General features: G+C 39.6%; 4 protein-coding genes across 10 annotated transcripts in view; 2 read left to right on the top strand and 2 right to left on the bottom strand.

The window, feature by feature from the left end:
- The window catches only part of NXPE3 (neurexophilin and PC-esterase domain family member 3), a 22045-nt gene extending 4647 nt beyond the window's left edge, over positions 1-17398 (bottom strand). The window contains exons 1-6 of one of the 7 annotated variants that reach the window (XM_034074122.1): positions 17302-17398; positions 16675-16848; positions 15969-16018; positions 13356-13568; positions 4782-5542; positions 2775-2848 (exon numbers count right to left, since the gene is read on the bottom strand). In XM_034074122.1, coding sequence (XP_033930013.1) covers positions 2775-2848; positions 4782-5542; positions 13356-13448 — 928 coding nt within the window. In that variant the 5' untranslated portion in view covers positions 13449-13568; positions 15969-16018; positions 16675-16848; positions 17302-17398. Of the gene's footprint in view, positions 1-2774; positions 2849-4781; positions 5543-13355; positions 13569-14236; positions 14884-15968; positions 16019-16674; positions 17150-17169; positions 17224-17301 lie in introns of those variants that run through there. The other 6 variants (XM_034074116.1, XM_034074108.1, XM_034074098.1 and 3 more) reach the window with 6 other exon arrangements.
- A 5864-nt stretch (positions 17399-23262) lies between these two features.
- Positions 23263-43629, bottom strand: CEP97 (centrosomal protein 97). Its single transcript, XM_005151755.4, has 11 exons — positions 43239-43629; positions 39916-40058; positions 38933-39091; positions 38465-38566; positions 37775-37888; positions 36356-36522; positions 34975-35139; positions 33101-33231; positions 31770-32523; positions 30575-30650; positions 23263-29505 (listed from the first exon to the last, which is right to left on the bottom strand). Exons 1-11 carry the CDS (start codon positions 43291-43293, stop codon positions 28789-28791), a joined length of 2583 nt encoding a protein of 860 aa, XP_005151812.3. The 5' UTR covers positions 43294-43629; the 3' UTR covers positions 23263-28788.
- RPL24 (ribosomal protein L24) lies at positions 43508-47576 on the top strand. Its single transcript, XM_005151578.3, has 6 exons — positions 43508-43646; positions 43781-43856; positions 45104-45214; positions 46258-46394; positions 46814-46877; positions 47445-47576. Exons 1-6 carry the CDS (start codon positions 43642-43644, stop codon positions 47523-47525), a joined length of 474 nt encoding a protein of 157 aa, XP_005151635.1. The 5' UTR covers positions 43508-43641; the 3' UTR covers positions 47526-47576.
- A 2862-nt stretch (positions 47577-50438) lies between these two features.
- Positions 50439-67419, top strand: ZBTB11 (zinc finger and BTB domain containing 11). Its single transcript, XM_005151579.3, has 11 exons — positions 50439-51208; positions 53523-53758; positions 54452-54683; positions 55798-56600; positions 58982-59161; positions 59654-59890; positions 60274-60418; positions 61050-61167; positions 62392-62550; positions 63021-63196; positions 64552-67419. The coding sequence occupies exons 1-11, from the start codon at positions 50899-50901 to the stop codon at positions 65076-65078; spliced, it is 3123 nt and encodes a 1040-aa protein (XP_005151636.1). The 5' UTR covers positions 50439-50898; the 3' UTR covers positions 65079-67419.
- Positions 67420-71684: the final 4265 nt, after the last annotated feature.

Here is a 71684-nt window from a genome sequence, read left to right as displayed (position 1 = left end):
TTCACCCCTTCTGTAGTAAAACCTGCAACTACAGGGCGAGTTGGCTGAACTATTACAGTTTCTCTCGGTTCACATTACATGGTGTCTCTGATGATAAAGTACAAAGTAGTGAGTACCTGTCACCTTCTCCAATTGAACAAAGCACTCAAGGGTGGGTGCTTGCAGAGGGGACAGAGCAGCAGGGACCACCGTTCAGCGGCGCTCTTCTGCCCCCCAGCGGCCATCCTGTCGCCAGCAGCTCGGGCCACCAACCCCAGCGCGATAGCCTGGGACCACTCAAAACGCAAGCAACCAAGTCCGCCCGTGGAATTACACATACACACACCGACACTCCCGCTCCGACCACACAGGCTGCAAGAGTGAAGTCCGGATTGTAAGGACTCCAAAGATTGGAAATGCCATAATTAAAGCTATGACCAAGAATTTTTTGATGTGTCCTCTGAATGTATGAATTACAAGTCTAATTCCATAGATTTCCTACTTTCTCTCTGCTACCTAGCCCCTTCCCCTTTTACTGCCCAAGATAGGTGACCCCCTGAGGAAAATGAGACTACCCCAGGGAAGCTCTGTACTGTAGGATGCCTCCCAAACTTGCAGACATCGGGCAATACCTTGCAAGCAAGGGCCAGAGATTAGAGGAAGAGAAGCTACAATCTCATAGTTATGTCAGCCAAACATTGCCATGGCCAAAATCATGCCAGGGACTGTTGTAACTGTGTAAAAGTACATGCAGAGAAATTCTAAACATACTCTGGTAGATGCTTCATTATAACACAGGTGTAGCCAAACTCTAAACACTCAGTAAAATTAGACCATAGGTATCTTTAAGCACCCCTTCCTAACCAGCATTTTTGGTCTCACTGTGTGCAATATGCTCTGCATCTTGCATTAGTAGATGTTAAACTCCTTAGTTAACATCTAAATTTTTACAGGGACACCGTAAAAAGCGAACTACTGCTCTGTATAACACAAAAGACTACAACGATGAGTACCACAGGACAGGCACTAGAAGATTGTATCTCTGGATGATCCTTTAAATCAGGCAACAGGGACAATGAAGGAAGAGAAAAAAAAATCACCAAGTAATGTTGACTCTTCTGATATGTATAAAACAAGTATCTTACAAAGAAAAGGAAAACACTTTCATATAATCATGTAATTAAAGAATAATTCATCATGTGAATTCACAACTGCAGTTCATTTGCTTCTAAAATTTCGATGTAAAAACATTTTCACTTTTTATCTCTAAATTAATTCTTAGACTATACATAAATATATAAAAATGGTACTAGAAAAACTTTTTGATGCCTCATGCTAAACCTAACACCAGCATTTCAAATCTGTGCACAGTACCATCAGTTTTGCACCAGAATTCAGAATCCAGATAGTCTGGATTTTATAGAAGAGAGTAAAAGCTCCAATCTGAACAGTTACAAACCAGGAATAGAAATAAGACTTGTATTTCAGAAAAAAAAAAGTTTTAAATATCAGCTTGATCTACATTTACCCTTAAACAGGAAGGTATGTGCAAAAACAAAAACAGCAGAGCAATGCATTTAATGTGCCATCAAACCTAACAAATTCATACATCCACCACCATTATACCAATGTATTAAGTTTATTTATTCAGAGACCATTTTTCTTAGACAGAATTTCCCTGAGGAATACTGTGCTACTGTTATCAACTCTTTCTAATCCAGCATTACTCCTCAGGAAATGCAGGCAAGCTTTGATCCTGAAAACTCCTGAAAGAAGGGCAATATAATCAAATTTCAAATTTGCAGCAGTTTCTGCGAGGAAATAAATAGGATAAAAAAGCAGCAAAAAACATCTCATCTAAATGATGTGAAGAAAGAAAGCAGGGGCAAATGTTGCTGGCCTAATAGCAGCACTCTTTTACTAGTGAAATGCAAAACTAAAAGCAAGAAATGCTGTAGGCTGTTTTTTGTTAAGACATTATTGCTCATGTCATGAACTCTGCCTTTAAAGTTTCCTACAGTCTTATGAAAACACATCTGAAATGCTTTCAATCAAGAAGTGATTCTCTGTGAATCAAACAAAATGAGTCATGCAGGTTTTATGATGTATATGGATATGAATGAGATAAACCCTCTAAGTTTAACTTATTACAGACTGTCTCTTTGTTCTGTTTCTAGACAGTGTGTAGAACAATTAGATTCTGGTCCACAACTTCAGGTTGTGACATCATGTTGGTTAAACAAATGATAGTAATGCTTACGTGCAAATTGCCAAAATCTGATAGTCAAAATACTTAAAGAAAGAAAGATATGGCACACAGCTGGGTTTGCTAGAGTAACTTGAGAGTTTGGTGAGCAGTTACTGTATGACATTTTACAACTCTAAGTGTTAGAAAAAAGACACTTTCAAAGAGAACAGCTTTTTTGTCTTTTGCTAAAAATTCTTTTTATGTATGTAATTTTAGTCAATTTTGCTGTTAGAATCATAGAATAGTTAGGGTTGGAAAGGACCATAAGATCATTTAGTTCCAACCCCCTTGCCATGGGGAAGGACATCTCACACTAAACCATGCTACCCAAGACTACATGCAACCTGGCCTTGAATACTGCCAATTAGTACTAAACTTATATGGCAGTTAATGGCCAAAACCCTTCATCTTCTAAACACATATTTAAAAGTTAGTTTCTATTTCATGCTATAAAAAACAAGCAAATCAATTATTACCTTATGCCTATTATACTTTTAGTAAATTTAGTTATGTATTACAAACAAGAATCTTATGAAGTTCACTTTACCTGTAAATGCCTTGGGCTTTACAATCACTGAATCAGGTCCACTGGAGAGTATTGGCCTTTTGATATTCACATCACTTGGAAGAAAAAAAAATATTTGTAAAATTAACAGTAAAATTTGAAGGTAATACTATTTTTTTTAATCACTTCAAATAAGTACATAAGACTCACTAAGAGCTTTTAAATTTCAATTTACTTGCTATTGCTGAATTCATTCTGTATTATTTTCCACTATGATTATTCTGAATCAGAATTCAAAATTTCATAGCACTAGAACACAAATCTTGCACACACTTTTACTGGCATAAACCTAGATAAAGCTATCAGAGGTCTGCAAGATGCTTTGGGGGATTTACCACAAAGAGGGAACTTCTCAACTTGTGGTACATGTATCACTGGCAGGAGACAAGACACTGAAAGGGTACACTGCTGCAGCAGCAGCTCCCAGCTCTGCCAGTGCTCTACAGGTGCCTGTCACAGAAAATACTTCTGCTAGGGTACTTAACTGCTTTTAGCCCCTGCAATCCCACAGCCTGCTCTGCGGCACACAATGGAGCTTGTGGCAGTCCAGCACCTGCAATTCTAGCTATAGCCTAGGCTGGAAGTGGTATCCCCTGACCCTGGGGGAGACATCAGTACCAGCTGATGTTCAGAGATCTCCAGCAATAACTTTGGTCTTCCAGTAGGACAGCAAGTTGCTGAATATAGCACCAAGAAACCTCAGAAGTACTTGCTTGTGGACATCAGTGTATTCTGATCACTTTGTGCTGGACACATATCACTACTGTACAGCTGTGACAGTTGCAGATTTAATACTAAACTATTCTTTCTTTTGTTGCTGTTTAGAAGAGAATCCTTTTTCCAATGTTTTTCTCCATTTAAGAAATAAATAATTTGGAATTTCTAGAAGCAGTTTCAGTAAAGGATCTCAAAGGTAAATGAAACAAAAACCAAAACATGCAGGAAAAAAAAAATAAAATCCCACTCCCGTTTGGAAACCTCACCAGTCAGTATCAGCCATGTGTTGCAGGTGAACTGCCTGAGGCACAGAAAGTCAGAAGACCCACTTACAAGCTTAACAAGGAATATCAAGAAAACATTTCCACTGATATTTATGGTTGATCTCTGGCTTTCAGTTACAAACATGCACACACTTTCCTAATTAAACTATTGGGAGCTGCTACTCTAAAGCCTTTCCCAATTTAAACCTCAAGTGAACATACTGCCACAACATTTCAACATCTTTTTTGGAGAGCAAGGTGGTAGCTTACAACTACAATTCTGACACTACACAGTAGCTAACTATGTCTAATTTCAGCTGAGGGTATATCCAGAAGTAGTTCTATCGCATCTACCCATGTACTAAGAGATATATTTTTTTTAAATGCTGAATGCAGAAGAAGATGTCTGCGAAACTAATTAGGTTCAACACTTCATATAACATGCACAGATCATTTCCACTTGCAAAGGTTTTGCTCAGCATTTTGCTCTATCAAGTGTTTTCTTCATGACTGTCTTAAAATTACTCCTAAGATTTAAAAGGAATACATTGCATTAGATGCAAGATGGCTTTTGCTGAGGGTAAAAGCAATTGTTGTTTTGTGTAAAAATAAGCCTAAAACTTGTACCTTTTATAGGTAGCTCAGACTTGGCAAAAAAAACCACCCCAAAACATCTCAAAGCATTGTTTTGCAAGTGTAGGTGTGGAAATAAAATAAGGAAATAGTCCCTCAAGCCACCACCAGATTTAGACAGCATGCTCTTTAATTTAGCAGGTGCACCAAAGAATAGAGAGAGAACTACATTCCAAGATCCTTTAGTTTAAGATTACTGTGCTCTTGCACAGCTGAATGGAGGGAAAGAAACTATTCAACAATTCACATCAAAAACCTGCTCCTGCAGATACACACCTCCTCCAAGGCAATCTGTAATATTTCACCAATAACCAAAAGTTTGTCTTTAAATAAATAATAATTGACTGACTATACATCAATTCAATAACACACATACCTTTGGAAAAAGAGGCTTTCTTCTCGTGTCAGAAGACCTTTTTGATATCCACCCTTGGCATGGCTGATTCGGCTGGCACAGGGGAGTTTTCGAGGCTTGTAACAAAACCATGGCTCACCCGTGTAGAGATCTGTGAAGTTACAGACCGGAAGATCTCCAGGCAGGCAAATATTACACTCAGTAGTTTCTGAATACCTCCCAGACTTGAATGAGCTTTTGAAATAGACCCTGTCAGGCCTTTCTTCTCGTAAACGCAGGAGGACTCGAATTGCTTCACTCGGATGGACAAGTGATACAGAAATTTTGACCTCCCCTGGCCAAAGCAAGGTAAAGAAGACTTTGTAAAGGCCATTGTGGCAATCTACAATCTTTCCTGTTGCTCCAGCTTTCAGCAGAGGAGAGTGAATTCGTGCCTGTAGATAGTCGCCACCATATTGCTTAGGTTTTCCTTGGAAATCCTTCATATGAACAAGCACCTCTAACTGATCACCCACCTTGAACAACCTGCTGGGTTTCACAATCACAAAGTCACTATGTGCGGGATCAGTGCTTTGTACAAAGGCAATTTTGCCATCAGGCAACTCTGGCCACTGTATTGCAGCAAGCAATGATTCCTGTTCCACTTGTTCTCTTTTGGACAAAGTCTGCTGCTTGTAACCACAGTAAGGCTTCCTGGCAGTTTTAGTTGTCTGTGATAGAGAACGCTCAACATTGTTTTCTGTTATCCAATTTGATCCTGAAACTGTGTCATCATCCAGGTGCTGAGGAGGAAAAAGATTATCTGAAACTGTGCTATTAAATGAAGCACTATGAATAACGGATGCTTTGTCACAAAATGATACCAAGAACTGGGCTTTGATTATAGAGCTTCACGTGTGACCAAATGAAGCAACTTTAGTAGGAGACACAAATCTATTACTTTGACCATGGGCAAAGAAACAGGTGGTCAACCTGTGGTCACCTGGCAAGGAGGCTTTAATATATAAATCAGGTCAAATCTTTTCTGTGGCAGTGTTCTGAATACCAGTATATTCTGTAAATATCATCAATCTAGAAAAAATTACAAAAGGTTGTATAAGTAAATAGTAAATTGCAACTCATGCCTAATTTTCTTACTGTAGCAATATTAGTCTTAGAGCACATGAGGTCTAATAGCTGCCCAATACAATACAAGGAAATAGGGTTTCTTTGTGACATTACACCAAGGATGAAGGTAAGGTACTCCCTGCACATGCCCTCCAAATTAGTCTGTTGCACGTAGCAGCTGCAGTCACTTACCTGCTTACATTCACATTGCTTCCTATCTATTTATTTGAAATGTGGAATTCCCTGTGATATACAGATTGAAAGAAATAGAAGAAAGAATGCTTCAGGGGCAATGAGTTCATGAAGTGTAAGTAAATGAAGGGCAAGTAAAACAGTCTGGGATAAGCTAGGACTAAACAGGAAAAAAAATAATTTCTATTTAAGACTTTAAAAATCTATATACAGCTTTCTCTAGAGTCAAATGAAACACAAGCAAAGCATTCCGTAATCCCCACAAGGGTTTAAAAACTAAAATAGTTAGTGCTAGACTAAGAGAGGTGGCTTCTGCTGTGATTTGAGATCAATGTCCAAAAAATGTATTTTCATGCAAATGACTGCATAGCACAGTCTAAGACTCCAGAGCAACCTGTGAGATTTCTAATCAACAAATCCAAACTTACACCTCTTATATTGCACAAAATTACAGTCAATGGGTACTTAATTATCAGGTGTATGTTGTAGAGCTTTATTCATACTTGCATGTCATACAGAAGCAAATAGTTTTTTGAGCAAAGATTAAAATTATACAACATACCATTCTCATGGCATCAGAGAATATACCAGTTTAGACTGAGATTTCTAAAAAATTTAAACCATACTATTTTATTTATTTAAAAAGATCATCATACATACCAATATCCTAGTGTTTTCTGTTTACTTCGTCCATAACTAGCTGCCCAGTAATGTACTAAAATTCCAGGCATATATGTTAAAGCCATAAGGCTTTATTGTTATAAACCTTTCTTAGTCCATTGAAATATCATTTACATGTACATACTAAGTAGTTTCCTCCTGCTGCTACATTTTACTGGACATTGCCAGTATATTAAAGGCATTTGAACAACACAGAGAATCAATACATTTTTTAGAAGAAAAATAAACCTAACAAGCAATACAAATGCACAGGCTTTTGAAGCTTGTTATATAAGAAGCTGGTTTTAGAATCATAGAATCATAGAATAGTTAGGGTTGGAAAGGACCTTAAGATCATCTAGTTCCAACCCCCCTGTCATGGGCAGGGACACCTCACAGTAAACCATGTCACCCAGGGCTCTGTTCAACCTGGCCTTGAGCACTGCCAGGGGCAGAGCATTCACAAGTTCCCTGGGCAACCCATTCCAGTGCCTCACCACCCTTACAGTAAAGGACTTCTTCCTTATATCCAATCTAAATTTCCCCTGTTTAAGTCTGAACCCTTTGTTAATGTGTAATAAGAAATTGAGTTCTCTCCTCAAAACATCAACAATCTAGAGAGAACATGTGCTGTGGAGATGTCCACTGGAGAGGTGATGTGCTTTATCCAGCATCACTCAGCACATCAGAGGCAGAGCCAAGAAAAGACCCATGGTATCTCATAGCCCTGTCCCTTGTTTTCCTCTTCCTTAGCTTACTGAGTTTCGTTGTTTCATGCCTATTATTAACTTCCAGCTCTTTGGAGCAAGAAATAAGCTGTTTGGTACACTGGAAGATAAATGGGTATGATGATATTAGAAGTAGAATTCCACAGACAATCCAATAGTGCTTAAAATATACATGTGGTGTGTAAAAACATCATGTGATGATTTGTAAAATCATTATTTGGTATTTATTTGCCAACTGACTACAGGAAGGCAAATAAAAAAACCTAGATGGCAGAAGGTTTAGCTGGTCATTTGGCACTAGACCAGACCTTGCTTGTTTGGGTTTTACACGTGACTGTCCTGTAGACTTCTGTAGTGGCTTGTGATAAATCTCCTTCCTTTCTGGGCTTTGGGATCTTAGGCACCAAGCATTCATTTATCTGAAAATATCACTTATAAACTACTTAAGAGGATGAGCACACTAGGTTGCAGGATGGATATGAAGAATCTTCTCTGTTTAATATCCATACTAACTATGAAATTGTAAATTGCTACATTTTAAATGTGAAATGCAAATTGACAGGTATTCACAGATGTTATTATCATAAGAGAAGCTTTTGCTTTTCTTTTACATTTCCAACCAGGATGGAATAAACTTTCCCTGAAGGCTATCTGAGGTAATTCGTAACTATTTCTGTTTTCCAGCAGAGCAGGCAAAAATGAGAATGTATCACTGCACATTACTTTATTAATTTCAGGCAGAGCTAAGAATGAATCTTGGGAACAGTTCTACTTTAAATATTGCCTACATGCATTCTCAAATTAAACCAAGTTTCTATTTTTGGATACCTTTACAACTTCTTCCTTCCACTTGCTCATGTATATACATAATACAAATGCTGCTGCATGAAAATATTTTTTAAGTGAGTTATATTTTTTCTGTGTGTTTCATAAATTCTTGTCTTCATTGTAAGCTCTCAAGAGGCAGTCTCTGTATTTCAGTTGGTTCTTCAGTGGTTGGTATGTCAGGTTGGGGAATAAGGAAAAAAAGAAATCCTCTCAAATGTGGGAAAGAGCTATCTAAGAAGGCCTTGATATCAGACCTATCATTATATTTTACCATCTATAAATTTCTTGAGGATTTTTAACCCAGTCTTCCTGTCAGAGATACAGACAATGTCATTCATTGCCTCGCTAACCTCTCTGAAGTCTTTCCACGGGCATACCTATATCTTTTAGTGGAAAAGGGTGCAAAGAACACCTAGCCAACAAACTCATGCATTCAAAAAAAAAAGAACAAAGAACATAGTTCCATGTCTCTAAAACAATTCTCCTACACAGCCTTCTTAGCAAAGCACAAGGCCAAAGCTCTTCATTTGTATTTAGCCACTGTTCTGGACAAGCACTGTCACTTCAACTTCTGAGGTTATGACCCACTAAGCAGAATAGATCATACAACAAATATTTCCTCAGTCACTCTTCAAGGGGAAGAGAAAAACAAAAAATCTCTATGAAGGTAAAACCACAGCTGATTCAACATCTTGTAGGACTATTCTTTCTCTAACATCCATGCTCACCTTTACATCCCTCTCCCAAGCACAAACAGGAGCATGCGTTATTGCAGAATGCAATAATACAGCTTACATGTGACAGTAAGCTACACCATGTACACTATTCACAGGAGAAAATATTATAGAGATTCAAGATTCCTTTTCCCAGTTAAGGCAGGGAAAGCTTCAGAGTCAATATACGAAAAATCCTCAACTAGAGCAGAAAAGCTTTCTAAACTACCTTCAGTTTTTAAGTGCTTCCCAGGCTCATCTCCACACAAGTGCTCAAGTTCTCCTACCCCTATGGATACACATGGCTTGCCCAGAGGCAGATTAATAGCTTAGTCTATCCCCACTCCATTACCTACCTGCTCTTTTACTGGTATGTCCAAATCTCTCTGGTTCTTTTAAGTTAAGAAGTCATACTGAGCTGATGCAGAACTGTGAGCTCTCTACTCCAACAAAATAAAATTCCTTTAAGTAGGGCAGATGAAGAGCATTTCCTCAAGATTTCTCAAAAGCCCTCTTATGATATAGATCCTTTCAGTTTTTAATACAGTCTCCAAGTTGAATAACACTTGCCCTGTTTTGCTTATTTCTATATATACTCCAGTCATGGTGCCTTGACTTTTAGTGCAATTCAAAAGAATTTGTTTATTGTGCTTACTTGACAGTTTTCTGTTTGTTTCTTTGGTGTAAATTTTTTGTTTGGGTTTTTTAATATTTTTTTTTATTTGCTGCATTCTGAAGTTAACCAGAAACCAAATATGACTACAAAGTGATTAAATGGATTTCTGCCAAGTAACACAGGCAGAACAGAATGGATTACATGTCAATTAAGCATAAATAAATCCATAAGCTGTTCCTGGTGCATAAGAGATGTCATAAAAAAGGGGGGGGAACAGATGTATTTTCAGGAGAATTAATGAGTGTTTCACCTCAATTACTCGGCTTTTAGCATTCTCACTGCCAACTAAGCAAATATTAGATATATAGATCCACCGAGGCAATTATGCTCTTAAATATATTCTAGAAGGGTCACAGGGTACTTGGTTAGACCCATAATGTACACTTGTCCTCAGTTAAATGTGGTGGCTGATAAAAATTTAAATATTACAATTGCTAAAAAGGTAGAACTCCATCTCAAAGCCCAGTATCTTCTACCAGCTGTAACCCTTAGCCTGGCCTGGTACATTTAGAACAATTGCTGTAAACCTGCATGTCACTAATATTAGAGCAGAAAAAGCCACAAGAGAGCCCCATGTGACAGGCATCCATGGAGGGGAAGTACCAGTTTGCCGAATAGACAGTCTGAGTTTATGCAGCAGACAAATAATGAAACTGAACAAATAGCAATTACTGAAAAGTCAGTCATCTTACTGTCTAATTTTACACTCCAGGTATTTTGCTCCTGTTTGTTGCCTACGGAAGGCATGAGATCAGTTCACTGTCTTTACTATCTCACAGCACTGAGTGGGTGCCAAGTCACTCTAAATGTCAAAGCAAATCCTAAAAAGCCATCACCAGACAGACAAATATTCCAGCAATAATCCAAATAAGATGACACAGTTATCTTCTGTAGGCACCTGCAATTTAGCAGCAAGAATAAAAAAGATTTTGTTACATAGTTATCACACAAGAAACTGCCTCTCTCCCCATACACTCTCTTTAATAAGTGCTCTTAAATAAAAATGCTCACAACCAGCCCTGAAGTGGTTCCATCACTCTAAGGGCAATTGGTACAACTATACAAACTCTCTTGTATCATACAGGTATGATGTTGCTCCTCAGCAACAAACCTGATACTTCTTGGAAAAATAAACTGTTGAACATTTTATCTGTCTAGCTGTGTTTGCAAAAAAACCCACCCAAAACATTTCTTCTGGTACTACAAAGCAATGGTCAGCCGTGGACCTCAAGGGAGGAGTTACTCCATACTAAAACTGAATTAAACAGTAAGCAGGCTAGCAGATGTTTTGTGGACAGCTTGATATTTATTTATTAAACATGAGGTAAGAAAAGTAAAATTCTGACAGGGGTAGGACTGTTGAGAGAGTATGATTAGTAACTTAAGAATTCAAGAATGAAGATTACAGCGTGAAAAAGTACAAAATCCTAAAGAGAAAAAACAAGGAGGCTAGGTGGGAGCTCCCTGATAAGTGCCTTTAGCTCAGCCACCTAGATGATTTGGGGATGAGAAGCATGTTTGATGCATTTACAGATATATTTTCAACAATAAGCCCTCTTTCCAGAGCCTGAACAGACCTGGTTACAGATATTCTGTGAAAACGTTCTAAGCCGGAAAAGGCTTTGATCCCTATGCTGAAAAGAATCAGCATAGATACCTATACTAGATTGCCTGGAAAGCTGTGCCAAAGACACAGACAAATACCAAAGTGGGTCCATTCAGAAAAGTCAAGACAACAAAAGGGGTTAGAATTGCATATTACACCAAAAAGATCTACCTGTAATACAATTAACTGAGTTTGGAATGTGAGATGTGTAAAGATCAAAGCCACATGGATACTTACCATGACTAGCGGGTGAACACCCATACTGCATATTTAATTTCACTCTCAAAGCTCTGTAAGAGCCCTTTTTCTAAGCAATGTAAGGGGTTTTTTTTTAAATAGTCTAAGATTCAAAATACCAACAATGTTCTGCATGTAATATCCTGGGGGTGAGAATAAAACAAAAAAACACAGAAAGAGGTAACAAAAGAAAATCTACCTTCTCTGTTACACAAAAATAATCATGATAACTCAAAAGAAAAGTCCATCAAACACAGTATTTTGATTTCCAGTACTTTCCAACAGCAGATATGTGAGAGAAGAATACAGGCCAAACATGCTGTGATATTTCCTCCTGTTTCTGCCACTTTCTGGCTTACACATGTCTTAAAAACTAGAGTTGACATCTTTAAGATCCACTAAAGAATTTATCTTCTGCGAATTCATGCAGGTTTTTTAATACATGCATTTAGCAGCTACAGTCTTACTGCAAGGATTTCTGCAGCTTTGATGCAATCCATAAAAAAAACACCCCTGCTTCATTTGAATTCAGCATCTGCATTTTTTATTTAATGTCTTCACTAGTACTGGACACAAGTATTCATTTAGTTATTGATCCGTGTCAGTTGTGATTTTAGACTACTCAGACATTTTCCTTGCCCTTATCTTTACCTCTTCCAATTCAGCTATATCTTTTTGGGGGTGAGAGGGGATTTTATAGCCCCTCTTTTGGATCATTTCATTTAGGCATCACTACTGAGGAAAAAAAAAGACTTGGCATAAAAAAAAACAAAACCAACAAACAAACCAAAACCAAAATATAAAGCAATTATTGATTGGCTAACACACATAAAAGATAGCTATAATTTAACAAGGTGTCAGCCTGAGCATTGTTATGCTCACCTGCCAAATGCTGCACTGAATTGTTTGGCCAAGCAGGCAGCCAATGGGCAGGGTCAGCCTTCAAGGTTCCCTAGAGCAGAGCCTTGGTATTTTAATCTGTCTTGACTTTAGTCTGGGGTTTGAATGCAGTTTGAAAGCACCACTGCACTAAAGGGTAAGTAAAATGTGTAAACATGCAAGTCAAACACAGCAAAGGGAAAAAGAAAAAAGGCTAAGAGAAGTTGCATCAGTACAAACTGGAGATCAACTAGCTAGCTAACAGCTCTGCAGAAAAAAAAAAAACCTAGGGATTTCAGTGGACAACAAACTGATCATGTGTCAACAGCATAGTATTGCAGCAGTGAATTTGCCAGTGAATTAACAAAAGTGTACCTAGATGATCAAGCAAAGTTATAATTTTCCTCAACTTGGCCTTGGTGAAACTATACCTAGAATACAGTGTCTGGTTTTTGGACACCCCCATACCACAGTCAGACTAGTGAGCCTGGCTAAGAACCCCTGAGATGATTAGGGAACTGGAGTACATGACAGAAATGGAACTTTTTTGTTTGGTTTGTTTAAAAGTCTGGAGAAGACCAAGAGGGGATCTAACTGCAGTCTTTCACTACCTAAAGGGAAGTTACAGAGGAACTGGGATCAGACACACTAAAAGGACATAAGAGAAGCATTATTCACCATGAGAAAGGTGAGGCACTGCAACAGGCTGCCTAGGGAGGTTGTGAAACGTGACCATCCTTGAAGACTGTCAAAACACAACTCAGCAATACCCTGTGCAATCCAAGCTAACTAATTGAATTAGCCTTTTGAGAGGGTTGTTGGATATTAAATACATCCAGACATCACTTCCAGTTTGAATTTCCTGTGATCCCAAGTGGTATCTAAATGCCATCAGTCACAATTCTGACCTTATGCTCAGAGGAATAATGTCGCTCAAGCCCTCTTGGACAAGAGACAGGCTCCACTTACCTCTAACTGAAAAAAATTGTGGACCAGCACCACAATAGCCAGTACTGCCATAAGCAGGCAGAAGATCTGCAATCTGAATGAGTCACGCCACATTGTCCACTCATGCCTCTCACTCCCATGTTAGGTGCTGCCATGACTTCCATTCATGGCAAACATGAATGTCATTTCGTCTCAGTAGTGCACAAGAGAATTCAGGTGACTTCTGCTTTATTCCTGCAAATGCATTTACAAAAATTATATTAAGTCCCAAAATATTAATAAAAGTCAAGTTTAGCACTGAAAGCATATAAATAGCAGAACTGTGCACAGCAACAATTGATACAATAAAACTGTTAAGACAGATTTTTGTGGCATTATTCTGAACAGTACTATCTGGAGCGAAGAGGTGGCTGGTCTCTTCTCCCAAGTAACAAGCAGCAGGACAAGAGGTAATGGGCTCAAGCTGCATCAGGGGAAGTTTAGATTGGATATTAGGAAATACTTCTTCACCAAAATGGTGACCAGGAGTTGGAACATCTTCCCAGGAAAGTGGTGGCATCGTCATGCCTGGAAGTGTTCAAAAACCATACAGAAGAGGCCCCTAGTGGCATGGTTTAGTGGCAGTACTGGCAATACTGGGGTAACAGCTGGACTTGATGAACTTAAGGGTCTTTTCCAACCTACTTGATTCTGTGATTATGTTACTTAATTCTCTTGGGCATGTTAAGGCAAAAACTTCATTATAAAGCTGGCTTCACCAAAAAAGCAAAAGAATAGTGCAATATTTCTTTCTGGTAATCAAAGAAAACTAAAGGAACAACAACCACCCTGTTTACCTGTTAGGCCACACAACCACCATCCAGCCATCACGAGACCAAGACTTATGGGTTTGGACCATTTACCTGATTAGAGGTTCCAAAGAGTTGTTCTTAAAGATTAAGGTCTGAAGCAAGTCTGGATAGGCAAAAGATATTTTTCACCTATCAGTGAAACAGGAGTATCAAAGTCAAATGCATTAAAACGCAAACATTTCTATAACATTAAACTACACCCTCCCTGTTGGTTGGTTTGGTTTATTGATTTGTTTGGGTTTTTTTAATCATTCCTTCTATATCAGGTACTCCTATGTAGCTCTAATTGTAAAAAAGTAAGCTTCTGTGAAAAATGCAAGGTGCTGGGTTTTGTTTCTTTTTTTTAATACAATATACAAGTAGTCATGCTTTTAATGAAATTTAACTTTTATGAAATATATTCCTTAAGGTTGTCCAGTAGCTGATCTATTATAAAATCACAGACCTAACTGCTGAAAAGGAGTTCTAACAGCTTATTACTTGTTCAGTTTGACTCAGATCTTCCTTCTTTTCTAAATGGACAATTCTGAGGCAGTCATTTTACAAGCAAAAAGGGTGCCATTCTTGCAGAAGAAAAAGCTCTAAACTTGGAAATGGACAACAAATGGCAAGAAGAAACAGTCAAAAGATACCAATCACCTCAAACCTAATATTAACAAAGCAGTGTTACTCATACAACCATCTACCAAGTGTAACAACATAGAATCACAAAATGGTTAGGGTTGGAAAGGACCTTAAGATCACTTAGTATAATCAAATAATTAAATAATTTTTTGTAATTTTCTATAAATAGTATAACCAAAAAGTTATACTATTTATTAAGACTATATGAAGAAAGTTGTATGAAATTAAAGTAAATGTAATCATAGGATCATAGAGTAGTTAGGGTTGGAAAAGACCTTAAGATCATCTAGTTCCAATGCCTCTTCCATGGGCAAGGACACCTTCCCATGTCACCCAAGGCTCTGTCCAACCTGGCCTTGAAGTAATGATACATTAAATATCAAAATGCAATTATACATATATCATTAAATATCAAAATTAGCTAACAAAATCATACATTATTTAATGAATTTAAATGAGAGATAGAAAACTGAAATATATTACTGGTATAAGACGGACAGTCTCAAAATAGATCCCACATCAAATTGCTTTACAGGGATTATAGGGATTATAATTTCAAATGCTTTGCTGAGAATTACAGAGATTGTATTTCTGACTGATGAGCAAGCTTTGAAAGAGCATGACATCCATTAAAGTAAAAACATCAGACTGACAAAATGCAACAAAATTTCATTGTTGAAACAGCTCTGTGCTAATATAAAGTATTAAATTTGTATAAAATACCAACTCAGGTTTTAAATCATAACTGCTAATGAATTTATCTAACTACATTAAAATCATAATTTAAGGCCATAGATGACCATCTGAGGCACAGAAACAAATACACTAGAGAAAAATTAGATTTCCAATTTGCTGAGAATTATCTTAATATCATTGAAAAGCACAAGACACTGAAAATCAATGGAATGTAATTTCACAGACTTAAATGGGCCACAGAAACTAATACCACGTAGTTTTGTTCAAAAGTTCTTGTTCAAAATTTTCTGTATTTCTGTAAACATCACATATTTTAAAACATTCAAATGTAAAGGTTTAGAGCTTTCTTTATACTAAAGTTCTTAACATACTTCCAGTTTCATCATCCCTGAATTATTGATCTAGTTCATTTTTCACATAATGGAAGCATGCAAGTATACTAAAAAAAGCCTTAGATTCTTACCCTATTCTTGGAGATCCTCTGAAGCTATCCACAAAAAAGGCCAAAAATAACTTTGGAAACAATACCGGGGGTAAATAATATATACATATATATATATATATATGCACACACTCAAATATTTAATAAAATCTCACATATTGCAGTAACAAAAAATAACATAGCAGTTAAGATTCCTTACCCATAAAATTAGTTTTATTTCTATGCTAACCTGGGGGTGGGGTGTTAAGTATTTTAATTTCTTTTAAATTCAGTCCTATACCTTTGAGTTTTCTTCTACTAATTATTAAGCATTACCCCTCTCAGCTATGTTCTGTTATCACATATCACATTTTTGCCTAAGGTTAAAAACAGAAACCAGCTCAGTGACATTTTTATGAATGGTATTCAAGTTTTCTCATGCTCAGGACTGGCTTTTTGGGTTGGGTTCGGTGGGTTTTAGGGTTGAGGATTTTTCTCCAAGGCCTTAAATTTTATCAGCTCTCTATCCCGGAACTTCTCTAAGCTAGCAGCATTACAAAAGCAAGTATCAGTGCAACTACTTCAAAGAGCTGTCACGCAAAACGCTAAGGCAGACAAGCCTCTAACTAGCGACGCCGAGCCTATTTCGCTGAGGCACAAGGTTTCTAGGCTAGACAGAGCCACAGAAACCGGGTTCGCTACCCTGTTTCTCCCAATTCAGCCTTTCTCCCAAGAGAGCGGGGCTCACATTCAGAGGTCAGCGCCGGTCGCTCGCCGGAGTTCAGGCTTTGCGGCAGCTCTGTGCAGCTGTTCTGCTCTAGGAAAACAAGGCTGCTCCAGACCGAAGGGTGAACACTGCTTGGGTCCTTGCCCGCAAGTAAGGGATGAGGAGAAGGAGACAAAAAGCAGCCAGCAGGAAGCACTGCCGCCGGCGATATAAATGGTAAAGTTGTATTTTGCTGCCTCGGAGGCACTTTTTCTCTCGCTCTTCCTCCCGCAGCACACCTCGGCTTCAGCTGGGAAGCCCCGCGCAGCAGCCCGGGCACACGCCCCAGGACCAGCCGGCCTCTGGCTGCCACGGCCACTTGCACCCCTCGGCGGGCGGCCCCTGCACGGGCAGGAAGCACCTCCAGCCGCCGCCAACAGAAAGCCCGAGCGATGCCCGCAAGCGCGCCGGTGAGGCCGGGCCCAGCCGCGGGGAACGGGGATCCGAGCGGACACCAGCCAACCCCCAAACCCTCACCTCAGCCAGGTACCCGCTGCCGAGGCCTCTGGGCCTCCCTGTAGCACCCCCGCCCCGCTACTGCCCCTCCACGGCGCCGCTTCCCCGGCCACGATTTCCCCCTCACGCCGCCGGCACTCCACGCCCCCTCACCACAGCTCCAGCCGTTCCCCCAGGCCGGAGGCGGATGGCCATATACTCATCTGCCCCGCTGCCCAGCCTACCGCCTCACCCCTGACACCAACGGCTGCAGCCGTCGCACCGCCCCCTGGTCCCGCCCTGCCAACCACCGCCACTAACGGCCGCGGCCTCGCCCAGGCTGCAGAACTGGCTTGGGGAAAGAGCGGAGGCCGCGGCCGACAGGCCCGGCCCCAGCAAGAGAAACTTGATTGAACCTGAACCTGGCCCTGGCGGGATTCTGCAGCGCTGGCGATGCTCAACTGCGCTGAAAACAGTGATCCTATGAGGAAGGAAAACCGTAAAACCGCACACACCAATCGCTGGGCATCCTCTGTGCTGAGGAGGGCACTAGTTAATGATAAAAAAGAGAAATAAAAGTCCCTGTAATGTTTTGAGCCACAGTGGGTGAAGCCAAAGAAACCAGGATGCGGGGAGGCTGGTACAGAGTGCAGGTAGGATCATAATGCTCCCCACCTGCACCCCCTGTCAGGAAAGAAGGCTCTGATAGCTACATGGGTTGCAGTCTGCTGAGCCTGAAGTGAATATGGAAGGAAGTGGGCGTGAAACAGAGAGAAGGTTATGAAGGAGGGAGAGGATGGCCTACAGGCCAGCTGCAGGAGCTGAGCTAGGGAGACAGGTACATGACAGCAATGTTAGACAAAGCTAGCTGCATTAGAGGCAGGGCTTCAAAATGCTCAAGGAGTTGCATGCAGTCAGCTTTGGATTTAGCATGCTGCGCCAGAGCTGAGGGGTATCTTCAATGTGATAACAGATCATCTGCAACTGGATTTGCCATGCGTAAACAGCACATAAATCTCTTCAAAACATCCACCTGCTAGCAGTTGTTTGCATGTGCACAGGTTAAAGGCTCAATGTTAATTTAGTTGATATCAGAAACTGAGACAGAGCAGCTGAAATAGTCCTGCGAACATAACATTTTAGCCATTAAAATATTAAATGCTTATTTATCTCCTGCCCTCATCCCCATCAGCCTATTTGGAACAAGTTAAGTGATCTTGCTTCTATTTTTCTTCTCTTTTCCCCACATAACACTGGTGATTTTTGATAAAGACAGAAAGCAAAAGTCCAACAGGCACCAATGTCAGTCAAGAATTAAAAGCCATCTGTCTGTATAAGCAGAACAACAAAAGACATTGACATTGTCACACCATAGAAGGGAATGGAACAGGCAATTATGAATATGAGAAAGCAGGTGAGAAAAGTCACGTGCTAGCAAAAGAACAGCTACTCCATGTGCTTAAGACTCTCAGCATCTGTGAGTAAAGGCAGAGAATAAAAGACCAAAAGGGCAGCCAACATGCTGTAGAAGTAGTATTGAAATGGGGAATAAGCAAGCCACAATGAGGAGAGGACAAGTAAATGAAATCTACCTCAGGGAGCTCAGCACTACAAGATAGCTGTGGGGTGGTTCTTGAAAACACAAGCTCTACTAATAGCATGTACATTTGCCTTTAATTTTAAGTTGAAGGGGTTGTAGGAGCTAATGATGAAAGGAAGAAAGGGAGTTCAGGCTCTAGAATTTCAGTACATCGTATTTCTTCTCAGGTCCCACAGCCTCTATACGTATAAGCATTAGTAATCCCCTCAGCTCATTTTCCATGCATTTCCCACACCAGAAAACATGCTGCAAGTTTTCAAGGGAGTGGAGAACTTCATCTGGTGTAACAAAAATGGTCATGAAGAGACATTGCAAAGTCTGCTGCTTGAATGCAGTTCAGCAGAATGCTAACAAAACAGCCCTGGCTGCTAGACCACTGTTCCTCACAACCCTACACTGAGAATTGTTTAGGCTTTTGTAATGGGTTATTGCTTTCAGCTCAACACATGAACAGTTTCAACAGAATGTGCCCCATATTTTACATTTCCAAGGGCATCCTATATGAGCATGAGCTTCCCAGTTTTCACAGACAAATTCTAGAGTGTTGGAAGTTAAAGGTTATGACTGGTTTCATTCGGGCATCCTGTACACAATTTTCCTCTATTTCTTCCTTGGTCACTGCTGTCTTGCATGTTATGAGAAGGAGCAGCTGTGCTGGTTTTGACTTGGGTTAATTTTCATCATAGTAATTAGTATAGGACAGTGATTTGGAAAACAATGTTAGTAACACGTGGATGTTTTTGTTACTGCTGAGCAGTGGTTGCACAGATCCAAGGCTTTTTCTGCCTCTTACCCCACCAGTGAGTAGCTGGGGGTGCACAAGGAGTCAGGAGCGGACACAGTTGAGATAGCTGACCCCAGCTGATCCAAGGGATATTCCAGACCATATGGTGTCATGCTCAGCATGTAGAGCTTGGAGAGGAAGAAGGAAAGGGGGACATGTGGTGTGATGGTGTTTGTTTTCTGTTATGCACGATTGAGCCTTGCTTTTCTGAAGATGGCTGAACTCTTGCCTACAGATGGGAAATTGGAAATGGATTCCTTCTTTTGCTTTGCTTCTGTACGTGGCTTTTGCTTTACTTATTAAGCTGTCCTGATCAGAACCCATAAGTTTTCTCACTTTTACTTTTCCAGTTCTCTTGTCCCACCAGGCTGAAGTAAGCAGCAGCTGTGCAGTGCTTAGTTACCAGCTGGGATTAAACCATGACATCAGGTAAAAAAGGTCTTGGCAAGGAAAAATGGGATAGACTCAAACAATCGCAAAGCTCTCACATTCACAAAGTCTAACAGAAACACCTAGGCTGTGCATGAAAGCATCATCTGAGCAATCCTGAAGCAGTCCCCACTTGGACAACAGCCACAATTATCCAGGGACACATGTTCATTCAATTGGTCTTGATGCTGCCAGACCAAGGAGCACGCTGGATTGCAAGACTTGTGGCAGTCATAGGCACCTTTCCAGATCCACAAGTTATGATAGACTGTCACAAGGGACATGTCTGAAAATATCCTCATCTATAGGCAAAACTTGTGCCAGTCTATAGACAGGAAAAGAGAATGAGCTCTGTCAGCGGCATGGGTAAAGTCGAGGAAACCCATGCTTTAGTCTGTCAAAATCTCTGTGTGTTGTCCCATATAGGTCAAAATAATACTTTCTACATACACCCTAAATTGATGGATTACATCACCACAGATCCTTCACAAGCACAGTAGTACAGCTTGTAATCAATGACATACTGACGCAAGCTATGTTTGGACATAGTGGTTTGTGGTTCTGCCGCTGTTTCAGTACAGCAGACAAAAATCAGTGTTCACACAATAACACCTGAGTGAATGGGAAAAATACCTCACCTACCACTGGGACCTGATGAAATCCATCCATGGGTCCTGAAGGAGCTGGCAAATGAACTTAATAAGCCAGTGTCCATCACATGTGAAGAATCATGGCAGTCAGGTAAAGTTCCCAATGACTGGAAAAAGGGAAGTATAACCCTCATTTTCAAGAAAGTGAAAATGCATGACCTGGGAAATTACAGACCAGACAGTCTCACCTCTGTGCCTGGCAAAACCTTAGAGCAGATTCTCCTGGAAGACATGTTAAGGCACATGAAAAACAACAAGGTGCTTGGTGACAGCCAGCATGGCTTCACTAAGGGGAAATCCTGCCTGACCAATTTGGTAGCCTTCTATGATGGGTCTACGGAACTGATGGACAGGGGTGGAGCAGTTGATGTCATCTACCTGGACTTGTGCAAAGCGTTCGACACTGTCCCACACGACATCCTTGTCTCTAAATTGGAGGGACATCAGTTTGATAGGTGGACCACTCACTGGATAAAAAACTGGCTGGATGGCTGCATGCAAAGAATTGTGGTCAATGGCTCAATGTCCAGCTGGAGACCAGTAACAAGTGGTATCCCTCAGGGATCAGTGTTGGGACTGGACTTGTTCAACATCTTCGCTGGGGACATGGACAGTGGGATTGAGTGTGCCCTCAGCAAGTTTGCAGATGACACCAAGCTGTGTGGTTCAGTTGATGTGCTGGAGGGAAGGAATGTTTGTGAGGTGGGCTGATGCCAACCTCGTGAAGTTTAACCATGCCAAGTGCAAGTTCCTACACCTGGGTCAGAACAATCCCAGGCACAGCTACAGGTTGGGCAGAGAAGAGGTTCAGAGCAGCCTTGTGGAGAAGGACTTGGGGGTGTTGGTTGATGAGAAAATGAGCATGAGCCGGCTTCACTGTGCGCTCGCAGCCCAGAAAGCCAACCATATCCTGGGCTACATCAAAAGGAGCTTGACCAACAGGTGATCCTGCCCCTCTATTCTGCTTTCCTGAGACCTCACTTGGAGTACTGTGTGCAGTTCTGTTGTGCTCAACATGAAAAGGACATGGAACTGTTGGAACAAGTCCAGAGGGGGGCTATGAGGATGATCAGGGGCTAGAGCACCTCCTGTATGAGGACAGGCTGAGAAAGTTGGGGCTGTTCAGCCTGGAGAAGAGAAGGCTGCGTGGAGACCTCATAGCAGCCTTCTAGTATCTGAAGGGGGGCTATAGGGATGCTGGGGATGGACTATTCATTAGGGACTGCAGTGATAGGACAAGGGGTAACGAGTTAAAACTTAAAACAGGGGAAGTTTAGATTGGATATAAGAAACAAGTTCTTTACTGTGAGGGTGGTGAGGCACTGGAATGGGTTGCCCAGGGAACTTGTGAATGCTCCATCCCTGGCAGTGTCAAGGCCAGGTTGGAGAGAGCCTTGGGTGACATGGTTTAGTGTGAGGTGTCCCTGCCCATGCATGGGGATTGGAACTAGATGATCCTAAGGTCCTTTCCAACCCTAACTATTCTATGATTCTATGATCTTGTACAGAATTATAAGGTTTTCAAACTCTCAGAAGAGAAACTCAGCTCCTAACATATGTAAGGATTTCACACCATAAATTTAAAAAGAACTAATTCCATTTGAACAAAAGTGGGTCTGTCCACTAGATGTATCCCTTTATCTTCCAACTCTAACCAAAGATTTTAATGTCTGATCTTATTACAAACATGGATCAGAAACAGGGACAAGAGGGACCTTCAACCTGATCTCCTGAAGTGTCATGGTTACTAATCCTAAAAACTACAGCATTTAAACCTAGCAGTACAGCTTTAAGGGCTTTCCTCCAAGATTAGTCTTTTAAGACCTGAAGGCAATTTTAGCTATGTCTATTTCTGTCTTTCAAATATCTCCACAGAAGAGCAAGAAGAGTCTCACTAACCTTAGCTAACATCTTCAGCGTATTGAAGTGGAAACATAGTAAAGAGTTAAAACTACCACTAACCTCCCTGTGTCAAGTAAAAAAAGTTAAGTAAAACAAAATTATTTGGTTTCTTGAGGTTTTCTTTTCTTTTTTTTTTTTTTTTTTTTTAGGGGGGGTGGGTGTTGTTTGGTTGGGATTTTTGGTTTTGTGTCTATTTTTTTGTTTGTTTGTTTGTTTTTTTATCTTTGGGATGACTGTCCTGCAGTAAACCCAACTTTCCTAGAATGCCTGAGTCGCTGGACTGTTTGTTAAATTTGAAATTCATTCAATTAATCTTCAAACACACATCAGGTATCTGACCAAACCAAAATAGCAGAAGAGGGAAAAACATGCTTTGCAATTATATTTCTCTTGATAAGTCCACAGCCTTAATCCTAATTCTAGAAAGCTTTTTACAGAATACTGCCACATCTTTTAATTTAAACACAGGAGAGAATTAAGAACATGGAAGACAGGGGCAGTGACATAAACAAAGAACTGCAAATCACAAATACCTCTTTCAGTGATATTTTCTCCTGATCAATTTGGGTATAAATTTCAAGTACTCTTCCACACTTTCACTGTCTTCAGCACTGAAACAGTGGGCCATTAAGCTGTAAAAAGCTGTAAAAAGTGAAGAATGCTAATGCTTACCTTGTCATCACTGGTTTGTATTTCTAAACTTTCTATCTCTAAAAGTCATCCAATCGCAAGCATTATTAGCTGTAAGAGTCAGGCCAAAGTACAAGTTATTTCAACAAGCATACAAATAATTTATTTAAATTTCAAAACTCAGAGGTACAAACAAAATATTTAAGAAACAATTCCAGAAATGTAAACACTTATAGAAAATATACCAACTGTACCAATTTAACCACCCACCATTCTTCACAGAAAATAGTGAGAAGTAGAAAATCAACACCTAATTGTTAATTTTTCAGATTATAGTTTAGAGGTAGAACATTACTGTGAAAGACTCAACAAAATCTAGTTCAGTAGAATTATGCTACAAGTGAATTTGTCCCATATACTTGTACATGTAATGAAGCCAGAAAAGTAGTTTCCTATTGCGAGTGTGGCACTTACTAGGAGATAAAGCACCCTTCCTGATAAACACTATTTTACGCTTTTGCAAGTAAAGGATCCTGTGCTTTTTCCATTACTGACATAAAGAAAGCACTTAAAAATAGACAGAAATCCTAACTTTCTGGCAGGCATATAGAAAACAAGTGTTTTCTCTTGTTCTAGAAAGCCAAACTGGGGAAAAAAACCACCCTGGAACTATGAAAAAAAGACTTAATGAATGCTTGATTCTTATTTATTTGGGTTGCACAGTCCTCAAGAAAAAAAAAAAACAACAATTAATAGAACAGGAAAGAGCCTCTCTCCCGCTAGCTAAAAGCGGGTGAACTGATCAGCTTTTTTTTTTTTATATTATATTGTCACTGGGACCCTGGGCTAAATGCTACAATTCTATCCTCTCAGGAAAAAGTGTATCTGTGAGAGACACATTGTAACTTCAAGTCCAGTTAAAAAGTAGCCAGGTAGTCTCAAAGGAATGTAGCAAAGTGTTTGATGAACAAAAATTGAAGATACAAGTAGAAATTTAAGACTGGAGTTCTTGAGACAATATATACAACTTCAGAAAAGCCAGGACCAACTTGCAAGCAGGTACAATGAGATACAAACATTATTCAGGAAAAAAAACCCCAAACTTGTTTTTTTATATACATGCAGACTGGCTGCTAAGTGCATTATTTAAATTGCTGCATACAATCAGTAGAACCTACGGTTGTTTAAGGAACTTTACTACAAACAGTTAGGTTTCTGCAGTTTATTTTAACAAGGAATTCCTCAAAGTATTTGGTGAAAGATATTCGTGTTTTAGAAGCAACAATTTTTTTTTTTCAGTCTTAATGTCTTCTTGCTTTCTAGCAAGAAATTTCTTCTGGAGATGTAAATATGATAAAAACCCAATTTAGGCAGCCAGTTCACAAAGACTCAAGCAGGACCTTACTTTTAAGGAAATGAAAGCAGAGCTAGGCCAATATGCAGTCCCTTTCAAAAATTCCATCCTTGCCACACACTCTTTGCTTATAAAATAGCACCACACAGGAATAGTCACAAAAGGAAACCCAAAACACTGATCACCAAAACAACCTCCCCCCACAAAAACCAATTCCAACAAAACAAACACATCACAGTTGCTGCTTTAATTCAGAAGTTAAATTTCCCATTCATTTAAATTACATATTTCAGTACTAAAACCAGTTGTGACCATTAAACTCAGCTCATGGAAGAGGCAGAAAGTTTACTTGCTGTTGTTAATAAGGCATTGCTCTGTTGTATTCTTTTGTAATGAAGTTACCTAACCATAGAGGAGATAATACAAAGTACCTTAAAGTAAACTTGAAATACAAAATGCGAACAGACCTGCTTTCATGATATTCTTCTACCTTTCCAAATACCATCCAGAACAGCATCTATCAAATATTTATACTGCATGAAGTAGAAAAAAAAAAGCATTCTTCATTACATGAAAGACTAAAATGTATAAACTATGAAAATAATTGTGAGAAAACTGAAACAGCAATCATAAAGCAGCTGGTATTACCATCACAGACTAAACCTGAAAACACATATAAATGCATTTCCACCTTCCTCCAGGTCCTTACCTTCAGGAAATAAAGCAAAAGTAATTTCTGCCATAGACTACCTGAAAAAGGTTTGCATGTGCTGACCACCTCATCTGGGGCAAAACTACTTGCATGGCACAGATTAAATAGTTAATCTGAGCTATATTCAGCTGATTTTTCTGAAGGGAATTACAGAAGTGCTTGAACTGTACTCACAGCAGAGCTGACAACATTGCTTGAGAAATAACCATTAGAAATCTCTTGCATCGACCCTGAACAAAAATACAACAGACAAGCTTTCCTTCTGCAAAGTACAGTCATCTAACAAATACGAAGCCTTGCAAAAGGAAAATGCTGAAAGACATACCATATTAAAAGAGGAAAATTTCAGAAATGCATTTTCATATGATAGGTCTTCTAATTCCTTTATGAAACTTCCATCATCTCCAAAAGGGACCTGGGCATCCCTATCCAGGTAAAAGAATATTACATACATAAAGAAAACATACAGACAATGAAGAAAAAGTGAATAAGTGTTAAGCCATATATTAAACTATGATACTTCCATATCACAATGTGAGAGCTCAAAACAGACTGGGGGGGGGAGGGGGAGGAAGCCATTTTTAAATACCCATCCAGTTTGATTCCTTATTCTTCCACGCTATCCCCCATTTTATCTTTCCCTGAATGTATTTTAATGGTCTGGATGAAAATGTTTTGTGTATATACAGACTAATTACATGTAAACCTGTAAAAATTACTACCAAACTTCATAATTCTTTGTGATTTCTGTATATTTCGGCAACTCAACTTCTATACATTCAAGGTTTCAGAACATCAGAATATCATATTGCACAGCTTCCCCAAAGGTGTATGATAAAGCTGATGATATGCTTGTACACATTTTGCTGTACCTCCATAAAAATCACTTTTGAATATACCAGTTACAATTTTAAAAAAGCCAACAGTTGACTTAGTCGTCAGTTAAAATAAGCCATCTTGTGTTCATGTATACACACCCTTAGCAAAAGGGGAAATGTCAAGAAATATCTAGGGCTTCCATAAAAAGTTTTACCAAATTTTCCCCCTTTGACACCTCCAAAATTAAAGTTGTATGTCCTCTAATTCTGCAGCAAAAGTGACAATAATCCAAAATAGCAAAATATACATGGTCCCTCACTGTCTTCAGTAAGTGAAACATTTTATCCAGACAGTGGTCTAGTTTCTGCCAAGTTTTGCATGTGCTAATACAGCATTATGCCATGAAAAAGAACTTTCTGTTTTATTACACCTGATCACTGCCCCAAAGAGGCCTGTTTTGCAGACAGAAATAATTTCTCTTTCAAAACCCAAAAGAGAGTCTCCTTAAAGGTTTACATGAGATTTTTTTTGAGCCAATTCCTATGAACTACAGGCATCTCCAAGCATGGCAGATTAAAATACAAGGTGAGAACCTTCAGGACAATGGTATGATCATGTAGACTACATGCTTCTTTGAACAGTTATTTAGATGTTGTGATACATTAATGCACCTGTACTACTTTTAATACACAAGCACACTAATGTTCTAAGATCTAATTATAATATGGTTATGCTACAAACGAAGAAATTCTTTACTTTTAGGGTGGTGAGGTACTGGGATGGGTTGCCCAGGGAGGTGGTGAATGCTCCATCCCTGGCAGGTTGGATGAAGCCTTGGGTGATATGGTTTAGTGTGAGGTGTCCCTGCCCATGGCAGGGGGGTTGGAACTAGATGATCTTGAGGTCCTTTCCAACCCTAACTATTCTATGATTCTATGTTGTAGCTAGACTGAGTTAGATAGCACATTAAGAACGTAACAGCTCAGCTGTTTTTTTTTCTTAAACACTTAATGCAAGGTACAGTCGAATGTCAGCTTGACTGCAGCAACAGCCCTTTAGGGAAGTCAGTGCTCTAGACTTTTTTGGGGGTGGGGAAAAAGAGATGATAGCTACTCTATATACAAAGGCAAGCTTTATTCTTCCAAGGTGAACTTCACCACTTGTCAGATAGTTGGTACAAGTCCAATACACTATTTATATTCTAAATAATGGCTATTTTGAGGCCTTAAACTGAACTCCTGAGTAGTGGTAAATTTCAGCTCAGAACCTAAAACAGACAAGCAACCAAAGCTTTTACAGAAATTATGTTACTTTACATAGTATCATTACCATAAAAGTCACTTGAAAACAGCACTAGTTTATTTTAATGACACCATAGCACCGGAAGTTAACCTGTGGATTCAGAGAATTAGAATATGCATGTGCCTTTATATCAAAGAAGTGAGCATTAGCAAACTACTGAACCACTGGCCTTCCAGTACGCATTGCAAAATGCAGTATTAGCAAACTGAACTGACCCCTAGAAGTCACAACATCACCTCTTATTTTACTAGTGTCCATCACAAATTACATGGCAAAACAGATTTCCCTTGTCACTTTTGCAGTACACTGAGATACCTGATCTTTTCCCACTAAAAAAAAAACAAACCCTGAAACCAAGATAGCAATGGCTAGGCAATGTACGAACCCTATTGCTTTGCCCAGTATTTAAATGGAAGCATAACCTAGGTAACTTAGCACATTTGCCAATAGGGAAGAAACAACTTTTTAACCACATCTAATTACAATATCAAATAACAGAAATACAGAGAAAATAACAGAAAACTCGACATAGATGTCAAGAAATTATTTTAAGCCACGGCATTTGCCATATTTATACCTGTAGATAGAAGTAGTTGTGATCCATCAAACACAATATGGTCCTGAAAGCCATGCAGATCCAAATTCCACAATGACATTAGCATCCTTGTGGAAGCAAAACATGTTACCAAGTCTGCTGCTGTAACCCAGCAGTGCAGTCTCGGATATGATGTTCCCAAATCATATGCCCTTCTGAAATTCTTTATTCAGTAAAAGCTGCTACTGGTTCCACTTTGAGTCGTACCTGAGAAAGCAGGGAAACTCAATCCCAGGGCAAACATCCCCAAGGTCTTACCTGCTGTAGTCCTTGTGTCAGTACGTATATAAATGACCTAATTCCTAGCCAGCAGTTTCAATTAAGTACAAGAAGAAGTCACTGACACGGACACTGTTTTCATGGAACGAATCTTTGAAACACTGACCAAACTACTCTTACTAAAGTCAAAAAGTCTGAAAGGCAACTGCTGTCATCTTTATTATCAGGTTGTATCCATACACACATACAGTGCCTATATTGACTCCATTGACTCTGTTTCTTCCTATTTTGTTTCATTCTCTTAGCAAAGTAAGCACTCAATCCTGTACTTCAGAAAAAATTTAAAGACTTATTAACAAATTCACTTATGTGAATTTACAGGAAACACTACCCCCACCTCCAACCTCCAGAATTAATTGAATGGAAGCCAGTTATTAGGATACCAGTTTTATGTTTGAAAATAAAGTGCATGATTGTCACAGAGAACTTTGCTGATTTCAGGTTAGCATAGTGTCAGTCCTTAGCAACATTAATAAAATACTAACTAAAACAAATTAATAACATGAAGCAAAATCTGAAACAGCACACAAAAAGTAAGTTTTGTACAAATGGGAAAAAGAAAGGAAGTAAAATGGAATCCCCAGTCCTTTGTGAAACTGAGCCTATTATACAGCTATTCCAACATGCAGCAACTGAAACGAAGAATCACAGTCCGTTTGCTTCCCTTCTACTATTCCTGAATTCAGTTTGCAGCTGTCTGGTGTCTGACTGATTTCACCTTGGACAGGAGAAGATGTATCCTGAGGGAGATCTGTAAGGACAGTGTCAGATGAAGAATCTTGGCTTTCTGCTGGAACAGTGATTTGTAGCCATCTACCCTCTGTTTCATCATTGCAATTTGTCCCTTCCTCAGCCTCTTCCAGCTGCTGAACAGATTTCAAATACTCTTGTATTAGTGTGTTGTCCTGCTCACCAGTAAAGCTCTCTTTACTTTGCCCACATTTCCCATGGACATCTTCTGCATCTGAAGAATATGCTGAAACAGAATTGCCACATTGTTTGACAGTGTCCAGTGAAAGAGAGCTCTCAGTCCCTTCTGCTAAACTCTTCTCACAGCTACACAAGTCACCAGTATGAGTCTGATCAGCTGCAGACGAATGAAAACCAGAATCTGGGAACTGCAAAAAAGACTTTTCTTGAAGAACGTCATTAGCTGGAACTAACCAAGCAGAACTAACATTTGCTGGGGTTTCTTGCTTAAGTGTGGATGACTGAATAGATGGTTCAGAGGGACAGAAAGTACTGGCTGACGGGATCCTAGGTTGCCAAGTGGCACCTAAATTTTGTGTCACTGAAAGCTGCCACTGTTGAAGGGATTTAACCTGTAAAGTAGAGAAAGAATTTCATTATGAAATGCAACTAAGTATTTTGATTTTTAAAGTATTTCTTGCAATCAGCAACAAAGTAGTATAAGATTTAAGACCAAATGAACTATATTTTCACTTCAGTGAAAATACAGAATAAGTGGTTTGGGTTGGAAAGGACCTTAAGATCACCTAGTTCAAACCTCCCCTGCCATAGGCAGGGACGCCTAACCCTAGACCATGTCACCCAAGGCTCTGTCCAACCTGGCCTTGAACACTGCAGGGATGAAGCTTGTACCACTTCTTTGTGTAATCTGTTCCAATACCTCACCACTCTCACAGTAAAGTACTTCCTCCTTATATCTAACTTAAATGTCCCCTGTTTAAGTTTAAACCCATTACCCCTTGTCCTATCACTACAGCCCCTAATCAAGAGTCCCTCCCCAGGATCCTTGTAAGCCCCCTTCAAATACTGGAAGGTTGCTATGAGGTCTTCCCACTGTTAAAAAAAAAAATAAAAGGCTTTTAACCCTAGATGCCCAACACTGACAGAGCACAAAAGCCCTCCATTTCAAGAACGTGAAGAAAAAGGAGTCTGCTCTTAAAAACTGAAAGGATAGGGAACCTTCATGATAAAAACCATGCTTAAGAAAATAGTCAGTCTTATATTTGAAATAATAGCATATTAGAAGACGTATTAATAACGTTTCTACTTTAGAAATCAGTTGCTCATAAGCAACATAGCTTGACACCATTTCATTTGCCTTAGACATCTAGCAGTTACAACATTCTTCACACTTCTGCTACACTTGTTTAGCTTCCCTTGCATTTTGTCCTCCTCCTTGCACAAGGCTATAATTTAGCCTTCTGTAACAAAAAAAGTGTCCCAACACTAATACTTCCAAGTGTTATTTTCCCCAAGAACACCAATATAGCAAACAACACAGGAAGTACATTCCAATAAGCCACCCAAGTTATCACTGGAAAAAATGAACCACATTGATTATCTCTTCAGGATAACCAGTATGAAAAAATGCTATTCAAATTCATATGTAAGCAGAAAAATAAGAGGACTAAAACTCTCTACCTGGCTCCAAAGAAATCTGACAGCTTCCTCCTGTACAAGCCTCTGAATCTTGTCTTCCTCTTTCTCTTTTCTCAGTCTGCAAAAACACACATTCAAATTTATGCAGCTTAAATAAGCTGTATTTCAGCAACAAGATAAACAAGAATACATAAAAATGCCTACTTACATAGCTGCACTTTTGAAAGATACAACAGAGCCTAACATTTAGGCATTACTGCAGTCTGTCTTGTCATCAATATCCAGCTGCTGACTTCAAGTTTCTTTTTGAGAGTTATGTTACGATTCTGCTTCCTTTTGCAGCAGCATTTATCAGCTTGCCAGTACTTTAAGTGCATTTTTATAAACTGAACCACTCTCCCCGCCCAGCCAAAAAAAAAAGAATAAAGCACTTCTTCAGTTCAAATTATGTTCTACCTAAATGATACCACTTGGATACAGGTATGATGTGTAAGCATTGAGAGTTTCTAGAAGTTCACAGGCTCAATCTGATCCACAGAACTTTTGTGGCTTGTGATAGTAAAGAAAATGAGCCTGTCAGACTGTCAGTTTCTGGGCTAATCCAGAAATATATTAACCAAATCTGCAATCTATGTCTTACAAATTGAGGAATTTTGATAATGACCTCCTCCAAATGTGGTTTCACAGGATAAAAAAAAAAAAAAAAAACAAAAACCCAAACCAAACAAACAAAAAAACCCATAAAACAAATAAACAAACCCCAACAAAACAAACCACAAAACCAGAATCAAGCATAGAATCACATTTTAAAATTGTATCATGCAAGGCAGAGAAAATTCTTTTCAGCAGTAACAGAGCAATGACTCTCAATATGGACGCTTCATTTATAGACTGTAATTGCTAGGAGACAAGTGAAAAAAAAAATCATCACACTTAACAATTTCTATTTTGGCTATGCAGTGAAACATGCAAGGTCTACTAATAGAGGAATAGAAAAAAAATGCCTTCTAACCCAACCCACTCATAGAAGGCACTTTGAGAATATTTACAGCTATGTGCATAACTGTGCTTTTCTTACAGGAAGCAATCCTCTACTGCAATCAGAGTTTTATATTACTAATGCTAGGTTCTACTGTGAGTAGTTGTATCAAGACCCATTTATACCTGTTCTGAAATATCTTGGAACACTGGTTATATTAATGCAGATTTGAAAATACACACCATGACCTCAACTTACTTTTCTATTTCATCAGTTAAGCAAATTATGTGCTCCTGCATTCTGTTTAATCGAATTTCAGAGCGCACTTCCTTGGCTTGGAGATGATAGTTCCTTGTATAAAAACCTCTCCAGCAGGCTTGAAGCTTGGTAGCTGCTTTAGTCATTCTTTGCAGTTCAGCTGCACTTTGATCAACAACAGCTAATGAATCAGAACTTTCTCCTGTCATCTGGTCAGGACAGAGAGTTGTAACTCCTGGTTCAATGTCTACTGAGGTGCTGGGGTGACTGTGTAGAACTTGGTCTCCAGAGGATGCTGAACAGTTGCTAGTATTAGCAGTCAGGCCATCTGTTACTGGATTAGAAGGCAACAGAATACTCTCTTTGGTATTCTCTTGAGTTTCTACACGTCCCACTGCTCTGTTAGAGTGTTGTCTTGTAACACATGAAGCTTCTTGATTGTTAGTTGTTTCTCTGCTATTAACATCCTTCACACATGCAGTCACTGTATTACCATCATCTTCTAAGCCCAGACTGATTCCATCTAGCTTCAAGTCTGAAGCAGGAGTCACTGGAGACAATCCTGAAGCAACTGGCATGAAAGTAGACTCTGATGATAAAAGGCTGCTGTTTAGTCTGTCTTCATCAGTCTGTATATCTTCGAGGTATAGCTCCTTGTGAAAGCTTCTTTCAAGAAGAGAAGTGTTCTTTACTGCACAGGAATGATCATCGTTTGCACTTGGTCCAATCCAAGAATTCTTCTGGATCATAGGTTCTAGACAGGCAGAAAGCCATATTCAAAAGTGTCATAACATTTCAATAACATATCTTCATTTAATTCACAGGGATTCACAATTCGGTTAAGGTAGTTTGAACCTGGGTGTATAAGATCTAAAATGCCAGCAGTGATAAGCATTATTTCTGTAGAATAAAAACAATAACTGCTTATTACAGTTAACACCCACAAACTTTGCAAATACTTGGTATAGTAAATTGCACAAACTGTCTCCCCTCCCCAAGAAATTATGCTTTTATCAGATATAACAGTCAAAGTAATAACTCTTTAGTTTACTGGCTTGTGCTTTTCCACTTAATCTTACTAACAGTATAGCAAGATTATTAGGTGAAAGACATTCAAGATATGAATAAACATGTATTTTTAGAAAACAAAGTATAATTTCAGTTGAAAGTCTCCAAAACTCAACAGACTAAAAACAGGCTTTTGATCAGAAATTCTCTTCAGTTATCCATGTTACCAAAAAAAAACCCAAACAACAACAAAAACCCCACACCAAAAAAAAGAAACACAATTTTTCCACAGGTTAGCTCACAGGTGCAGAATAGCTTCTTACCCCTTTCAAGAACTATCTGTGGTGGCTGGGCTGGACTGCTGTGCTCATGAGTGACTGGCGGTGTTTTTTCGGGAGTAGATGTAGGTGGTCCTTCATTTTGGTTTTGATGCATCAGCTGCCTCTGGTGAAACCTAAGCACAGAGTTCCAACAGATTTTTATATTTCTTTTAAAGTTCTGGGATACAGAAAATATCTAAAAGAAACTTTCAGCTACTTTGAAGGACATAAGTGATCAAACAATTCTAACCAAGAGGCTAGTTATACAGATCCCTACAAGACACTAACAGGACTAGTCACAAACCAGGGATTGCACAGACTGCTCCTGTTCTTCTTCCTGCCCCTTTTTCTTCATTACACGCACACGTATTGCAAAAAAAAAAAAAAAAATCAAACATGCAATTCTGACTATAGACTGAAAACCAGGAAGTATTTCTATACACCAGAAAGATAGGCAGATCTTTTAACTGTCTGCTGCAGAAAACCTTATACTTGCATGTATTTGAGGAATGGAGAGAGTGTCTTTTACGTTTGAAAATGACTGAACAAGGAAAACATGTCCCTGTTACCAACGGGACAAAATACTAATACAAATCAGCATTGACACAAACATAAATTATCTTTCACAAACTGAAAAAAAAAAAAAACAAACCACAGGTTGTTTCAGCTGAGGTAAATTTAAAGATCATGAAGTAGAGGTCAGAAAGTCAAAATGCCTTGTAAATCACATGTGTGTGCAATTATATATATTTATGTACTGGGGATTTTAAGGGGCTGTTTTCTGGGGAGGGGATTTTTATTTGTTTGTTGGGGTTGGTTTAATTTTTTTAAGAATTCTATTTTGCAAGTCAGCTTCCTGCCTTTTCCCCAGAAACATCATATGAATGTCAGAGCACTTAACTGGAAATTTCAATGTCAATATGCTTTTATTGTACCTTATCCTCTGAAATACCCCCAATAGGTCTACAATTTCCTCTTTGAAATCAAACTACACTAAAAAAGCATGTAGTAGCTCCTTCCAGATCCTCCCAGGTTTCCAGCCCATTTGATGAGATACCGCCCTTCTGCTTACCACAACACTTCTGTTGCCCAGCTTTCTAACCCTGCTGTGCAACTTACATGGCTTACTCCTTTGAGCTGAGCCTTCTGCTCTGATTTTTCTGCAAAAAGGCTTTGTCAATAGGTCCTGGGGAACTGGGATATGTGTATTGTTACGTTTTCTGGCTTTTAATCCCAATTACTTCACCCACTTAGTTTTCATAGGAGGAAAGCGCACCATAGTAACTCTCCTTATCTACTTGCACAGACTTCAGCAGAGCAGCTGCTGCTGGCAGAACCAACAGACTCTACAAAGGCCTCTGCTGACAGACCTGAGATGCCAGATACAGATATCATGATATGCACCACTCAAAGAACAACCTTAACTTTAAAACTAAGAAAGAACACACTAACAACAAAAGAAGTGGCTAATATACAATTTTACCACAATAATCTCCATTTAAAACTAAAATTAAAGTTAATCTAAGCTCTTTTTGAGGTTTTCCTTACTTTCTCTGTAGGGGAAAAAAAAAGTCTCACAGTAGACAGGGCTGTGGCAAAAATAACACAAATAACCTTCAATGACCTACAGAGAACAGACTGAAAAAATACAAAGAATTTGCCCCCAGATGGCCCAGCAGGCAAGAAACACTCCTGACGCCCCTGTCTTGCCTCTCATTCCCCTCAAGGACACTTCCTATACTGCCATTACACCTCTTACCTTCAGCCCTCACTGTTGTTTTGAAATACTTGCATGGAAATCTTATATCTAAAACATTAGACATATCACTATATTCTCGTTTACGTTCTCTAACTAGAGGGAAACAAGAAGTTCTCACCTTTGCTTACTCAGTACTTTTTCCAGTTTGGCATCCTCTTCAGTCTGGAGACCATATGTAGATATAAGAGGACAAACAACAGCCAAGTACTGCACTAGCTGAACATGTTGCCCAGGTCGGTATGATCTGCCTTTACCTTGACTGTAGAGCCATTCTGCTTTCAAACTGTTAGGAAGTGAGAAAACAGTCACAATTAATGTATGGCATAAAATCCCTAACTCTCCTTCGAGTACTGTTCTTCTAGTTGGTACTTACATGCTAATATACAAACCCAATCAAAACTTACAATATATGCCCAGAGGAATTGAGAATCTCATTACAGGATAATGAACAAGTATTCCTTTATACGAGCATTGATGAAAAAAACAACTGACCAAACTGTGCAGTCTCTGCTTTATCTGTGTGTGGTCGTCAAGCACTGCAAATACATTTGTGTCAATGAATTAATCAGCGAAGTTCTCACAGAAAAGTTCACACAAACATGCAGAATAGGCACAGAGAGCTTATCTTACCAAAAGTATTCAACAACCGAAATCTGCTTTTAAATTAAATGCTCTTCAGTCCTAGAACATTTAATAGATCTGTATATAATACAGTTAATAAGAAAATCCCATTAGTCATGGAAAAAAAAATATCTGGAGTTCTTACAAGCACCTTTTTGAGAAAGTCACGTTATGGGGAAACAGAACTCATTTAACTTTGACCAAAAAGGCAGCTTTTTATTTTAGTAACAGGCTAAAAAAGAAGACATTAAATGTCCTGCAATATGTTAAAGTACTGGAATAGAATCGGACTGTGTTTATACTGGGTGATATTTAGGCTTGGACTGTTCTGATGGCAAGAACTTCAAGAAGACTTCCCTACTGTCCCACAGATAATAGTGATACAATGACCACAATGACTACAGTAACAAGTGATTCAAGCTAAGTAATATTTTACTAATTGATACAAAAACTGCCAAGTCTAGAAATGCACATGCAAATAAGGCCCTTTATAAAAGGGCATGTTTGAGCTTCCTCCAAGGTAATACTTACACATCTACCTATTGTCTCATTCTGCAAAGTCAAAGAGGCTGGAAGGGGGTAACAGAATTGCTGCCAGTTTTGCTCTGCAAAAGTACTACTGTGAGTTGAGTAACAAAACAAAAGCTTAACTTCATACATCTACTTAAATAAACATGAGATCTTGCATAATAATTCCAGTGCAACATTTGAAATGTTGTAGCTTTTGCTAAATTTCCATTGGCCTGTATCTCATACGGCCCTTAGCAAGACAATTTCAAATCATTAGCACTTTCTCATTTTTTTATTGCATAAAAATAGTATTTAAGTTTAGCCAAACTTTATTTAATAACTTTAGAGACTTAATATTATTGTATCACCTTTCCTTCTGAGAAATCACATATCCATCTAGAACTTTAAGGCTCAGACACCAGCTGACAATATATGGCCTGTAGTCAAAGCCAGGGATAGAAGGTGTGGCCATCACACAAGGATTGTTCATAATTGACAATTGTTCCAACTGACGGAGAGAGGTCAGGAAGGAAACCTTAAGAGAAAAAGACATTTTTTAACTGAATAGAATCATTAAATGCTAAAAGAATGTACCACATTTCTCCTAGTAACAGCTAGACATCTCACACAAAACAACATAATTACAAATACTCTGACAATCACATTCCCTTTTGAACATCTTTTTACAAGTGCATGCAGTGACAGGACAAGGAACAGTGGCTTTAAACTAGAAGAGGGATTTAGATGAGATATACTGAAGAAATTCTTCACTGTGAAGGTAATGTGACACTGGAACAGGTTATTCAGAGAAGCTGCCATACCTGGAAGTGTTCAAGGCCAGGCTGAATGGGGCTTTGAGCAACCTGGTCTAGTGGAAGGTGTCCCTGCCCATGGCAGGGGTTGGAACTAGACGATCTTTAAGGTCCCTTCCAACCCAAACCATTCTAGGATTCTATAGTCTTCAAAGGACCTTCTATCGATTACTGCCATTTTCCCATTAATTCTCCTTTAAATAATATAGCCCTTGGAAACCACAAGCTTCTCTTAAAATCTGGGAATGGGTCTTTATGCATAGAATAGTATATTATTTGTATGATTCCAGTCTACTGTAACAGGCATTGAGATTTTGACAAAAAAAATGGCAAGACTAAAAGCTAGAGAAACACTGTCATGTTTTGAAGAGGAGACATATCACCAAAATAAGACTTTTCTTTCAGCATGAAATTCCAAATGATAGTTTTGGCTGCTGCTTACATTAAAAAACAAACCAAAAAAAGCCACCCCAAAACAATAAAGACAAAAATCACAGGCAGAATATTTGTTTCTCTCATACAGTGTTTGAGAAATAGATAAAATAAGACATAGGCACAAAATAGTTCAGTTGCAACAAGGACATCTCAAACATCTGTTCTAAACAAAGTAGCTGCAGAAGCCCTCTGCAGCAGTTAATCAGCTCAGCTTTCAATTTTCATCACAAAAAGCTCTCTGTGAATTTATTCCTTAAAGTATACTTCCAACATCCTTGAATAATATAAGAACATGACAGAAAAAATGCAAATTTTCTTTACAGGATAAATTTTAAAGCTTATCTTCATAGGATAAAGTTTTAAATTCAAAGGCAGCTAATGCTACTATAGTTATCACATATAAACTATTAAAAGTTACTTCTATCAATAAGGGTTGTTTCTTTCAAAAGAGAGCTCATTTTCAGTTACGTCTTCAACTGAATTATCACAACACCTCCTTTCAGTCTACTTAAAGGCAAAGTGATATCTTCCTTATCTTACCTCATTTAAGTCTCTGATTTCATTTTCTGCCAAAGAAAAAACAGTCAGATTCTGAGGCAGACAAACAGGGGCAGTGCGAAGTGAAGTTATAATATTTCCATGTAGCAACAGAGTCTGTAAAATAAAAATATGGTGAGGAAAAGTATGTTTGATCAGTTTTTGTTCAGACAGTATCTGCACAATAAACACAAAAGGACTATAATTAAGGCTTTCTGGTATCATCAAAGTTACTTTTGTTTATTCCAGCAAGGGAAAACTAATTTTTATGTTTTACATAATGCAAGAAAAAACTTATTTCAAAAAGCAGAAGCACCGTCACAGGAAAAAAAAGAAAATTTGAAATGTTTTTCTTTACAGTGTTTGTGCTGAAGCAGTTAACACTGTTTTGTCTTGATTCATGACACAAAACAAGAGAGCCAAGAGCTACGAGCAAGATCTCACTCTGTTATCTTTACCAAAAAGATTAGAGTAATTATAGAAAAAAAAACCAAAACAAAAAACCCATCAACTCCTGCAACTTGAAAACAAGGAAAATAGTTTTTATATGCTTCCCTCTGGAAATTATAGTGATTAATTAAAATGTTTTCAGAGCTAGTGTTTGAATAATGAATGTTTTAAAAGGCAGCAGTTTTCGTGGCAAATTTCTTCATGCAAAGAATGCAACAAACCCATAGATAAAATAGCACCTACCTTCAGCAACTTCAGCTTGGAGAGATCACCTAATTGAGCTATATTGTTGTCTGACAAATCAAGATGCTGAAGAGACAGACAGGAATTGATTTGTTCAATGGCCTACAAAAAAAAAAGCCAATTACAGTAACTTTCTTTTAAGTAACAGTTAAATTAAATAACTCTTACAAATTATCTTGAAAGTTAAAAACCACCAGATAAGTAAACCAAAATGAAAACTGAATTTTTACACAGTTTTATTCTAAAGACAGTAATTCTTTTTCTATTTGGGGAACTATTTCCCAATTCTCATTAATTTTGACATCAAACCTTTTATTTTATTCCTAAACAATTCTTCTCCAAAGGCTGCCTCTTCTATTTCATAAACCAGTAGATTCAAAACATCAACATTTGTTCCTATTCTTTGCAGCATTTTCCAAAGTTCTACAACACTAGATTCTGAAAAACGCAAAAGACTAAATATTTTACCTTAAGGTTATTTCCTGCCAAGTTCAGCCATTCTAGGTGCACCAAATCCTTCAGTCCTTCCACATACCCAATGCTATTATGAGGCAAGTTTAGCACCCGGAGATTAGTCAGTTTTGCTACACCCATCATGCGCACCAACCGGTTGTTGGCTACAGAGAGCTGTAGATTGACACACAAATAAAAGAAACAGTTTAAACTATTAAACTGCATGGAGAGAAAAGGCTTTTATTTTTAGTGGTTAAAAATTTAATCTACCAGGAACTTCAACCTAAGCATAGACTTCTGGTCTACCTGGAGGCACTTTGCAATAATTAACATGGACTTTTACAACTTTGCCACAGAGGTTAATACGCTGATTTTTGCAAACACTCTACAGAGGCTTAACACTGTTATCACTAATAAGCTCATGAAATTAAATGGACTGATGCTATCTTAAAATAACTACCAATATCAGGGCCTACATGGATTGATACATTAGCAAGACTACACAAATTCTTTCCACTTCACTTTTATTTATTTGCTATTTCTATTTTAGCCTAATCCGCATGGCTTTTTTTTCCTTCTTGTAAATTAAGGCTACTCATACCATTCCTTTGCTAAATTCCGAAACCCAAATGGAGGACAGTCTTGTATGCATGTTTGCACCTTTATTATTACACAGAGGAAATACAAAGTTATTTTTAAGGTTACAAACTCAGGTATTCAAAACCTAAGTATTATAAAAATTTGGGTTATCAGTGACACTAACACCCCCAATTCAGATTTATTTAGTTAATTTTTTAGTTACCTAGGTGACAGCCTCTCCCACTATTAACTGCAGAGCTGAAAACAAAGCTTTGTATTTTACTAAGCCACCACTTATTCTCCTATGAAGACAGTAACTGCTACTTTTTAATTGCAAAATATGACCTTGAAGCAGAAGTATTTTAATTAGTATCACAGCACCATCATTTCATAGCAAATTCAAATCAAATAACACTGACCTGCATCAAATTCCTGCATTTCTCCAAGTGTTCTAATTTAATTATCTGGTTTTTGTCCAGAATCAGAGTGTGAGTATCAGCATCACAGGGTAATGCCGGACCCAGTTTTTGCAGTCCTTGACTTGACCAGTTGACTACCAAACCTTAGAAGAAAAATAAAAATAAGACCCAAAGTAAACATTTTATATCTGAGAACATGTACAGAAAACACAAAGCAAGACAGATTTGTTTCAGAATGTATGCAGTTAATTTGCAAATACAAATTAACTTTCTTTTCCATGTAAAACCAAAGCAAATTATGTCATGCAAAACACAGCAGACTGATACAGTTACTGAAAGATATGCATTCTAGGTTCCAACAAAGAATTCTGGGAAAGGCAGTAACAGATCTTCCAAAGTGGGAAGCAGAGCAACATTTCAGTAACTAAATATAAAGGTGTGATCCTTGATCCTTAATTTCTTCAAAGCTTTCAAGTTCTAAGCAGTTTTACAACTACCTAGCTATGTGTAGGCACTCTATCTGAATTCCTTCTTTTAGGCAAACCCAGAACATGTCTAGCCCACATCCTTCACAAAGAACAGAGATATCCAGTCACTAAACAAAAACCCTGAGAAGAGGGTGTAAGCAGCATCCACCCTTTCATCAAGCAGAATGTGGGGAAACCTGATGAGAATGCAAACTGATGGGGATGCAAACCTGCAAACCCCCTTTCCATAGAGTTCCATCAAACACCCTGATAAAGTATTTGAAGATTAGGGCACTTGTAAACGCAAAATTCCTCTGGCTGTGGACCACCACATAGGTAAAAACCTTATCACAAACAAGTCCTCAAACAGCTACATCACTGAACAAAACCTGCAGATTTTTCTTTTTCACCCTCTATATTTCAAAGGAAAATTATTATTAGCCCAAATTATTATTATTATTATTATTATTATTATTATTATTATTATTTAAATAAAGTGCACTCTAGGTGCTAACTTAAAGCAGAAGTTTCAGTCTGTGAAACCAAAACTAACAGCTCTATGTTGTCTGAATTTGGATGCTTAAACTTCAGAAAAGAAACAAACTTAAGACTCAACCTTCCCTTTAAAACTTCCTAACAGGCATTTTAAGACATGCTCCTTTTTAGCAGTTTGGCTGCTGCAAATACCTAATCTTAAGTATTTAACTATGTTAACTTATTGCATAGGAAATATATCTAATTCAGAGCCAAAGAACTTCACAACTTCACTGGCTAAATCCTTGAGTGCATGTCACCTTGGAATTTTAATGCTTGCATCCCAAAATTGTATCAACAGGCTAAATGTCACATATTCCAGTGAAGTACCTAGCAAAAAGCCAGAACAAAGACCCATGCATATGTCATACTGATGGTGACATTTGAGCAGGAGCAAATTGTAAATAGGCTAGCTTATCATTTAATTAATGAAACACAAAATTAAGACGTCCCATGCAAAAACTGTTACAACAGAAGTTAAAAGGACAAAAATAAAAAGCCATCTACAGGGAACTTGGACCACTGGGTACATACAGTGACACCTGCTAGTAATAATTTTCCTACATTAAGCTTCTGCTGAGTTTTACACACACCATTCTAGTGCTTGCTCTTCTCTTACTATCTATTCCATAAATAATGCTGCCTTTTTCAGCAGCATGTTCCAGAATAATACCCTTACCCTAACAGGTACTATATATTAATATTGTTAAAGTTTGCAGCCTTTTAGGGTTTAGTTATGCTACAGATGCAGACAAACATTTTTTGAATACCACTTTGTCAACTGGAGATTGTACTTTTCTAAGAAGGATCTCTGACTTTTATTAAGCTTTCATTGCTTCCCAAAACTACAGCCACCAAAGAGCTCTGAAGAGCAGGAATGCAGAGCCCACAGTATCAGAAACAAGTCACACTGCTGCGCTTGCACCTTCAGGGAAAAGGTATTGCATGTTTTTCAATGAAGTAGCTACCTCTGCTACCACATGGTCACTTCAACTAAAGAGGGAAATTTTGTACCTGCCCATTCATACAAGGGCTTGTTATGAAAAGTCACAACTGGCCAACAACAGCTGCAGAGAGAAGCTAGGACCCACGGTATATAATTCTTTTATTTGTTCAAACTGGATCACCTCGAATATGGCTCTACGTATATATATGGTTCTTACACCTTTCAAGCATTCAGGTACAAGATTTGGCTAAATGCTACTTAACACATGCACACAACCATCTGCAAAGAAACTACATTTCTATGGCATCATTATCCACATGCTTCTCTATTGATCTAAACATCCTAGTAGTCAGTCTTGCCATAGTTACTTATCTACAATGCCAGACAACAGTAGAGTTTCACAGAGGTGTTAGAGAAGCTAGGATGCTGGCACTATCTTGGTTGTCTGGGGGTATCATTTAACCTTTGTGGGCACCTTTTAGGATTCAGAGCAGCACATTTCCCTATTTCAGGGGCATCTGTTCTTACAATGAGCAGGGTGCTTTGCTTTGCTTGCTTATGCATATCTATTCAGTATATAGTGTGAACTATATATATACGTATATATCTTCAGAAAGATAATATAATTTCATACTATAAAGCCTCAGAAGTATAATACTTTGGGAATGAGGTTTTCCTAACAAGCTCTCAGTACACAAGAAAATATTTCAAAATTGCTTGTTGCTCATTTGTGTGCTAGATACATTAACAGATCGCAGAAGCTCACAATTTTTACTTAGGCTTCTGTGCACTCACTCAGCTTCAAAGTCAGATTTGTATTACCATTACACACTGCCCTTTCAGGCAGAAGCAGAAAGCAAGACACTGCACGACCTCCCTGCCCTCCGCTGTAGGAAAAAGGGGCCTTATTTCAACTCCTAGTCTACCTTCTACTAGGCTGAGGGCAAACCCCTCACGAGGCCCGGGCCTCATCGGTTTGGACAGCCCCTCTCCGCGCCACTCCCGGCCATGCTCAGAGCCAAACGCACTGCGAGATTAGTATCCCAGTTTCTCAGGACGGGCTGCCCAAACACTGCTTTCCTCGCACTTCTCTGTCGCGGCCGAGAGCGACGAGGGAGCTAGCAAGCCCCCCACGACCTTTATCCCCATAGCTCACTGCCCAAGCCGCACGGTCTTTAGGGGCTTTTAGCCTGAGCCCGGCGCACGGCTCTGCCCGCACTACATCTCCCAGGGTGCGCTGCGCGCCCCCGCTCCTCGACAGCATACAACGGAAACCCAAACAAGCTCCCGCGGTCGCAACGCTCGGAGGAGCACCAGCGCCTTTAATCCGGCCGCGCAGCTCCCACTAGGCTCACTGCCTCCAGGGCTTCTCTTACCCCCTCCAACTGGCGAGACAGCCTCAGTCCTTGCCGCAACCCCTGTCGACGCCATACTTCCCACTTGCCAACGCCGCCAGGAAAACGGGCGCCAGACGGTGATTGGATGTCTTGTTCCGCAATGAGAATGATGAGTCTTTTATTCAAGGTAGGGCGGAAAGTTCCACCTATGGAACTGCCCGGCAGGATTTTAACCAGCTAGTGGAAACCCGGGCAGCGTGAAAGCCTAGAATACCCCCTTGCCCGCTCCTTCAGCTGAGGATTGCTCTTCTCCCCACTCCCGTCAGGCCCTGCGCGGGGGTGGTCGTCCCGGCGTGCAGCGCGCGGCGCACGGAATGCAGTTTCCCATCATCCTCTCTTCCTCTTTCTCCTGACTGCCGCTCGTGTGGGAGCTGCCGCCATCATGAAGTAAGAGCTGTGGCGGCTTCCTGTTGCTCTATCTGGGGCCATCTGCGGCTGTCTGCCGCGGGGAGGCCGTCGGAGGGCAGCGCCTTCCGCCTGGGCTAACCCGCGGTCTCCCCTAACTTTTCTTTCCCGCGCAGGGTCGAACTGTGCAGTTTCAGCGGATACAAGATCTACCCTGGCCACGGGCGCCGCTATGCCCGCACCGACGGCAAGGTAAAGCCGGGAGCAGGCTGGGAGGCCGGGGTGCGCGCGCCGCGAGGCAGAGGCAGTTGTACCGCGTAGTAGAGCCGAGCAGAGGCGGGCCATGGGAAGAGAGAGGGTGCTGGGCCTGAGAGGGGAACTTGTGGTTCTAAGGGAGGCGGAGTCCTCCCATTTAACGCGCAGCGGGGAACTCTGTTGCCCGGGGTTTCCGGTGGCGTTGTTGTAGCATCCGTCAATGTCTAGGTGTCATGACTGCCGTCAGACTTGGTCCGCGGGAGAACCGTATGGGATTCTTGAGTCTGGTTTTAGGTTGCGGTTTGGAAAGGGTGTCTTGAAGCATCTGGTCTGAAGCACCGAAGTACTGTAAGAAATGCTGTTTGGACATAACTGCGTTTAGCACTGAGATTTGCTGAAACAAACCACTGCATTTGCAGATAAGTTGGTTACAGACCATTGGGATTAATTAGGGAGGAGAGCCTTTTTAGGCTCTTATAACTCATACAAGGGTTGTCAGAAACATAAATACACTATTTATACCTACAAAGGGCACATTTGGATTTTGGATATCCTAATACAACTATCTTGTACAGAATCTCTTGGGAAATGACAGCTAAGTAAATAGCCTGAATTTTCAGGTGCTTTCCTGGGAATTTGGTATTTTGACTTGTTTGGTTAATAACAAATCAGCCTACTATTCTAGGCCAGAAGGAACTGAGTGGAGTATTGGTCACTATGTGTTCCTTAGGCCAAGTCTTGACTCACGCATACAGAAAATGCATAGTTATTTGAGGACAAACATTTAAAAAGTATGATGTGAGGCACTGGAACAGATTGCCCAAAGAAGTGGTAAATCCCTGGCAGTGTTCAGGGCCAGTTTGGAGAGACCCTTGGGTGACAGTCTAGTGCAAGGCAGCCCTGCCCATGGCAGGGGGGTTGGAACTCCATGATCTTAAGGTCCTTTCCAGCCCTAACCATTCTATGGTTCTGTGTGAGATTTGGCTAGCAGCAGATGCCAGTTGTAATTTAAGCTTTCCTAAGAAAAATTAAGCTGCTTCAGAATGCCATGTAAGAGGTCAGTTTGATGAACAGAACAAAATTCCAAACTTTTTATTGCTATCTTTATTTAAAATATTTAATTGTATAAAGAAACACAAAAGTATTGCTGTTGAAAAGCACCAAATCAATGAATTTCTTCATCTGCTAAACTGTGATGCTATCTTGCTCAGAAACAAAGCTCATACAGTACTTTGCTTTCCTAGGTTTTTCAGTTCTTGAATGCAAAATGTGAGTCTGCATTCCTTTCCAAGAGAAATCCCCGCCAAATCAACTGGACTGTTCTGTACAGGCGGAAACACAAGAAGGGACAGTCAGTAAGTATACGCAGGCTAATGGCACTCCATTAGAAGTTTTCCACCAAAAGCTTTGGTTACTGGTCTGTTAAAATAGAGGTAACATGGTATGCTGTTCTTTAGTAGAGGCATGACCCTTATAACCAGGATGAATACTGGCTGGTAGTTACAAAAATATGAGTGCACTTACATGACTTTATAATGTGTTTTATGTTTGAAAGGTAGACGTTTTTGGCAAGTATTATATTCAAGAGGCCACTCGGCACCACAGTAGGCTCAGATCTTAAAGTATGAATGGTATATGTTTTTAAAAAATAGTTTTAGATAGGCGGGTAATGCTGTTTCCGAAAGCTGGCAATTGTAAGCTTCCTGAATGGTAATAGGGCACAGAGACCTGATCAGGGGGTTAAAGGGTGCAGGAACTTTTCACATACCTTTCTTGAAAACTTTGGGTTATAACTTAGTAGGAGGTCTGACCTGTGTAGTTGTCATTGCATGACAAGATAAATTAATAAGGCATGTAGCATGAGGTATATTCAGTGCTCTTGTTCTCTTGTTTAAACTTGCATCACAAAAGAGCATTTAGAAAGGCTTACATATGTGTTACAAGTCAATGTTTTTTACCAGTTCCTTTGGAGAAGGAAGCTTGATGCTCAATGGCTTTCACTGTTGCCCAGCACTGTGATCCCACTTGAAACAGGTGGGAAGTGTCTTTCTTTCAGAAGATTCCATCAAACTGGACTTTACCCACCCACTCCTCTCCCTCCTTCCTCCCCACCCTCCATTTTATTTTTTTTTTCTGGAAGTGACAGAAGGCTGAACTTCTCACATTTGTCCAAAATACTTTTTAAAATATACTTTGCAAAGGAGAATACATTATTCTTCTTTAGCTGTTCATCATCTTGGACAAATCAAGAAATCTGTTATCTCCAAAGTAAGGAGTAAAATCCTCCTTCTGTATACAGTTCTCTAATAGCTTCTGTCTTAATAGCAGCTTATTTCTGTCTTTAGCCTTTTATTTAATGTCTTATGATACTAATTGTCTTCATCTTATGCCGTTTTAGGAAGAGATACAAAAGAAGCGCACGCGTCGTGCTGTGAAGTTTCAGAGGGCCATCACTGGTGCATCTTTAGCTGAGATTATGGCAAAGCGAAATCAGAAGCCTGAAGTACGAAAGGCACAGAGGGAACAAGCTATTAGGTGAGAAATCACAGATAAGTGGAGCTATCCCAGGCTTTTCAAAGATTATGAATGTTTTTCATACAAGAGCTATACTGTAGATGAACTCCATGTTTTAGAACTTTGCTTGTGGTTTGTTTGTTTGAGGTTTTGTTTGTTTGTTTGTTTTTCAATAAATATATGTGGAGGTAATGCTGAGTAGTCTCAGCAAGAGATAGTAGCAGCAGATAAGGGTCTCTTCTTGCCCTCTCATTTTGCGAAAATACCACTTTGGTCACATTTCTACTGTCTCTGGAGTAGTCTCCCTAGAGGGTACTGAATCCAGAGGATAAACCTGATATAATGCATTTCTTGATCCTGGGGAGTTCATACAGTGCTGAGACAATGAAACAGTGACTGGCATACATGGACAGTTGTCATCTTTTTCTGTGCATTGACAGGGCTGCAAAAGAAGCCAAGAAGGCCAAGCAAGCAACCAAGAAAACTGCTGTTTCTGCTGCAAAGGTAAGATGCAGTAGGTGGACTGAAATAATGAAACCAAACAGGCTGTGTTGTTACACAACAGGCTGGTGCAGCACTTGACTGGAAATGTCCATTTGTGTTTGGAAGAAGCATTTGTTCATCTGTTTTGACCTGGAAGTGCTTTGACCAAACTTTTGTATTACAGTTAAATGTAGCCAAAACAGCTTAATAGAGTGAACCTTTTTTACAGAATAAGTAAATATTATAGCAAAACGAAAAGAAAATTTACCATATGTGAGAGATTTTGATAGCTAAAATCTTGTCTGGAAGTGATGTCTTCACTGTATAGGAACTTGATAACAATATATTGATAAAAGCTAGTTTTTATTTTAAAATAAAAGCTATTTCATTCTTACTTATTAATTAATACCATGTGTTGGTATTGTACATACTGTAAGCTTAGTGGTATGTGTGTAACCATCTGTGATAGATAGTAATTCTAACCTGATTTGATTTAAATTGTTAAATTCCTGTCAAGAATCTTAAAATACACAGGGACACTTACAGGACTGCCAGGAAATTGCTTCTCTTTCTCTTTTTTTACTACAGGCTCCTACAAAGGCAGCACCTAAGCAGAAGATTGTGAAACCAGTGAAGGTTTCTGCTCCCCGTGTTGGTGGAAAGCGCTAATTTGCTAAACTGTTAAGTCGTGCTGAATAAACATCTGACGAACATTCGTAACTTGTGCCATGTTGTCTTCAACTGTGGGAGATATACTGAAGAGAATTCATGTGTGATATACCCATGTCTGGTTTTGCAGACTGGAAAACATGTTGCCATAAAACACCTGGGGTTTAGACAATGTGCTGTATTAGCACATGTTTCTTAAGTCTTTCATGAATAACTCAGATGGCAGGGGAGGTAGAGCTGATGTGCGAGAAGCTGTTCTTGCCTGAAGGACAAAATGGCACATAAGTACAAGTTAATCTACATCTATGACAAATGGCATAAAAAGTGGTTTCTAAGCGCAGAGATGCCAACTAAACGGGACATGAAGTAGTACCATCCATGACTTAAAAACGCTAAGACATTTGTGAAACATGCAGAAAGATGGTGGGGGGGTTGGAGAAGGACTTGGAGAAGGACTGGATTGAAAAAGGAAAATGGGTGTCTTCACAGACCTGTTGGCTGTTATGTGCAAAGGTTCATTGCAACTCCTGGGTCGGGAAATAACAAAATGATTGCTTGCTGGAGGATGTTGTCAGGAAGGTGACATCTGTGAAGGCTGAATGATCTTTGAATGCAGCGTATGGTATACAATTACTTCAAGCCCGTTTAGGTTCATATTTAACTGTGAATGCAGATAGGGCTTGCCTTAGTAATTCCCCACCCCTAGGGGGCGTGGCTATTCCATTTTTCACATAAAGTATGTATCTCTGCTTCAGTATTTACACTAGTTAGGGTGTCCTGGCTTTGCTGTAGTTTTGATGCGCAGTAATTACTGTGGTACAGCAGCATCCTCTGACTTACTGGAAGCAAAGGGAAAACAAACCTCTATTTTTTGGATCAGTTCCTTCTCTATTGATTCACATCTTAGTGCCTCTTGGCTTTAAAAGAGCTGTAAGTGCTTGCTTTGTTCTCTTCCTACACTAGTCAAGAAAGCAGCTGACTGATTAATGGTTTTGCTTCCTGTACCTTTGGGCTTCAGAAACATTGGTTTTGGATTATGAGTTATATTTTGAGTTATACTTTGCTTTGAGTTTATTAATAAAATAGATCTGGGTCTGGATGAAGGTTGTAACCCATTTAAAATGGGATGAGTTTCATTACATTAGTGGCATTTATGCCATTATCTTCCAAACAATTGTGCTTTTTGCTGTTTGGAAAAAAAAAGGGTAGGAGCTATTCATGTTCAGAATTAAACTGAAAGCTTTTAAACGAGGTGAAAAGAAGGGAAGGAAATTGCTCACTGTAGGGAAATTAATATTTAATCATTAAAATAATTTTTAATAATTTAAAATTGAAGACTAAAAACACTGAAAGTTACCTATGCTGATGACAGTTACATAAAATCCTGGTTGTATCAGCATCTTGTATAAAACACATGATGCATGGCATGCATGCTTGCAAAAGTTTTCAGCTGAAAAGCTGAAAGGCAAAATGAGTTTTTACTAATGATCTTGAAGTACCATGAATGATATGTAAGAATTCTCGGCTATGACAAATTAATGAATCAGTATATGCTAATGCTTTGAGATTTGCAGGCTTTGGCTGCCTGGTGTTACTGCACAGAAATACTCTTTAAGATTACTCTTCCTTGCTGTTCATGAGTTCTGACTAACATTGTGAGACAGAGTAAAAAGTAACAGCCCATAAGGGTACTCTTCTCACAAGCTATGCTTCAACTGAGTGAGACAGGCTGTTGAGAGAAGGGCATTAACCTGGTGTAACTGCACATTGTTCAGCTCAAACACAGATGTTATGCCATGAATTACCACTGAAATAATTAAGTTGTGTTTAATGCAATTGATACCCTACTAATCACAAAAAATGGAACACAAATTTTTCATAGATGCACATAGTAATTAAGATTGCAAAGGATCTCCAGAGGTCATCTGGTCCAACTCTTAAAGCATGTCTATTTAGATCAGGTTGCTCAGCTGAGTAACGAATTCAAAAGACAGAGGTTCCACAGCCTCTTGGGGCAGCCTGTTCTAGTATTTGACAATAACAGTTTAAAAATAAAACCCCCTTAATTTCAAGTGTTCTAACCTGTACCTGTTGACAATGGCTACATAACTGTGACAAGAGTTTGCTTCCACCATCTCTGTAACCTCTGGTGATGTAGCTGTGGACAGCAGCAAGGTCCTCACAAAACCTTGCCTTTTTAAGGCTGAAAAGGCCTGTCTCTCAGCCTCTCTTCATCCCTCATGCTTTCATCCCTGATAGCCTTTGCAACCTTCTGCTGGAGTCACTCCATCCAGTCAGTATCTTTGTACTTGCGGTGGGACTGCAGTACTTCAGAAGCCATCTTGCAAGTACTAAGCACAGAGTCACTGCTGGCTATGCTCCTGGCCAGGTGCAAGCACCCTGCAACTCATGTCTCTCATTATGGGTGTAAAACAAAATCAGATTGGAATTTGGACACGGAAAAACAGCAGGTACTTTCAAAAGATTTTCTTTCTTCAGTTTTACAAATCAAAAAGGAGCATACTCGACGCACCAAGATGTACTGCTGTGCCACTCTGCCCATTCTCATGCAACTGTCAACAGATGTGCTGCTCCTGAGAGGAGTGCTCATACTACAATGTAAAATCACTCTAATTTTTCAGTCTCTAGTACTCCCAACGCGATTTTGAACCTGTTTGTTTCGGAGCTAGCGCTATAGAAGTATTCACTTAATAGCCCCAGCTCGTGATACCATAGCCATGCCCACTCTCACAGGTTTTGCCCAGCTCTAAGATGGCCGCGCTAGCCTTCCGCTCGGTCTTCTCCTTTTCCCTGTCCCAAGATGGCGGCTTCGTTCCCCCTACCAGCTGCTCCTTCACTGAGCTCCCGCCCCTTCCCATCCGCGCGGGATTCTGACGTCACTTCCTCTTGTGCAGCAGCCATTTTGTCTTTCCGTTGCTGCTGCTGTCCGGGCTTCTCGCTCCCACCCGCCGCCGCTGGCTGCGAAACTCCAGTTCCTCCCCGGGCCCGGCTCCCGCCGGACCAGCCTCCCTGCGCCTGGGCGAGGGGCCGGCGTAGGCACAGGACGCCTCGATCCTCCGTTCCCCCGGCAGCGCATGCTCTTCCCTGCCTCGGGAGACGACCCCGCAGCCCCGCGGAACCCCTACGAGCGCCGGCGGTTTACCCCCTCCACGGGCCCCCCGCTTGTGACTGACACGGGCGCGCCCTGTCCCGCGCGGAGACGCTGCCCCGCAGCCACCTCCGCCCTGGGGGCGAGTGCCTGACCCTCCTGCCACCCGCCGAGAGCGCCTTGCCCTTGCCAGGCGGTCAGCGGGAAAACCGGCGCTGAGGCTGACCCTTTCACTCCCCCGTCCCCGTCTCCCCCTGCCCCGCCATGTCCAGCGAGGAGAGCTACCTGGCCATACTCCGGTACCTGACCAATGAACGGGAACCGTACGCGCCGGGTACGGAGGGCAACGCCAAGCGCAAGATCCGTAAGGCAGCTGCCTGCTACGTGGTGCGCGGCGGGACCTTGTACTACCAGCGGCGGCAGCGGGACCAGCAGCGCTTCGCCGAGTTGGAGGTGGTGCTGCAGGCCGAGCGCCGCGCCCGCCTCATCCGCGCCGCGCACCTGGCGCCCGACGGCTCCCACCGCACCCGCCTGCAGACCTGGCAGGGGCTCTCGCAGAAGTACTGGTGGCGAGGTGAGCGGCGGGAGAAGTCCAGCAGAGGCAGGGAGAGGTGGCTGGTAGAGCCAGGGTTTCTAGGCGCCGGGCATGTGGAGAGGGATAGCTGCGTGCGCTCCCTAAGGAAAGCAGTAGGGGACTGTCGCTGTTTGACTGGTATTTTGAAACACTTCGTGGTCTGTAGGCTGCGACCGCGAGTCACTCCTGAACAGGCAGGCCCCGCTTCGCTGTATAAATTATACCTTGGTTAGCACATTGTCTTGTGGCTTCTTACTTAGCAGGGGGCTTTTGAGTCTATGGAAGCACAGCGCATGCTGTCCCCATTCAAGTGTTGCGGCCAGCCTGCTTAAGGTGGCAGTTTCTCAACTTGTGTGCATCTTACAGATGCATGTGACCCAGTTAATTCAGCTTTTAAGCTCGTAATACCTTTTCCCACTACCATGTGGATGCTGTGCACATTTAAATAGCAGGGTATCCAGTGATGGTTTGTAGCCCTGGCTCTTGTTATATTTGTCGCTTTCTTTCAATGACAAGCTGAAAAGACTAATTCTCAGTTGGTTCCTGAGCTGTTAGAAATGGTAGTATATGAACAGCAACAATTCCCAATCAGCGCCGTCTTTTGGCTGAGGCAATGACTTTGTATCTGTATTCCCTCTGGATATGATGTTCTGCTTTTAGTCTTGTGTATCTATTAAACAAATATCCTGCATTTCAGTTGCTCAGGGCCCAGATTCTGCTTGTACTGCTTCTCTTGTTCTGCCTTTTTTTTTTTTTTTTAATCCATCAGTCAGCAAGTCTGTAATTTCAGCTTTAGTTTTCACTATCGTAATTTGGAAACTTTTTGGTCTAGCTGCAGCCCATCTTTCCTGTACAGATCTCATTGACTTGAAAATCTTCAATGTGAAAAAGAATTTGGTGTCTTAAAGACATCCTTTCTGAATGGTGGCCTCCTTACCTTTATCTGGGTTCTTACTGTTTGCCTAGTATTGGGCTGTTCTAGCATCTACTGTTATCCTGTGCTGGAAAGTTCCTGAATGGACCTCAGTATATCTTTTCATCAGAAGAGGGCATTCCATATTCTATATTCTTCATCTTGTGATGTTATTGGCTACCTTTGTTTGCACAACCTGTAGTCTCTTATTTCTCTTGCACTGAAAATACTAAAATGCATTGCCTGCTTTCAGTTCAAATGTTACATTTCTTACCTGTCTCTCATATAAAACACTTATTTGTCCTGTTGTTATAATACTCTTCTGCTACTACTGGACAGTAGCTTTGACGCAGTTATCATCCTGAGGTGAGTTCCAATCTGTTGTGTCTGTCTGCTCTGTAATTGGGAAGCAATGGGCTGGAGTGTGACCTGGTGGCCAGGAAGGGTGTTCGATATATGAAGACCAGAGATCTTCTGTCCTGAGAACTAGTCCTGGTTTCAGATAAAATCAAAGAAACATAAAAGTGTTTGAAATGGCCATGAATGTCTCTTGGTTTGGAATATCTTGTGTTGCCTAAAGTCTGCATTTTCCTGATCCTTATAGAGATATGTATATGTAACATAGTGCATTTCATGCCCTGAAAAGATGTGAGCAGGGCAACTTTAACTCTGTATGCCAGCCAAGTTTTAGAACTATGCTACATTTTGAACTATAGAGGCATAGCTGTTGTTATGTATGCTTTTATATTATCCTAGTGAAAAAAAAAAATTTGGATTGAAAGCCGTACACTGAAAATGCATTGGTACCTAGAGGAGGACCCTGAGCTTAAGAACTATTGGGTATCTAAAATTATTTGTTTCTCCAGCTAAAGTACTAGTGGGAAATTAATTTATTTAAATCCTAAAATCATAAGCAAGTGATTTAAATTGGTGTTAATAATACATATAATTGCATATAACACAGTTTGTTCTAATTTTACAAAAGCCTTTAGGTGAGCCTTCCAATTCTGGTTCCCTTCAGTAAGGACAAGCTGAGGTACACTTTCATGGACTAAATGCAGGACTAGGTTACAGCTTTCATTGCCTTGGGATTCTTAGGGTGAATGTATAAATACAAATATTTTTTGTAGCCTTAAAATTCTAAGAGTCTGTTTGATATAGTGATGTTTTAAATGTTCTATCTCAAATTAATGATGGATTACAGTAGTGACACGCAATAGCATACAATGGTGTGAGAGAAGCAGAACTGGTAAAAAGTCAGAGAAGGAAAAGGGTAGGTGACTGATTTGGTTTTTCTCAGTAAGTGTGTAGTACTGCTTTGCTAATCACATATTTAATTTTATGTTTAAGGTAAACAAATGAAGACCGGAAGCTTAATTAAGTTCCATTAATTTTTCTTAGGTATTCTTAAGCAGGTTAAAGATTACATTAAAGAATGCAGCAAGTGCCAGGAAAGGCTAGATCGGTCTAGATCTCTGTCAGATCCTTCTGAAATGCTGGAGGAACTAGGACTGGATGCAAAATCTCAGGAAGACAGTAATGAAACAGATGATGAATTGAGTAATGTGGTGTCAATTCCAGCTGCATCCCCAAAACCTGTGAAGAAGAAGCCAATAGCAAAGCATGAACTTGTATTTGTAAGTACCATTGTTTACATCTGAATGTATGTAAGATGGTTGTTAATGCGTTCCTAGTCACATACTGATTTTCAATTGTTGTGATAATCTTGTAATAATAAGATGACATAAATTTGCCAGAGATACTCAATATGTAGGAACAGATTACTGGTATATATGAAATTAATTACAGTATGTCATCTTTGGAAAATAAAATCACCCTGACTTCTATTAATGCATGTAGGACCCAAGGGAAAATTAATTGCAAAAGTAAAAGTAATAAACCATCACATACCAGATTCTCATGGAATCTATATTTGTTCCTTAATAAGTGATGCTATATGTATATATACAATTCCTGTTGATAACTGGGGGTTCATATACATGTAAAGACCTTTGAATCTAGAAGCAATTTCAGATTGCAGTATTGAAAAATATGATCAAATAACTGTTTGAGTGTCCATGTTTTCCCATTTTTTTCCAGTTGTTTTTTAACCGTTTTTGGAGGGAGGGTGAACCTTGGTGCATTTAAAGAAAAAAAATAATGGTAAAGTTAAGCTGTATATTATACAGGCTTGAAATAATGCTCAGTATCAAAATTATAATACTGCAATATACGATTGCAGAAGATAAACCTTTTATGTGTTTCAGTGTGAATGCTTAAAAAGACAGAGTCCAAATGTAATTAAGTTCTCATAATTTTGTTTGTAACAGGTTGACAGTAAGGGCCTTGTGAAGCAGTCATCTTCCAGACATTGTCTGTCAGTCTTAAACCAACTGAATCAGCAGAGGCTTTCCAATCAGTTCTGTGATGTGACTCTGCTGATTGAAGGAGAGGAGTACAAAGCTCACAAATCTGTGTTGGCAGCCAGCAGCGAGTACTTCCGAGAGCTCTTCATTGAAAAGGGAGCTGTCACTAGTCATGAAGCTGTAGTGGATCTGTCAGGTGAATTGTGGGTTTTGAAGCTAGAAATCATAATATCCTAAGTAAGGTGCATGGTATTTGATTCAGTCTTTTTCTGAGTGTTCAAGACAGCCACATATTTTATCTTGCCTTTTTCTCTCTTTTAATCTCAAAGTATTTTGTGTGTGTTTTAATGCTAAAGTGTTTACTCTGGTTTTGCATAATCTGATCTTCCATGTTGGATGGACATTGGTATTTCATCTTAAAATTTCTGAGAAGCTTTGAATTGATTTTTACCTTGCTTAGGTGTGTTTCCTCCTTGTATAGTCACAAACATTAAAAGGAACATAATCAAATGCATGAATACATCAAGAGGGCATCTTGACTAGCTACTTGGAGAGCTGTTTAGCTGTACAAATACTAAATTGTTTTATGTGTCTGTGAAACACTATTATACATGTTTCTGCTTATTTCTCAGACCTTCTGGTAACTTCAAGATAGGAGACCATCTTAAAATAAATGTTCTAAAATTAGCTTTGTAGCAATGAAAATTACTGTACAGAACATATGCCTACTGCATTGCTTTTCCATTAGCTTCTTAACTGTGTCTGCATGAACAATAGATATCTAATACGATTGTCCAGAAGGTACTCAGAATTAAATATCTGATTTACAGTTTACAAAACTGTGGAAAATTACATCAAATGCTTGGTTTTAAGCATTTCTATCTAAATCCATATATTTATTTTTCTCATTAGCCTCTTTCTTGTCATATTTTTCTGCCACGCCAGTTGTTACTTGAGTCTTGAATACTTTCTGAACATGGCATGTCCAGAAAGACTTAGGTTAAATTAGGTTTATATTGTGGCTCTCACAGCATCTCGAAACACTCTGCTAGAGAATCTTATAGAACCTCCGTTCTACTTGTTGGAAAAGTTGTCTAAGCTTACTTCCACATAGAAAATACACAACCAGGATGCTTTTGTGTAAATTACTATTAATTGAGTCCCAGTGGAGAGGCTTCAGTGTTACTTGCAAAGGTGTTTTGCTCTAAATTTCATCTTAACCATGTTGAAGATGAATTGTTGTAACCTTCATGGGATATTTTTATGTAATTCAAGGTCATCAGTGTTTGTTCTTGTTTTATTCCTTGTAGGGTTCTGCAAGTCCAGTTTCCTGCCTCTTTTGGAATTTGCTTATACTTCAGAACTAACCTTTGACTTCTGTAGTATGGCAGAAGTCGCCATGCTTGCCCGGCACCTCTTCATGTCAGAAGTCCTTGAAATCTGTGAAAACGTGCACAAACAGATGGAAGAGAAGCAAATTACAGTGTACCAAAAGGGAGATATTCAAACAGTAGAGTCAGTGCAAAATTTAGCAGAGCACACTGAAGTTGAGATGCAGCCTATGGACGGTGCTGAGCAGCCTGGGCTCGCAGTCAGTGAAGTGCCAGTAGCAGTGAACAGAGCTTCTTCCTCTGCTGGGACAGAGGAGGCAGCAGCATCGCAGCCTGACCTCCTGCCCCCAGAGCCTGCAAAGGTCACTCTGAATGATCTTCCAAAGCCTATGGAGCAGTGTGAAACAACTGAAAATTATGTCAAGATACAGCTGCTGAAGAGCATTGCGAATAGCACTGTGTCTGTTGTAGAGGCAGAGCCATTGGCTGCGGAAGTCGTGGACACACAGAGTCAAATGGAAATTGAGACTGATCAAAATGAAAGTGGTAAAGCAAATGTGGACACGGCTTCTGAAGACTCCTCAGAAACACTCAAGCAGACATGTGGCAGTCAAAGTAAAGAACAGAGCATTTCAGATTTACAACCAGAAAGCCAAGATGATACTTACAAAAGCAGGCTACGTCAGCGTTCTGTTAGTGAAGGGGGCTATATCAGATTGCATAAAGGAATTGAAAAGAAACTCCAAAATAGAAAGGCAAACACTAAATCTGCAATACAGCAGGTATTCTATCTGTTTCAGGCCTTTGTTTCAAGACCAGTCTGAAAGGACTTTGCTGTTTCCGAGAGCTGTCTTGCCAATGTTTTTCTTTATTGAGCAATTAGTATTACTAAAAAACTAAAGTAACTTCCAAGATGTGACAGTTCTGCAAAACAAGAACCCTAAAACAGACCAGACACTGGCACCAAAATTCTTTCCATATTAAAGATCTTTAGAATGCTAAGTGACCTTAGCCCAGCTTGAGTATCTTCTGGTTGGACAGAAGGTGTATCTTCTCCCTCAAATTCTTCAATGATTTGGAAATTTAATACTTAATTAGCATGTGTGTATGTCATTTGTACACAAGTGTATTTACCTATTAGAAAAATGAGACCTATTGGAAAAATAGACCCGTGAGTTCTATTAAGACTTGAAAACAGAGCATTGGGGATGAAAAATTTGACATCCTAATTAGATCTTAGGACACAGTCGTGAGTCACATTAATGTAGTCCTTTGGATTGTGGTCAGTTAAAAAATGTTCAGAGAGCACTGATATTAGAAACTCTAGCACTTTGACCTATTAAGTGTTTAGTAATTGAATTAGGTTTTTTCGGGGGGGGGGGGGGAAGAAGGGTGGGTTTGTTGTTATTTTATGGGTTTTTTTTAATTAAGTGGTGGTCTCAGTCTTTTTCTTTCAGTTTTTCCTTTTTTAGTGCCAATGAGCAGCTGACATCATCTCACTGAGCATTAATACATCCACTTTTGTGACAGTACCTTTTGTTTTACTCACTGCATGTCAGATAAATTTCTAAATCTGAAGTGTTAATTTCCAGGGGTGTTCTGTGAGACACTTACATACAAGAGCCACTAGTCCCCACCAGGGGGATAGTTCTTTGTCATTACAACACCCTTGTAAATAGAAATTGTAGCATTAGTCTACTTTCACAGATGGACAAGTTAAAACCCAGATGTTAAAACGAGCACAAGCAAAATAGCTGAGCAACCTATATACAGTGGTTGGAGAAGGACAAAGCTTTTTCCTGTTTTGGGAGCGGGAATGTCTATCTTAACCTCCTGTTAACGTTGCAGTTTTTAAATCTGGCCCCTTGACAGATGAGGTCTGCAGACAGTGGCTGCCTATGGAAAAAAAGAAATTGATTTATTTAATTGCTCAGAATTAGGAACTCAGAACTAGGCTTCTGCTTTCCTGACTTATTTTATAGCTCTTAACATTTTTGTCTCATGTATCCCTCAACTCCCTCTCCATGGCACTGGATGTCATATAAGTACTGGAAAGGAGACGCTTCCAGTTTTGGTGCTGGGAGAATAACAGGAAAGAGAGGCTGCAGGAAAAATGCTGCTGACGTTTGAATTACAGTAATTGCAGTTGCCATGGAGATATTTCGGATGAAATATGCTTTGTATGAACAGATTATTTTCCAAGCTCTTATTAATCATCTAGTGAACAAAATTTATTCTTGTGGCTTCACAATTTAGCAAGTTTGTATCAGTTTTCAGAGCAACGGTAAAGTTAAAAAAAAATAAGATGATGCTCCTGTGTTAATTTTCAGTTTGGCTGTGAGATACATGGAAGGGCTGAAGGGCTAGAATATTTGCAAAAACTGTTAAATACCTCACTTGCTGAGAGAACAGGAAGAGGAAATGAGGATACTTGTACTTTTTTCCCTTGCCTTGTTCTCAGAAACCTGAAGGGAAGATACCTGATACAGGAAATTTCAGCCTGGTCACTTACAGTTTGACTTTTAAAGAAGCTGACAGCAAATTTCTACAAAGGAAAGTGTGATTAACAGCTCCAGGTAGCACTGACAGTACTGCCTAACAAAAAAAAACCCACAAACCACTAGTAATGCTGGGATGCTCTAAACTAAAAAGAACCTCGCTTAAATACTGCATTTTTCTTACAGGTTCTTAATAACTCAGTTTTTGCTGGCTGGTAAAAATTAGTTAGGCCACATTTTTTTAATCTGATTACTTTTGTAGTAAAGCAAATGTAAATGTTGGAAAGGGAAGTTTAGGAAAAGGTTGGAAAGATTTGATAGATAACATGTGACAGACAGTACTTTGTAGTAAATCTGTAACTTAGCTCTCACTTAGCAGTTACTCAGGGATGAATAGTTAGTTATCTGTGAACCAATAGGTTGTTATCTGCCTATAATTATAATCAGTTTATGGTTTCAAAACAAGACCACTTTTCACCCACCATGAGATCTGTAGTTCTGCATGAACTTAAACAGGGTAACTTTCTAGCAACTAAGTAAACTGAGCAAAAGCAGATGCAATTATAGTAACACACAGAAACATCAGCTTTCAGTACTAACTTGCACAGAAAGTATGAAATGCGGTGTAATAAAGTTCATTCAGGGGTTATGTTTTTCCAACTTAGGTTGCCATGAAGCTGGTACAAAGAGGGAAAAAAATGAAGCAGCCCAAAAGAGACACTGTGGAAAACAATGAAGTAGAAGCTCAGCACAGATGCTCAGAGTGTGGAATGGTGTTCCAGCGACGCTATGCACTTATAATGCACACACTGAAACATGAAAGATCTAAAGATTATAAATGTCCAGTAAGTTGGAAGTTTCTTGTTTATAAACCTCCCTCTTTATGTAAATTCATTCAGTAGCAACATTAGTAATTATTTTTCTTGTATTGTTTTGATACCTGTATTTATTTTCCTCATGGATTTCAGAGACGGATGTGGCCCTGATCTGCATGGGGTAGGGTAAAATGCAGTGCAACCACATGGCCTGACAGCACCGTGTGATGTGGGAGTATGCTTGCTGCTCAAGACAGTGCTAGTGTGGGCATTACTTTTAACCTTACCAGTAAATATACAACTATGTTTAGATTAGCCTACAAGTTAGCCTCACTGGGAAGCAATCAGTGGTTCTGTCAGTAGCCATTACAACTATGAATTAACCTGAGATAAAATGCGCATTGGAGTCAGGTCATAGGCCTGGCTAATCATGTTAATATACTTAAAACCTTTGAATACCTTTTTTTTTAAATAATTTTTGAATATTAAATGTGAAGTAAAGTTGTAATATTTTCTTCACAGTTGTGCAAGAAAGAATTCCAGTACGGTGCCTCACTGCGAGCACACCTTGTCCGGCACACTCGGAAGACTGAAGTGAACACTGCAGCTTCCAGTGTGGAAGAGACAGGCGCGTCCTCTGTGAAAGGGAGAACTAAACGGGAGTTTATATGTGATATATGTGGGAGAACTCTACCTAAGCTCTATTCTCTCAGAATACATATGCTCAAACATACAGGTGTAAAACCACATGCATGCAAGGTAATGAGAAAGTCTGTTTACTCTCTGATCAGATTAGTAATGTTTTCTTGCTATTTTAGTATTGACACCATGTCCTTAAATTTAGATTAATTTAGGTAACTTCAGAATGCATTCCTAATAAAAATTCTTGTAGTTCAAGAGTGAGAAAACTAGAATGAAATTGAATCAAGAAAGTTCACAATTCTGTATCTAGAAGAGTGTCTGCAAAATCTGGTGCAAAATCATAGGTTGGCTGTCCTGGTTCCCAAGAAATGCAGGATGTTTTGTTGTGTTTAAACAACTGTTACAAAATGTGTTGGTTTTTTGGTTTGGTGGTTGTTTTTTTTTTTGTCGTCCTATTCCATTGGATATGGATTTATTTTTTATTTTTTATTTTTTTTTAGGTTTGCGGAAAGACCTTTACATATAAGCACGGATTAAAAATGCACTTGGCTCTCCATGAAGTACAGAAACAGTTCAAGTGTGACTTGTGTGAAAAGTCTTTCGTCACAAAAAGAAGTCTTCAGGAGCACATGAGCATTCATACAGGTAAGTGATGAGAAAGAAGACACTTTTACTTTGGCTATTACATGCTGAACTTTAGCATTGCTCTTCAGTGACAAAGGAACTGTTTGAAAAAAATACATAGTAGTTTCTCATTTTATTTATACTGGTCAGACAGCTGAAATAAATGTAAGTGGTCATTTTACATTTGTTTTCTGGCTTATTTTACTGTAGCTTAATGTTATTATGCAGATGTTCTATGCGAGAGCAGGGAATCATGGTTGGTCTATCCCTATGTTTTGATGTACGTATTAGATGCCTCTGTAATTTCAATCAGACAGAGATAGGCAACAGGCTGGAATATTCTGGAGCACTTACTTTCAGCCTGTCCTTTCAGAGGAAAATATGCCAAGTTAAATCTCTGAGGTTAAATCTTCCTGACCCTAACCATTCTATGATTTTATGATTCTAATTTAGAGGTGCTGCTTCACCCTCTGTGTTTTACCTTGGCACATACAAAATGCACTTAAAAATTCCATATTTGTGTAATTAAACCAGTATCTCTTTGTAACATGGGTACTTAGAGAAATTATACGAGAAGAAAAAACATTCTCACAAAGCACTTCAAAGATACTGAGTCCTGGCTTTTTAACATGTTTTGTTTTGTATTTGTTAGGTGAATCCAAGTATCTTTGCTCCATCTGTGGAAAATCTTTCCACAGGGCATCAGGACTCAGTAAACATATAAAGAAGCACCAGCCAAAGCCTGAAGTTCGTGGATATCAGTGCACTCAGTAAGTTGGTTGGTGTTATTTTTGTTGGGTTATTTTTTTTTGCCATTAATGATCCCAGTAACGTTAAATATTAAAAGTATCTCCTTTTTGTAGCATGAAGGTTTTCACTGAGCTGGACTTAAGACTTTTAAAGCATAATATTAAAAAATTCAGTTTTGTCACTACATGAACTAGAGAGCAAAAGCTTTTTTTTTTTTTTTTCTTTAAACTGTTACCTAGCTCTAGTTTCATACAGTTGTTTTCTAATGATTGTGGTTGCACTTGTATCTGTAATCAGTAGCGATGTGATTTTAAAGCTCCTGTGTTGGACAGATAGGGAGGTAAGCTCATAGGCAAAAGACTATTGCAAGAACGGTTCTTGCCACCTTTTAATGCGATAGCTGGTTTCAGTTTAATTTGAAAATTTCCTCTGCAATCTAAATATCACGTGCTGCAATTTACACTTGTTTAGCGAACACCGTAAATTAAGACTCACTGACAGCTGCAGTTAGCTTGATCATAAATGCATCCATCAGTGCTATATGGTGTTACATGATGAAGAGATGCAGATGGTGAGGCAAAGATGTCTGAAGAGCAGAATTTCTTTCAAAAGGAGAAAGCATATCTTTAATTTGACTGACCTCCGTAGTTTCCATACCAAGATGAGCCAGTGATTTGTAATTTCACATAGTTGTACTATGTCAAAGTAGAAATGAAGGAAAACTAGGAGTTCACCTGGATTTAGATGTATGCAAGCAGCGAGCTAAAGAATGAGTATCACTAGTTTTGGATGCTTGCTTATAGGATTCTCAATTTGGTTTTAATTAAAAAAAAAAATACTTTTGAGCATTACAAACAGCAGATCCCAATTATCTTTATCAATAATTAATCCTCACTGGTTAAGAGAAGAAACAGCTGCTACCATAAGAACTTACAAGGACCCTATTTCTGATGTCTTCCAGTTAGTTTGACTTTCATTATTCCCCATAAAAATAACAGGAAGAATATAGTTACCTGTAACAGACAAAAGTGTTTCAGAAGTCCCCAAGTTATATTCTAGACTTTCAGATAAGCTGCTGTTCCTTTTAATTTTCCATAGTTTGTAAAGAGATCATGCTGATGGTGCAATAAGTGTTGTCTTCTTAATGGCTTCAGCTGCCATTAAAGAGGAGGGTTCCAGTGCCTTTGAAATCAGGATCACCAAGATCTATCTTATATGGGATGCTAAAACTTTTACTGTTATAGGTGTGAAAAGAGTTTCTATGAAGCTCGAGATCTTCGGCAGCATATGAACAAACATTTAGGTGTGAAGCCATTTCAGTGCCAGTTCTGTGGAAAATGTTACAGCTGGAAGAAAGACTGGTATTCTCATGTCAAATCTCATTCTGTCACAGACCCTTATAGGTAAGAGGAAATTCATTTAACAAGTGAAATATACTAATCAGTACGAAGTTATACGGAACTACAGCCAGTCAACAAGGAACTTCTAGTCCTTTGTTAAAATACTGATTGATAGATGTTGACTGGGGTCTTGAGTACTTGAGAATGGATGGGTGACTTCAGATAGTGTGGTCCAACTGTTAACCTGCTAGTACAGTCCTAGAGCTAATACATATGAAATTTTAAGAGTAAATATAATTAAGTTAGAAATGCTTTATATGTGATATCACTTTTCTAGAATGGTAAGTGAAAGCTTTGTGGCTATGAATAAGAGAAAATGTAGCTCCATCCAGCAAGATTATTTCTAATTATGGATCGTAATTTAATGGGACAGTGTTCTCATTAAACTTTGTCTACTGTAATTAAAGTGTATTTTAAAAAGCATAACATAAGCATAGCATAATGGTTTCAATAGATTTCTCAACACTTTTTAGGTGTAGTATATGTGGTAAGGAATTTTATGAGAAAGCTTTGTACAGAAGACATGTAAAGAAAGCCACACATGGTAAAAAAGGAAGAGCAAAACAAAATCTGGAACGAGTTTGTGAGCATTGTGGAAGAAAATTCACGCAGCTCCGGGAATATAGGAGACACATGAATAATCATGAAGGTATGTAGAAAACAAGTTGCCATGACATCCCCCAATTCCTGAAAATATGGAGAAACGGGTAATTGTTTCTTGTAGTCTATGTATGTCTTGTGTTGCAAGAAGCATGGAAGTTCTAACAGATTTAAAGCAGTTCTAACAGTTTTAGGCTTATCCTGGTTAGTTAACTTGTTTCCAGTGATTCCCAGAAGTTGGGATCTTCCTAAAGCTGCAGTTGCACACAGGGACAATGACAATTTGTCCTTCATAGAACTTTAAGAAGAACTTTTTTAGAAGTGATTAAAAGATGTATATCTGGCAAAGAACTGGATGAGTAAAATGTTCCCCAGTTTGAAACTTGCACATAGCTAATAAAATATTCTTCAAACAGCAGAATGATTTGCCTGAATTTAACAAAAGGACCACTGCTGGAAATTGGCCAACTTCTTGATTTATAAGAAGCAGCAAACTATGTGATGTTTGGGGAAAATATGAAAACATTTGATAATAAAAAAAAGGGTGTGGATTTTTACTTTAGATGTGAAATATGATATTTGAGTATTTGGTTTTTCCAGCTGTGTTGGAAGTCTAGATATACTCTCAGGGGAAAAAAAAACCACTTTTATGAAACACTTGTCCTTTTAAGGAGCTGTTATGAGTAAATCTAATAGCTGTCTTGCTATTGAAATAGAGATTTTGTGTTTGTTCCTAAACAGAGAGTGTTCTGTAATAGATAGCTAGCCTAAGTCTACAGTAACTGTTATAGAGGAAAAGCCATCATTGAAATAGTTTGTGACCACCTACATGCCTCGTTAGATACTGCAGACCATAGAACTCGGACCTGATAAGGGAGAATTATACAAATATCAGGTGCAGTATTTGAACGTATGTGCTGTGGAGGAGGAGAGGAAAAAACTGTAGGTTGAAAAAACTAAAATAAGCACTGGTGTTTGATGAGAGGTTATAGAAACATTTCTAGTCACCCTTTGGTTCTGTAAATCTATGTGCCAAATTTCATGAAGTAAAAATGTGATTTCAGAAAGCCATCACTGGCAAAAAATAACTAGAACTTCATTAAGTGGTATGCATTTAAAATAGGTGAGAAGCTGCACTAAAAAGAATTTTAAAAAGATAAATTTTTTAAAAGTAAAAAGTTAGATTGAGCAGAGCACTTGCAGAAAATTTTTCCACTGTATGTAAGATTTTGCGCTTGCATTATATTGTAGCATAGAAATGGCAAACAGGATCTCCTGCTTACATGGAAAAAGTGAAAGGATTTCTTCTATCCTTTTATACTGCCGTTCTCCTGTTGCTTCTTATCAACACGTTTTTATGAACTCCTGACAGTGGAATTTTCCTTGTTTTCCCTTTGAGAGCAGGTGTGAAGCCATTTGAATGTCTCACCTGTGGAGTAGCCTGGGCAGATGCGCGTTCGCTGAAGCGCCATGTGAGGACACATACTGGGGAGCGACCATATGTCTGCCCAGTGTGCAATGAAGCTTACATAGATGCCCGGACGCTACGGAAGCACATGACCAAGTTTCACAGGGACTACGTACCCTGCAAAATCATGCTGGAAAAAGATACTCTTCAGTTTCATAACCAGGGGACACAGGTGGAGCACGCCATCAGCATTTTGGCAGCAGACATGCAGGAACGAGAAACTGAGATCAGTGTTGGTGGTAGTGAGATTGAGACTGTGGTAGTGACAGGAGAGACACTTGAAGCCATTGAAGCAGTTGCAGCTACTGAGGAATGTACATCAGTCTCTACTCTTTCTGACCAAAGCATCATGCAGGTGGTAAATTATGTACTAGCACAACAGCAAGGACAGAAAATTGCTGAAGCAATGCAGGGCATCGAAACTGTAGAAGTAGAAGTGGCCCATGTTACAAAGACAGACTGAATATAGTGTTCAGGAGAGCAACAAGGGTGAGATCTTATGATCTGTGAGAGCCAAGTATTTAGCTGGTTATCCGAGGCTTACCATGAGGCTTGTTTTCAAACGGTTAATCCCCAGTGCTGAACGTCTTGGTGGTGAAATACTGCACCATATACTACAGGGAAAATGTTAAGATGCTTCAGTTTGAGCCAAGGCTCTGAAGGGTAGGATTTCTGCACTGGCTGTAAGTATGAAAATAAAAATAACGTTTTCTGTGTCATGGAGTACTTATCATGCTGAAACTTTTAAAAAATGAAAAAACATTAAAAGAGCCTGCGCTAAATATTAGAAATACACAGTTACTGGTGGCTTTTTTCTACTTCTGTTTTTACGTGCATTTCATCAAGCTTGTGAGCATACTGCCTGTATTGGAGGCTGTCTGTTTACTCCCCAAGACACGGGGATGGCAGAATGCTTCATATAGTGTGAGCTTCATGCAACATACAGAAAATCCAAGGCTTTCCTTTGGGTAGATGCACCAGTGGCAGTGTGAATCCCAGTTTTAAAGAACTTATTTAAATTCCAGGTTGTGGGTGGCAGGTCCAAGGTTCAGTATGATGTTTTGCATATAATGGGCAGGGGTCTGTTGAAGCCTGAGGAAGTGGTTTTCTGGGACAGACTCTGAGTTTCCATTGACCAGAGGACAGCCCGCTGCAGCGACACTGCTTAGAGAAGTGAACTGCTTTTTATTTGTGAGGGAGGTGCTTACACTTCAGCCTCTGTACATAACCATGTTCAGTTTAATGACACCTGGTTGCATAAACAAAATCATCACCTGCATTGTTGTAGGTATCCAGAGGATACAATCTAATGATGGATGTTTCTTATTTTGCATTATATTTAACATAGAGACTCTCAAAAAGGTCTAATGGTTCCTACCTGGACTTCTTTGGTATATTTATATTCACATCTTGTATTGAAAGGAGGAGCCCTGCTAATTCCCAAATGGAACATGTAGCAATATCAGGATAGAGAACTATGAAAATGCTAATATGGAATAAAAATCAAATTTGTCTCAAAATTACCAGTGTCCAGAAGATCTTATTGCTGCTTGGGTGTTTAAGCAAGCAGCATATGTCAGGGTAACTGAAGGTGCTACGCACATGAACAAACAAGTGTATTTTTTAACTTGTTCTCAGTCTATAGTATTATCAGATGTTATGCAACTCTGACAGCAGCAAGGTACCCAAGGAGCCAGAAGCCTGTGATACTGGAAGATGAACATGCATATAACTGTTCTACCCATGAAATGGATCCACTACCAAAAGTAAAGCAAACCCTATGAGGAAGCAACCACCTCATTTGAATTAGTATTTCTATCTTTCATCTTACGTAACTATTTCAGTACCTGTCTACTAAGTTATGGAATGGAGTGTACTTTTTATACTTTGCAAGCATGTAGATAAGCAGTTGTTGAAAACTTTTTAAGCAATATGCAGCTGGAGTTCCTATCTGGAATCCAAATTAATCTGTAGATGACCATTTCAAAGGTCGCGGTCTTCCTGCAGAGTAATTATTTATGCATCCTGCAGCCCTTGACAATTGTGTTCTTTTCTGATTACCCAATGGAGCAAAATGAAATTATTACTTTAATAATAAAATACAAATACTGCTATCTCTGACTCTTGAATTTTTGCATGCACAAGAATCTGGAGACAGCCACCCTGCTTAAACTACTGCCATTATCATGAAAACATTTAAAAGAGCAGTAGGTAAATTTCAAAGTTTACTTCAGTGTTTGTATCTTACAAATAATTATGTATTACTGAAGTGAGGAAATGTTCAAGGAAAAATAGCTGTAAATAGTGCTGGAATGTTATCTATCTGTGTATTTACTGTGTTCCTTAAAGAAAGGAATATTACTGGCACCTTAATGGAATCTTTGGTGCATTTATCTATTTGCCCAACCTGTGGAAGAAGCTGAAGGGAGTCTGAATTTCATAACCTTGTTCACGTACTGTAAAAAAGCTTTTTTAACTGATGTGATGGCCTGCCATTTGACAACTATAATAACAATAACTAACCAAACAAATCACAACTAATCTTGTTTCCTAAGCAAGACTCAGCCAGGAATATCAAAGCAGACTTGTGGCACCCCTTTCCTAGCACAGTGTGCCTTACCCTTTCAGAACAGCATGAGGTAAGTAGGGAGTGTCACTCTTCTCTTTGCTGTTCCTGTCTGTCTGAAGTTGCCTTATGTTTTCCTTTGAACTTCAGCTCATAAATTAAGATGTTCACTACTCTTCTGCAATCTCTCTGAAGTCAGGCTGCAAATATGCAATTAATATTATTTAATTTTATTTTTTAAAAAATAAAGTTCATGAGAAGTGTCCATTTATAAAGTATTCCTGGTGAATTCCTGTACATAATTGATTTGATTTGTACATTCTACTGTTTTTATTTAGTGTTAGATGTATAAAGTTATGGTTATTTATGTCATTAAATAAACTGAGCTTTGCCATGAATTACTCTTTCAGGAAATTTTTTTTTTACAGGAAAAAAGTGTTACAAAATTATTTACTTCTCAAATATCTATATTGATAATGGCTGGTCTGAACAATTATAGTAACACCTACTTTGCACTTTTTGCTTAAGGCTCAAACCATTAACTTGTATGAGGAAAAGAAACCTGCTGCTCTCCTAAATTGTGTCAGACCATGGCTATACAAGACCATAATGTTAACCAAACAGATCCTGACATCACTTTGGCTGCCAGACCTCTTAGTGGATGATGTGACCCTGCTACCCAGCTATACCCAGTTTAGTTTGCTTCATATGTTATTTCTCTTGGCTTGGGTTTCTGCACAAGTCTGCCACCCCCAAGCAAGCATCATAAAGCACTTGTCTTGGGGTGGATATTTGATTCCTAGGGCAAATACTGGGAGTGTTTCATCCACAGATGTAACCCAGCTAAGTGGCAAATGTATAATTAAAACCAGGGGCTTCAAAAGGTTGGGTGCTGAAGAAGTAATGTTGCCTACCACTGAACAACTGTTCAACATGGATGCAACTACAGATGAAGAACAGCAAAAAGGGAAGTGTGGATAATTTCCCCCACTTTGTTTCCACTAGAGATAGGACCATAAAGGAAGAGCCATGAATTTCTACAGCCCTGGAAGTGTGTATACATCTAATATGATAACAGGGGCCAGTCTTACAGCTGCTGCTGACCACATGGAGGAAACCTAGCACTGTTCTAGGAAATCCAAGTCTTTACTAGAGACCTGTTCTCCAGCAGAAGCATTCAATTTTTAGAAAGCAAGAAGCTGCAGGGCTGGTGGAAAGGTCCAGAGTGACTTTGAAAGGACTTTTCAGAAAACAATAGTTTATCTTGCACCCACATGAGGAAGTTTTGTGATGAGGGCAGTATTTCTTGTCTTTGGTAAAGCACCCCTCCTTACAGACAGTAATATCAGTATTAAACTTACTCAGTGCTTTGGCCCAAGATCTTCCTGTTGCAGCCCTAAATTTTATATGTGAACACGACCATCTTAAGCATGCATCTGAGTAAGAAAAACAAAGCACAGCCTAAGATCCATACTAGTTTTGCAATTACTCTTTATGCTACACTGTTCAGTGCCTGCAACTCTGTACAGTGGAGGCTGATGTCCATTTGAACATGGATGGCTACCACAGTTATATTCCTTTCACAAAAGCAAAGGCAGAATTATGATTTTCAAACAAGCTACTGGGCATCAGCCAACACTTCATATGCAACTGCTGTGTTTACAGATTATGGGAAGCTGGTGGAGGAAAGGAGAGATAGTTATGTTTTTATTATGACTTCCATTATCTCAGGTTAATAAACTTGTACTGCAAGGAAAACACAGACACAGGCTCATGTCAAAAAGTTTCAGCTGATCTCCTATTACAGAACCACAAACACTTCATTTGTCCATCTGTCTCTTTGGGAAATTGAATCCCAGGAACCAAATTTAAGAACTAAGTCACAGGCATAGCAAAGGCTTTTTAAGACCTCACTATGTGCCACTGAATCAAAAAATTCATACTGTGATTGCTGGCTGTGAGAGTCACTGCCATGCTTCCCTGCTCCCCCTGGCCTAAAGAGTAGCTGTCATATATGTGTGTGTACCCCAAAAAGCACATGCTGCAGAGTTTAAGGGTTTGCTTTGGTACCTAAACTTTGCTTGGACTCTCGCCACTTCAGTCTTTTAAATGGAAGTTCATAACCCAAAATGCAACACACTAAGCACAGAGTTCAAGTCTAACAGTTTATGCTTCATGCTTTTACTCTGATGGGTAACTGCATCTACCCTAAGGGAATGGCTCTAAATTATTAAACACAAGCAGCTCTCCTAATTAAGCACTACTTAGTTATTTATGTCAACAGATCAAAACTAGAGAACAGTAAGAGATTTATTTGTTAATAAAACCAGAGGAAACAAGGAAGGTGTTAACAGGATAAAGTGAAAAGTAAATTAATTGTCCAATTCTTACAGCATTCTAGTATCTCTTGGCAGAGGAAATAAGACAAATTATGGTGATTTTAGAATGCAGCTTTCTCCTCTGTAGCTTAAGGCCAGAACTACTCAGCATTCCTCAGTTTGTAACCTTATAATGAATTAAAACAACACAACCTCTTGGTGCAGAAAACCTTTTAAGGCTACTAACTACAAAGATAAAAAGCCTTTTGAAAATTCTATTGCTTTTCCAGATTTCTCATCTCATGGCAGCCTACAAAGAGTTCTAGTTACAACAGTGATTGCCTATCGTTTAAAACCTGGTTGGCTCTTCAGAAAGCAGAAGCCATAATCTTCTTGAAGGCTGATGTGTCCTCTGTATCTCCTCACAAAGCCAGCTTTGCTAAAGCTACCCCCTGGGCACAGCCAGTTCTGACAAAGGGTGCTGCACAAAGCTGGCAGAGGCAGAGATGAAGTGCAACAGGCTTGAAGGCAGCTGTGACCGCTGCTCCGCTAGTCACATTAGGACATTGTCGTTGGTTATGTCAAAGTTGGCTGAATACCAATAGTGTTCAGGTCATCTATGACAGGGGAGTAAGCCCATGAAATTATAATAGTTACTTTGCAGACAGGCTGGTTGGGAACTTCTTCCTGCTAATATTGAACTGGAGAATCTGGACAGTGCACCCCCTACACTTTTAAATAAATTAAATGAGGTGTGCAAGGGCTCCACCCAGGAGTGTCTGAAACACTGACATCAGTGGCTGGCAGCACTGGTTTGGGGGTTATTTACTTATTTTAATACAGTTAGCATGGAGTTTGGCTCCATTTGCAGCCCAGCAGGCTCAAAAACAGCCTAGCTACAGAGTAACACAGAGAAGGTTACTGTCTATCTACTTACATCTTCATCTTATAACTTGGATGTTTTGCAAGCTGCTCAGGGGCAAAGCAAAGCTTTAGTGCTAAGAAAGCATAAGTCTTCTGAGGTAAACCCGCAAAAGTTAAATGGGCAGACATTTCAATCACTGCTAGATATACACACACCTTCCTGTGCTAAACAGGTAAAGGTCTGAGCAGATCTCCTGGAAGCACTTAAGACAGCTAAACCAAGCAGCCTACCCTGAGGTTTACAATTTTTGAGTCATCTTAGAAGAAAAAAAATAAAGAAATAACACACACAAGACTACCTTCATGCAAAACCCATGGTTACTATAACACAGGAACTGGATCAAGAACTGGTTGAAAGGAAGAAGGCAGAGAATTGTGGTCAATGGGGCAGAATCTAGCTGGAGGTCTGTGACTAGTGGAGTCCCTCAGGGGTCAGTCCTGGGACCAGTGCTGTTTAATATTTTCATCAACGACCTGGATGAGGGAACTGAGTGTACCCTCAGCAAGTTCGCTGATGACACTAAACTGGGAGGAGTGGCTGACACACCAGAAGGCTGTGTTGCCATTCAGTGAGACCTGGACAGGCTGGAGAGTTGGGCAGGAAGAAACTTGATGAAATTCAACAAGGGCAAGTGTAGAGTCTTGCATCTGGGGAAGAACAACCCCATGTACCAGTACAGGTTGGGGGTTGACCTGCTGGAAAGGAGTGAAGGGGAAAGGGACCTGGGGGTCCTGGTGGATAGGAGGATGACCATGAGCCAGCAATGTGCCCTTGTGGCCAAGAAGGCAAATGGCATCCTAGGGTGCATTAGAAAGGGTGTGGTTAGTAGGTCAAGAGAGGTTCTCCTCTCCCTCTACTCTGCCTTGGTGAGGCCGCATCTGGAATATTGCATCCAGTTCTGGGCCCCTCAGTTCAAGGACAGGGAATTGCTCGAAAGAGTCCAGCGCAGAGCCACAATGATTAAGGGAGTGGAACACCTCCCTTATGAGAGGATGAGGGAGCTGGGTCTCTTTAGCTTGGAGGAGACTGAGGGGTGACCTCATCAGTGTTTACAAATATGTAAAGGGTGGGTGTCAGGATGATGGAGCTAGGCTTTTTTCAGTGATATCCAGTGGTAGGACAAGGGGCAATGGGTGTAAACTGGAGCATAGGAGGTTCCACGTTAACATCAGGAAGAACTTCTTTACTGTAAGAGTGACAGAGCACTGGAACAGGTTGCCCAGGGAGGCTGTGGAGTCTCCTACATTGGAGATATTCAAG

Source organism: Melopsittacus undulatus, chromosome 2 (assembly GCF_012275295.1).
Source record: "Melopsittacus undulatus isolate bMelUnd1 chromosome 2, bMelUnd1.mat.Z, whole genome shotgun sequence".
NCBI lineage: Eukaryota > Metazoa > Chordata > Aves > Psittaciformes > Psittaculidae > Melopsittacus > Melopsittacus undulatus.
Note: the sequence above shows the minus strand (reverse complement) of the source record. Positions and strands in the feature narration are given on the sequence as shown.

Coding starts and splice junctions, on each gene's coding strand:
- CEP97 (XM_005151755.4), bottom strand. CDS start 43,293: ATGGCGTCGACAGGGGTTGCGGCAAGGACTGAGGCTGTCTCGCCAGTT. Junction 38,567..38,932: donor TGGCAGGAAATAACCTTAAG/GTAAAATATTTA, acceptor TTTTTTTTGTAG/GCCATTGAACAAATCAATTC. Junction 33,232..34,974: donor AAAGTACTGAGTAAGCAAAG/GTGAGAACTTCT, acceptor CTCTGTGCTTAG/GTTTCACCAGAGGCAGCTGA.
- RPL24 (XM_005151578.3), top strand. Junction 43,857..45,103: donor ATGCCCGCACCGACGGCAAG/GTAAAGCCGGGA, acceptor TTGCTTTCCTAG/GTTTTTCAGTTCTTGAATGC. Junction 45,215..46,257: donor AACACAAGAAGGGACAGTCA/GTAAGTATACGC, acceptor ATGCCGTTTTAG/GAAGAGATACAAAAGAAGCG.
- ZBTB11 (XM_005151579.3), top strand. CDS start 50,899: ATGTCCAGCGAGGAGAGCTACCTGGCCATACTCCGGTACCTGACCAAT. Junction 53,759..54,451: donor CAAAGCATGAACTTGTATTT/GTAAGTACCATT, acceptor TGTTTGTAACAG/GTTGACAGTAAGGGCCTTGT. Junction 54,684..55,797: donor AGCTGTAGTGGATCTGTCAG/GTGAATTGTGGG, acceptor TATTCCTTGTAG/GGTTCTGCAAGTCCAGTTTC.